This window comes from Molothrus aeneus, chromosome 8 (assembly GCF_037042795.1).
Source record: "Molothrus aeneus isolate 106 chromosome 8, BPBGC_Maene_1.0, whole genome shotgun sequence".
NCBI lineage: Eukaryota > Metazoa > Chordata > Aves > Passeriformes > Icteridae > Molothrus > Molothrus aeneus.
In genome coordinates this window covers 30,203,724-30,275,492 of record NC_089653.1, presented here as the reverse complement: position 1 = coordinate 30,275,492, position 71,769 = coordinate 30,203,724, and the positions used below count along the sequence as shown (strand labels likewise).

The 71,769-nt window shown below is 41.5% G+C and overlaps 1 protein-coding gene across 1 annotated transcript; it reads left to right on the top strand.

The window, feature by feature from the left end:
• Positions 1 to 18,843: 18,843 nt before the first annotated feature.
• Positions 18,844 to 62,953, top strand: CACUL1 (CDK2 associated cullin domain 1). The gene is made up of 9 exons (XM_066554918.1): positions 18,844 to 19,205; positions 25,326 to 25,452; positions 29,671 to 29,773; positions 38,607 to 38,702; positions 43,094 to 43,196; positions 54,228 to 54,317; positions 56,716 to 56,854; positions 58,963 to 59,006; positions 59,450 to 62,953. The coding sequence occupies exons 1-9, from the start codon at positions 18,944 to 18,946 to the stop codon at positions 59,488 to 59,490; spliced, it is 1,005 nt and encodes a 334-aa protein (XP_066411015.1). The 5' UTR covers positions 18,844 to 18,943; the 3' UTR covers positions 59,491 to 62,953.
• The last annotated feature ends 8,816 nt before the right edge of the window (positions 62,954 to 71,769 follow it).

The following is a 71,769-nucleotide window of genomic DNA, read 5'->3' as shown; positions in this document are numbered from 1 at the left end:
AGAAGAGCTGTATGTGATGGCAGGAGTGAGTCTTAGCAAGCTGGAAGGCCTCTTCCAACCCCAACAGTTTTTCCAGTTCCCTGTCTGACCTACTCCTGCTTGCTTCCCTTGCCTCAGTGGATTAGAAAATTCTATTTCCATGCTGGGGGAGCAGGGGTCAGCAGCATAGGTGGACATGTCCCTCTTTGAGGAGGCATTTTTGGGCCAGGGAGAGGTGACAGCTTGGCAGGATGGTCTGCGGAGCTGCTCGAAGTACCAAGAGGTTCCTGTTCTGGGGGAAAGTGCCAGAAAATGCTGTCTGTTCTGGAAAAAAGTCTCTCAAATAGGAATCAGAGTGGGTAGGTTGAGTTACAACCTTTTCAGGTTTAGGATCTGTGCTGAACAATAGACCAGGCTGCTAATGAAAACGAGCCATTCCCTCCAGGTTAGGCTTTGCAAGCAAACATTCAGCTTGATTTGTTAACAGCTCACAGTGCCTAAGGGAGTGCAGAGCAGCTCAGTTCTCTGAAGGCAAGGAAGAGCAGGATGGAGTACAGGACATTTATCATCCAGCTTAGATGTAGAGCACCGTGAGTGAGAAGGGAGTAAATGCCAAGGGGTTAGTAAATTCTGGGGAGGCAATCTCCAGGCTGTTCAGCTGCCTGAGGTGCATCAAATAAAGGTCTGATAGCACTTGCTCCTCCTGAGCACACCAGCTCCTCTGGCTGTTGGGAGAGCTGAGCCAATTCCAGAGTGTCTCCAGAGGGGCTGTGCCTCTTGCCCCCTTCTGGCATCCCCACTCATGTTCTTGTTCCTTGGCTTTGTGCTGGCTGGGCCATTGGAAGCTTCTCTTGGTTTTGCCCCCCAGATTTGATATCTGCCTGCTTAGAGCATGGAATCAGCTGGAGGGAGGTTGGGGGTTAATCTAAGGGCCAGCCCCAAGAAAAGGGGGCAGAAGGTACAGATCTAAACTGGGGAGGAGGGGTGGAAGGAGGAGCAGGGCAGCCTGGATTTGCAGGCAGGCAATTGCTGGATCAGCTCAGCTGACTGTGCCCTCAGCCCATGTGCAGCAATTGCACCTCAGGTTTGTGGGGGTCATGCTGGGGAGGGAGCTGAGCTGGCACTGGGTGCCAGATACCCCTGGCACTGCCCAGCTGTGCCCTTTGTTAGGATGCTAAAAGCATTTCAGCTGAAGGAGAAAGTGGTGAGGCAAGACAAAGATGTAATCCATCGTGCAGGAGAGACCCTGCCATCTCATAGAGCACCCGTGGCATCACATGCTCTGGCAGACACCTCAGGCTGGCCTAATTTAATCAAATATTCATGTTGTGGTTCTCCCAGCTCCGACTGTGAGAGCAGCTGACATCGATCACCAAAAGCCTTTGACAGAGATAATTGCCCTTGTTGAGCTTTGCTTCTCTTTCAACATCCCCTTGGCAGCATCTTTTCACACCTTCATGGATGTGCACATTCACTGCCATTATTTGGTTCCAGGAGCTGCTGAATTCAGGTATGCAGGCACACGTGGATCTGGAAACAGAGCACATCCCCACAGAGCCAGCACCCTTTGACAATTTGGATATGACATGCATTAACATGTCATGGCATCTTTTGCACCACTGACAAGTGTGGCACTTTTTAAGAGCTAAAAAAGGCATTCATGAAATCCTGCATCATATTGCTGGCTCTCTGCTATCTTGTCAGTATTGTCCTCACTTGTTATGCAGAATCAAATTGTGTGCCTGCAAAATTTGATAAACTCTAGCACTTCACACATCTGCAACAGGCTAACTTGATTACAATAGTTTAATTCTTCTTGATATCAATGAACTCCATACGGAGTAAGATTAATTATTGCTGTCACTTTGTCAGCTCTGTAATAAGAAAACACAGATTCTGAATGACAGATGCAAATCTGTTGGGAAGAGCCAGTTTGCCTCACCTGCTCCCCAGGGAGGGAAAAATCTGCAAAAGGTGAGCTGGCCTGGCAAGGGATGTGCAGGCTGGAGCTGGGATTATCACCTGCTCTTAGATGTGCCATGGTTGTGCATGTTAGTACCTAAACCATCCCCACCAGAGCATCCCACAATTACATTTGCCCAGACAGCCTAATTTTATTTTCAAGTGTGTGGTGGTGAGGATGGAAACTAGGTGCTGGCAAATGTTTGTCTTCAGGAGACTGTGCTATGTATTTGTCTCTCCTTATAATGATCTTCTCTGGTCAGAGTGGGTGTAAAATGCCACCAGATAGAGCAGCAATGATTCCCACCTGCTCTGTGCTGCTATAAATGAGTACCCAGGAAAGCTGGACTGAAAAGCTGCCTGCTGCTGCAGAGGTGACAGACATAGCTGTTATTTTTGCTTTGTTTTTGTGCACTGGCAATCTCCTGCAGAAGCTATGTTGAGTTATACATTGGTATTTAATACTTCACACTCACACTGCTATGAGGGCCTTCAGTTCTCTTACTGGAAGGGTAATGCTGGATGCTGGAGCATCCAAAAGCTGCTCCAACCAGTCCAGGGTATGGAAGGCTCTGAATCAGGGAGCAGTGGCCACCTCTTTACTCTCCCAGCTTCATCCTTGGAAAAGGGAATGGAGCAGAGCTTGGAGCAGGGAGGAAATGTGCTTGTTTTGTGGGGTGAGTTTGGTAAAGTGAATCTTCTGGGAGCACAGCTGGGAAAGGCACATGCTGGTATTAAATCATATGAAGTGTGCTTTTCTGAATGGATCTGGTCTCTCTAGGTTAGGGTCTCCTCATTTCCTGGGTCTGCTGCACCTGCACAAACTTGGCCCAGATGATCATTGCAGGTCCCTTCCAACTGAAATGTTCTATTCCATACCAATGAAGCACTAAGGATCCTTTTTTATCTTGAAGCAACAGGGTGCTGCAGTCTTCCTGCCCAATGACAGCAGCAGGAGAAATGATGCATTGTGCATAATTCCTGTTTCATTTCCTCAATACACAGTGCATACATCACTGTGGTGGCAGCTGGGCCATTAAGAACTACCCAAGAGCTACCTCCAATATATCACATACATGAAAGGATGATATTATGAGGACTTTAATGTCATCTGATGATCCCCTGGAATTGTTTGTCAGACTCCTGTTTTGGATTGGTCTGAGGTTAAAACCTGGCTGCCACACAATGTAATTCACACTGTCTTTCTCTTCGGAGTTTACTACCTGAAGTCATGCATTTAGGGAAAGTGAATGATGATAAAGTACAGGAATATATTTAACCTTAACTGTTATTAAATGATAGCTCTTCTCACTTTTTCAGTTGTCAGTGATCAAATAGATACTTGCTAATGACTTCTGCTTTTAAATTATGTGTTGAAACTTCTGAAATTCATCAGAGGCAGTCATGCTAACATTTTTATAGCAGTAAAAAAGGACAGCTAGGGCTGGAGGAGGGGAACAGGCACTTGCAAATAATTTAGCAGAACAAGTCACTAAAAACCCAACATTCCTGCCCAAGGACTGTGCTTTGGGCCATGGACCCCAGAGCTCAAGGAGGGGGTTTTAGTGAGTTGTGCCATTAGAACGAGCAGGAAGGACTGTCCTGTCATGAGATCAGTGCCAGCCAGGGTAACCTGAGCTCAGCACAAGCAGTTCCTCTGGTTTACAAGGGTTTTTTTCTCCTCCTGTGCCTATGCAGCCTTTGAGCAGCGCACTCAGGGCACAGGGACTGGGTCTCAGCAATGTCTCCCTGCTGCCTCCTCTTCAAAGACAAATGATCTTGTGTGGGGGACAGGCAAGACTTGAACTGGCAGCACTGCCCTCCTTGAGACATCAGGGCATTAGGTATGCTGAAGGACAGGGGTTAAAGCTTTCTTGGTATTCCTCAATAGTTTCATTTTATTCTGGCATTGATGACTCTCCTATAATCCTGTTTGTCTGCAAGCCCCAAAGCAAGTTGTCCTTCCCTGGAGCTGGCACAGGAGAGCAGGAGATGGCCCTTCTGCTGGTGGCTGACAATCCTGTGCAGCTGAGACTCTCACCATGGGGTTTTTTGGAAGCTCACAGCTCGCTCTCAGACATTGCCTGAGCTTTGGCCTTGCCCCTATTCATTCATAAACCAGGAGCTAACAAACACCATTTGCACGTCTTTTTTTTCTTTGTGTGTTTTTTTTTGGTGAGGTGGAAAAAAAAGTTCTTCTGGTGGTGGTGTTTATTCAAAAATTAGCCTTATATTTTTGTTTCAAATAATTGGAATTACCCAAACCTACAAGCTTGCCCTGTCCTTTGCTAAAATTGACAGCAGGTGATTTTGCAATGGGGCTGTCTTTCAGATGAAAACCCAGTAGAGAGACCCCTCATCTCATTTCTCCAAAGCTACAGAAGGCTCATTTTCACTTTTGATTCAGCCTGGACTTGAATAGGTGACCTGTCTGAATGGGAAGGACTTTTCCAGTTGCTTCAATTGCTCACTTTACAGTAATTTTGATCTTGCTTCCTTTGATGTATTTCTACTGCTAACCTTTTTTTTTAATGACACACAATTCAGTGTTTTTCTCAAATGCCTTGCCTTTACTGAGAAGCTCCTTGATACAAATCAGCCATTGTTGTATTAGGGAGAGGTTCAAAGCTATGTTTGATACTGCAGGGCAAGCTAATGGCTCAAAACCAGAATCACTACAAAGTGTAGGTGTCTTTTTCTTTTTTCATCCTTTTATTTTTTTCCTCTCTGCTCAAAAAAAAAAGGCACAAAATGTATTCTCAGTAGTCAAGCATGCAGCAGGGGGAGGAGGTATTTATCACAGCAGCCTGAGTGCTGGAAAGGGACCATTTCAAAAGGACAGAGGATAAAAAGCCATGAATCAATATTGCTATGTGCCTTCTGCTGCTGTTTATTTGAATCCATTTGTTTTGCTGACATATTTCCCATGTGGCTGGCAATGCTATTTCCTTTGATAGCATCAGCAATTGATGTGTTGCGTTTGCTGTACAGCGAGGTGCATCACAGGCAGAGGGATGTCACTCTGCCTCTGCTCTCAGCAAAAAAGGCATGTTTCACCTTTATCTCCCAGCCCTGCATGGTGGGCACGGGGTCCTTGCAGGGAAGGAGCTGACAGACAGAGAACAAATTGCTGCTGACCAAGGGCACACCGTTATTTTTGCCGCACAAGAGCGCTGGGGTTCCCTGCGATACAAGCTCTCCTGGGATGAACCCACTGAGGTCTGGCAGGTCTGCTGGTGACACTGGGCACCAGGCAGTGGTGGGGAGGTGATCCCTGGAGAGAACTTCTGCGAGGTTTTAAAGCTGGGAAGGACAACTGCATGAGAAGCCAGGCTGCTTCACTGGGTGGTGATGCTCCCTTCGCTGGCCACGTCTCCTTCCTGTTGAAACAAATCCCTTAAACCTAATACAGCTTTCCATTTGCTGATGGAAGTGCTGTAACAAATGGTGTGTGTTTATTCAAAAGTTGTCTAAGTCCACAAACTTAGAATGCAAAGTGTCACAGACATATTTTATGAAAAATCCCTTTGCCAGGATTTTTTGTCCTGAGAAGCTGAGAAGCCTCAGAGGAAAAGAAAAACAATGATTATCTGCTGCCGTGGAATGCAACAGGTGCATCTGGGATTGGTCTCATGTGGTTGTTTTTAATTAATGGCCAATCTCAGTCCAGCTGTCTCAGACTCTCTGAGTGTCATGAGCTTTTGTTATCATTCCATTCCTTTCCTTTCAAGCCTTGTGATGAAATCCTTTCTCCTATTCTTTTAGTATAGTTTTAATATAATATATATATATATCATAAAATAATAAATCAGCCTTTTGAAACATGGAGTCAGGATTCTCGTCTCTTCTCTTGTCCTGGGACCCTTGTGAATTCCACCACAGCAAAGAACTATAAAAGATGAAATATTTCACTAGGAACAGATTTGGTCACACTTTGAATTACAGAGAATTAATTTTTTAACATCAGCTTTGGGCTGGTGTTTTAACAAACCCACAGCTCCTATGAGAACATGCAGACAGGTTTTGCTAAGCTGCAAACTAGGCTGATGTGTTGTGCAAAAGTAAGAAGAGAAAACTTCTATTTGTCTGATTTCCTTTCAATGCATGTTCTGAGAAGATGACATTTCTGCTGAAAACTTCCCACTCAGGCATTAGTAATTTTAATGAATGACATACCATTTTATGTCAAAAAGGCATCTTGCTCCCTGTCATCATTACTGGTGTATGGAAAAAGCAATTATAGTCTCTTTCAGATTCAGCAAGGGAAGAACAGCTTTGCAATGAATCACAGAACTATTTATGTTTGTGGGGAGCACAGGGGAGAGTGGAGTGGCAATAGAAAACACTTTCTGTGTTTTGCCTGCTTTCAGTGACCTAGAAAAATGTTGGGTTTTTTTTGGCCTCTCCATAGTTACCAGAATATCCATTTTTCTTTTTTTGTTTTGTTTTGTTCTCAAAGCCTGGCACCTGCAGGAGGTGTTTTCTGAGCTCTTTGAGCATTGGATCAGTAAATGGGGAAGAGCACATCCTCTCTTTGTAAAAATGTGCAGTCTCCTATAGTTTTTCCTATTCAGGGGCTGCTCAAAGGGACATACCTTTCAAACATAATTCTTGCTATTCAGTGAACAAAGCTGAGGTTGGATACTGACCTCTTAAAGGGAATTCTTCCCTTTTCAACACAAAGCTGGTTGCATTCCAGCTCAGAATGGCTGCTGCTTCTGCATTTTGAAAGATGAAGAAGCAGGCACCAACATAAAGGGACTTGAACTGCCACATGCTATTTGCCATTTACTTGAGTCTTGCTGTGCACACTCATACAGGAATTGTGGACCTCTGTTTTCAGAGCAGTGAGGGTGTGGAAACACATAAATAAACTGGCACGGTGAGGTTCAGCTTCAGGACACTCCTCCTGTTGTCTGGATTGTTCTTTCTATTCTGTCCAACATCTGCTCAGTAAATTGTGCAGAGCAGAGATTTGTGCAGAGCAGAGCTGCCAGATTGCTCTCTTCTCTGGTGCTTGGTACAGCAGAGCCCTGGGACTGGGCATGTGTTTCCAATAGACTCCTGCAAGAGATGACAAATGGCCTGAGTGCTGTGGTCCCTTCTACCAGTGTTGTTCCTACTGGATCAGGCTACATTCCATCAGGGCAGTGTGGAAAGCCAGAGAGACTTTCTGGCAAGTTGCAGAGAAAGAAGAGCTTGTGCACAGCAGCCTGGGCACACTGGGATCTTGTAACCAGCTTTCCTGAAAGGAAGGATGTGCTGAATGGCAAACACAAGCTGTGGTACATCCCTCTCCTGACTGCCCAGAACTGCCACCTGCCCAAAGTGCCCTTGCTTTCCACCTGTGCAGCCAAGTTTTACTTCTGGTAAAAGCAGAGCATCAAGGGCAAGATGGAGAGGGAAAAGGGCTTGTCATGCCTGAGCCTTATCTCCACAGAGCCAGCACGTGTAGGGGTTTCACAGCCTGACCTGTGAACCAAGAAAAGTTCCAGGAGCTCCTGACTTATCTGAGGTAAGTGTCCCAGACTGTTGACAATGCAAAGTGTTTGGGAAGAGAATACAGAAGCTTTCAGCATTTATTTAGGTGGAAATTTTGAACGTTTGAGTCCAAGGCAGCTTCCAGTTTTATAAATTTAAAAATCACCAGCCAATTTGTCTCTGGCATCCAGCCCACGGGTTAGCAGCTTTAGTTCATTGCAATGAGTTGAAGTTCCTAAGCTTTTCAAGAGTTCACAAACACTGAATTCTGAGCTCTGAGTCTTGTGGATGTAGCATTTCTTAGCAGGATCTGAAGCGTGTTCTCCTAAACCACATTTGACAGGTGAATGCAAGAGAGAAAATGTGGTTCCAGTGTGTATATTGAAAGCAGATGCAGCAAACTGAGTTCAGTGGCTCAGAAGGGGGTAGCTGCTGCAAAGCTTGACACAGAAGATAAATTATGAGGTGCTATTTCTGGCCTCTAGCAAAAAGAAAGGTGGGTGATAGAAGATTGACTTGAAAACAATCGCTTTAAATTATTTTGGAATTGTATGAGCTGGAGATGTGCTGCATTTCACTGATGGATGAGTTCAGAAGCTGACCTAATTCCCCTTATTATTGTCATATGGGCTTTTCTTTACCTGTTTCACTTACAGAAGAAACATTTAAAGAGAACTTAAAGTAATTTCTGTCTGTGAAAGTAACACATATGACAGGCTATTTGCAACCTCTTTTACTTAAGCTAGTTATTTAAGATTTCTAAGCATTTAATTTACTTTGTCTGATTCTGTTAGTTCCTCTACAGTGATTTATTTATTTAGGTTTTTGTGGGTTTTCTTTTATTTGCTTATTTTTTTTCACGTAGATGTTAACTTCTTCATAAAGCAGCAGATAAATGTTCACCTATAATGTGTTAATTCTCATTGTACCTCATCAGAGAATGCACGAAGGAAAAGTCCATGAAAGGTGGTTAGATTCAGCTGAGACTTTTGCTGTAACAGTAAAGTAGCCCCTTCTCTGCTTTCATTAGTTATGCACTGCAGCAGTGAGTTTTGCAGTGAAATTTCCCCATGCCTTAAACCACACTAATGAATACACATAAAAATAAGTGATATTATTGTTCTCCCTCCCTTTTATTTACTGTAAATAAAGCTGATTTTGTTTCTAGTTCCTCCTGCATTGCTTTCTATTCACTGTGTTGTTTTGTAGCACCTCCACAATGATTTTGATCCTGCGTGACATTTTCAGCTGATATTTATTAAAGAAATTGCAGCAATGAATTAAGCTATTTAAAAGCTTAGTCCCTCTGTTCTAGACTTAAGCATATGTCAAACTGGTGGTGTTTGGAATTAGGAATGCTATGCTGGCTCTGCTGCCACTATAATTCTGCCAGCAAAAGTTCTCCTGGTAAAGATTTATGGCTTAGAAATTGTTGTCTAACAGCAAAACAGAATGGTTTTGACCACATGAATATAAAAGAGTATTTTCTTTGAATTCTGCTTTCACTTCAAGGAGACATGGATGAAGCCAAGTGGATATGTCTTTGATTTAGGGATAAAATCTGTCCTGGTGAATCAGGCTTGAAGCAGGGAAGGAGCAGCTTGCAAGAGGGCTGAGCAAGCTTCTTGTGGCAAGAGCAGAGAAACTGATTGACCTGAGGCAGAATCTGTTAATGCTACTTATTACCATGGAAAAACCAAAAAAACAGGATTGGATTAGATATTTGTAACATCAGAAGATGGCAATTAAAAGGTGCTTTAGTCCCAGACTCCTTTAAAAGCCCTCTTTTTGTATTCTTATCTTCTGATAAGTTCTACCAGTTCTACAAATAGTTGATAGAAGAAAAGGTGTGAATTTAAAGCATGGCACATATAAAAAACCTCCTAGGAATGCTTCTGCCTTTTCTTATCTTTTCTGCTGATATGCTGCCAGGAACTCCACATATATTTTTTCTTTCATTCTGGCATGAAGTCAGAATTAGTTTTCAATAATGCTCATCTATGTTCTTGCTAGTTCATTGCTTTCTTTTATTACGTAGTGTTATATGTGTCATTTGCATCTAAATTCCTCCAGTCCGTGGTGAATTTGGGACAAATCTGCTTCTAGAAATAAAATTTTTAAAAAAATTGAAGCATAATTTTGATAGGAAAAGGCTGTGGATTGATTAATTCCCTTACTGTTATAATACAGCAGCTGGTCAGGGATCAGGACCTCACTGAGGTGGGGGCTGTGGAAGAGAAAGGAGATGTCTGTCCTTCTCAGACCTCACTATCGGACAGTTAATGAATGGATACAGACAGGGAGGCAGGCAGAAGGACACATGAGCCACTCTGAGTCAGAGGGCTGCAGCAAACCCACAGCCGAGCACTTCAGGATGTTATTGACGTAATGCCACAGGAGAATTAGGAGGATAATGAGGATAGTTTCACAGACACTTAAGGCTGCCTGGGAAAAAGCACAAAGGTGCCTAAGTGAGTGTTTTAACAAGTGGGAGATAAGGGCTTTTATCCTGAATGGATTAGAGGACGGAGTTGGTTTCCTGACACTTAATGAAAGACAAGAACTGCATCATAAAGAACCTTGAAAGTGAAGCTTCTGTTTGATGCAATGGAGAAGAGGGTCCAGAAACCCAAGAGGGGTCTGAGATGGTTTAGGTTTGATGGATAAGGGGGGAACATAACCATGTCTTTTAGGGGAAGTGAAAAAAACCAGGCCACTGTAAGAGAGGAAAGAACCTGCTCAGGAGAGCTGCACCTTTGGGGATGAAAAGAGGGTGGATGCCAAAATGTTTCCTGAAGCACTTCTCAAGAAGGGCCAGGCCAGGGCAGCAGCCAGGTGGGGTGATGGGACTGTGCCCAAGGAAGAGGAGGGAAGGAGATAAGGTTGTGGGTCCAGAGGGAGAGTTAAAGATGTCTCTGAGGTTTTTGATCTGCTGAGGTTGCATTGCTGCCAGAAAGGAAGGGAGGAGAGAAAGTTAAGCCAGGGACACAAACACAACATGGGCGGGGAAGGAGAGGCTGAAGGGAAGAAATAACTGAAGAAGTAGGGAGAAAATTAGAGAGTACTGAGCAAAGAAGCCAGACAAGACAAGATTGTGGGTGGTGGATGATGCCAGAGCTCTGGGCAGACTGAAGAGGATGAGGCTGAAGTGCTGATAGAGAAGTTTGATTAAGATAAGGCCACTTGCTGTGCTAGGAAGAGCAGTAATCATGAGGGCTGGTGGCTGGCATTTGTCTGCCTTTGATCCTTGAATAACAACACATGAAAATCCCTTGCAGTTTTTATTTCTGTGTTTAACCTTGTCTCTAAAACCTCTTGCATTTCTGTAATTTCTTTCACTCTGAAGAATTTTACAGAGGGGACACTAGTTTGGCCAGCCGAGATTTTGGAGTGAACAAGAGCAGGTGTCAAATCTGGACAATGCAGAATAGAAAGTGGGAAGCAGCAGAATACATGGGTGAACCTTCCTTTGAGAGTATTTAACTGAAAGCAGATGACTAAACTGCTTAAAAAAATTAAAAATGAAAAATAATTCTGTTTAAAGCCTTCCCCACCATGACAACTTACAGGGAAAAAAGTTTTAATGGACCAGTATCTCCTCTCTTACAGCCCTGGAAAAAAAAACAGTCAGGTTTAAAACTGAAGGCATGATGAATTCATGCATTATCTCCCAGCAGGAGGAACTATGGATGCTATTTTTCCATTTCCTGAGAAAATACAAATAATGAGGAAGTCGATATCCAGTATCTGATAAAAAACAAAGACTGGGCACTGACTCTTTTGTTGCTGCACAATGGTAGCTTATGCCAGCCCAGATAAGTCCTGTGCAAATCATTTTCCAGAATGCCTTAGATGTGAAAGCCAGTGAAAGATGTGATGAAGAAAGCTTCCCTACTATCTGATTAAACAGTCCTAGAAAGGCCTGTTCTTGAAATAGCAAGAGAATTGCTGCTTGACACCTAAAAATTGTGCAAGACAGTAATCAGCAGCAGGGCTCTGCATGGTAGGGCAGCAAAACATTGCTCTGTGAGGAAGGTGCTGCTTGTTCTCTTCTCCTTTATGTATGGTTTTCATTTGTGCAGAGATTCTTTCTCCCCCCCCAAGGCTCCCTTCCCACATTTTCCCCTGAGAAATTCCATTGTGGCTATCACAGCTATATTCTAAACCTTCCAGTAATCTGCTGCTCACTATTGGTGAGGATGTATCACACCCACAGAGCCATTATTGAAGCAAATCCCTGACTTACATTATTACTATTTCTGTTTTCCCGTGTTATTGCTCAGAGAACGTCTGCTGCTCTGTGTTGAGCCCTGCAGATGACTGGCTCCACCTCTAGGCCAATTACAGCTGGCTCTGCAGGGTGAGAGCCGTCCATGCTCAGGCTTTTATTTTCATTTAGGAGGATTCAGAATTTAGGGAAACATGGGTGTAAGATTAAAGCTCAAAAACTTTGTGAGATTCTCTGAAAATGTCACTTAATGACTTAATGCATACACTAATGCACCTTATTTTACTGGAACCAAAGTTTTCACAGACTCTCACATACTCTCTGAATACATTCTGAGAAAGAAATTAAATACTTAATGTCAAAATAAACAAAATCTGCACTGGGAAGTCTAGAGTTTGCTTTTTGCTTTTGATAAATAGGTCGCTTTTAGAGATCTTACAAGAGATTGCACAGCCAAGTGGAGGGAGAGGCTCAGCAGAAGATTATTGGGAGATAATGGAGCAAGTCAGATGAGAAAACATGATGAAACAGCAGAAAATTTACATGCTGTTTTGCTTCTTTCTTTTGCATTAATAAAACTGGAGCTTTTGTGTTTATTTCCAAATGCTGCCTGTTGCTGGATGTACCCACATGCTGGATGACTTTCCCATTCCTGTGGTGCCAGCTGTGGGAAGCTAATGCCAGCCTGGGCAGCTCCAGGTGCCTGGTTCTGTAAGGAACTGAGCACATTTTCAGAGAGTCCTTTCTGTTGCTTGCACTGGCCCAGTGTCATCCAGATTCACAGAATTCACAAAATTTCTGGGTTGGAAGAGACCTCCAAGATCATCAAGTCCAACCCAGCCCCAACAGCTCAACTCAACCCTGGCACCCAGTGCCACATCCAGGCTTTGTTAAACACACCCAGGGATGGGGACTCCAGCACCCCCCTGGGCAGCCATTCCAGAGCTTTATCACCCTTTCTGTGAAAAACTTTTTCCTGCTATCCAACCTGTATTTCCCTTGAGGCTGAGTGCTCTGGTTGTGTCAGTGCTGCTGGAGAAAGAGCCCAGCCCCAGCTGAGCACAGGCACCTTTCAGGAGCTGTGAGAGCGATGAGGGCAGCCCTGAGTCTCCTTTCCTGCAGGCTGAGCACCCCCAGCTCCCTCAGGGGCTCCTCACAGGGTTTGTGTTCCCAGCCCCTCATCAGCCTTGTTGCCCTCATTGATAAATGAGACTGGCTGACCAAAGGCACAGAAAACAGCCAAAATAAGGTTACTAATGAAGAGCAGGCAATAAATTTTATTATTTAACATGAAAGCCCTTTGATATTGGCTAATGGGATAGAATAGTCTGGTCATGCCTGTAGTTAGAAGGATTGACACAAAGGTGCCACAAATGTGCACCTATGTGCACAAATGTGCATGTAGTGCAATTACACTAAAAGAATTGTGCTTTGTCTTGGTTCAAGAGCAAAATATAGTCCTGTTTTACAGGGTACACACACCTCCCACCTTGCAGCCCTCAGGGCTGGGCTCAGGACACTGCTTTATGTGCCTGACTGATGTGACAGAGCATCCAGAGCTGCTCAGGGTGGCTGTGGCCCAGGGGACGTGGCTGGGCAGGGCTCTCGTGCTCTGCTCCCATGGGCCAGTCACTGAGCTATTCCCAAATGCAGGAACTCAGTGACAGAGACCTTGAGATAATCCTGTTAAATAATTTATGAGGGAGGAACGTGTCTGGACTTGGCAGAAAAAGGTGACAGGGCATACACAGCATAGGGCAGGTATGGAGTGAGCCTTAAGCTCTGAGCTTAAACAGGGCACTGGTTTTATGGGAATCTAAGTGAGGCTGATCTTGTTAATTATGGCAAATTAGTGTACTCAGAGCCCTCACAGGAGGCACAGATGATGCAGGGAATGGGACCACTAGAGGGGAAACTGGAAAAATTTCAGTGCACATTCTCCTGTAGTCATTGTGCTCTTAATATCTTGCTGGAGAGAGCATTCAGACAGAGAGAGGGGAACTGGTTTGAATATACATTTTCATTTTAAACATTTTCACACAGTTCTGGGTCCTATCCTCTTTGTTAGGCGGAGAAGTAGGAATACAGCCTTGCTGAAGGACAGAAGCAGGAACACATTGAGCTTTATTTAAAACTATCTCACATAGCCCAAGTGCAAATCATCAAGTTGAGTTTTTGCATATGCACCCAGGGTACCAGAAGCAGACCATGGAGTCATTCTTTACCTTATTTCAGGGGAATATGATCTGATTTGGCTCTGTATTTTTGTTCTGCCCTGCAAAGCAGCTGTGTGGGACAGCACAGGGAAAGGACAGACATCCCTGGAGTACCCATGTTAGCTTTGATCAGAGCTCACATCTACCCTGCTGTTCCCTGGCTGCTCCCTGGCTGTGTGCTTCTCTTCTCCACCAAAGGCACTCTGCTGGCACCTGGCATGAGCACACTCCTGCTGTCTTGGGGATTAGCTGGCATTTCCTTTGTTCACAATAGAACTTCTGCTTGTGGAAGATGGCAAGGATTATTCCTCTTCAGGCAGGTGATTTCTGCTGGTGTTCTGACACTTTCCATCGAGATCAGAAATTGATAGTGCTGGTCAAACATGTTACCAACCTTTATTTCCCCAGGATTTATCACATAAACTGTGTTTTTCCAATTTTTCCCTGTTTAGGCAGAGACCAACTGAGACATCATGAAACTAGAGACTGTATATAGTCAGTGTTCACAAATTACATATAGTCAAGAAACACTAAGGATGATCTCTCCATCCCATAACTGGCACATTTTCAGGAAAACTTTATACAGATCAGCTTGCCCAAAGTGGGAGTTGCTGTTGAAAGAAGTATGCCACAAATCGCCAGTCTCAATGGGACTTTCAGTCCCCTGTGCCTGAGAAAATCATCAATTGTCAAAATATGTCTCAAAAATAACGAGCACCTAAACTTCCTTGTAGGTTTATCTGCTCTCTGCCAGCACTCAGCAAGGGGCTGTCTTTTTAAGCATTGAAAGAGCTGTGTTGTATGCTCCTCCTGACACACTGCTATTTAAGGCTCTGCCTAGCACTATTTTTTCTTTCTGGTTGGAATTATTTTCTTTTTTTAATTTGGTTTTTAGAACCAGAGCTATAAATCTGAAAAGCGTTTTACACGCTGTGTTAGGGCTTGATTGAAATCCCATTGAAATCAATGAAAGCTTTCCTACTGACTGCAGTGGGATTGGTGCTTGGGAAATCAGGAAGAAATGTCTTTTAAAATAAGAATTGTATCCATGTCATAATGTTTATTACCAGTGGCAGGAAATAAACCAAAACACACACATCTTTTCCCAACATGCCTCATATATCATTTAACGGTTACCTATATATCATTTAACTGCTACCTATATATACCCAGCTGGGACACAGAGTGCAGAAACAGCTCTTCTGGGCTACCTAATAATTCTGTTTTATAAACACAAATAGATGAGAAAGACAAATTCCCTTATCTGATTGATAAAAATGTTCATAAAATTGCACAAGAGGAAACATCCAGCAAGTGTCCCAGTCTGCTTCTGAGAACCTGGAAGGAAAAGCTTCCTTGTGGTCTCATTTCTGTGAAGTTCTGTGTAGATAATATTTCTTTAATGCCTCACACTTTCCATGGACAGGTACTGTTAGGAAATTTAAATTTGTAGCAAAGCTTGTGGCTGTGACCTGGTTATCAGAAGTTGTGAGCCAAGAAGAAAAAAAACAAAAAAAAAAAGAGAAAAGAAAGAGAAAAAAGATATGAAGATGTAAAAAACACTTGTGATACTTGTCTGGGTAATTACATGCAGATCCTGGAGACTGAAATGAAAGTGTGACATCTGCATGTTACTTTGTCATCAAAATTGCTGCAGTCTACTGACGAGCCAGTTACAATTGAGACAAGCCTGAGTCTCCGGGGATGTTACAGAGACGTGAGGATCCTCAGGTCTTGTCAGAACTGAATTTTTATGTGATATTCTCAGCTAACAGCGAAAATAATTATAGTTATGGTATTTCAAAACCTAACTTTGCCAATGCAGTATTTAAAGCCTGAGTCGAATTTTCACATGCTGACGAGGAAAAAAGGAAGCTGTGCAGAGAAGTCTCTGTGCAAAAACAAGTGCTGCTGCAGTGATGAGCCCTTTGATAGTGCCTTTATCAGCGTGCAGGCATGTTTGGAATAGTGTGTGAGCCGTGGATGGCTGTTGCAGCTTGTTCTTTGCCTTATGGGAGGCAAGAAAGGGCTTCTTGTTTGATTGGTAAGATGAGCTGCCTGGTTGCACAAGGCCGTGAAGTATTTCCTAAGCTTTCCTGGATTCCTGCCACAGGGAAGTGCAGTGAGTGTAGTCACAGTGAATGGAACGTTGTGAGAAGGAATTAGAAGGGCAAGGTGCCTTTAAAGATTGTGGCAAAAAACCCCAACCAAACCAAACCAAATCAAACCAAACCAAACCAAACCAAACCAAACCAAACCAAACCAAACCAAACCAAACCAAACCAAACCAAACCAAACCACCCCAAACCAAACCAAACCAAACCAAACCACCCCAAACCAAACCAAACCAAACCAAACCAAACCAAACCAAACCAAACCAAACCAAACCAAACCAAACCAAACCAAACCAAACCAACCCAACCCAACCCAACCCAACCCAAACCAAACCAAACCAAACCACCCCAAACCAAACCAAACCAAACCACCCCAAACCAAACCAAACCAAACCAACCAAACCACCCCAAACCAAACCAAACCAAACCAAATCAAACCAAACCAAACCAAACAAAACCAACCCAAATCAAACCAAACCAAACCAAACAAAACCAACCCAAATCAAACCAAACCAAACCACCCTAAACCAAACCAAACCAAACCAAACCAAACCAAACCAAACCAAACCAAACCAAACCAAACCAAACCAAACCAAACCAAACCAACCCAACCCAACCCAACCCAACTCAACCCAACCCAACCCAAACCAAACCAAACCACCCCAAACCAAACCAAAGCAAACCAAACCAAACCAAACCAACCCAACCCAACCCAACCAACCCAACCCAAACCAACCAATCCAACCCAAGCCAAACCCCAGCTGTTCAGTAAATTACAGAGATGGCAGCAGAAATAGGCGTGGGCAGCAAGAGAGCATGAAAGAAAAAAGAAGACATTTTAGATCTGAAAATGAAAAGCAGTAATTCTAGAACTGAAAAATGCTGTGTTTGTCCACTGCTCTTAGATGTTAGTATAAGCACTTTTGAAATTAGTAAAAAAAAGATAAAACTCTGCTGATAAGAGTAAGTTTCTGATTCCTCCTCAGTTTGTGATGTTTTTAAACACTGGCAAACAATCAGAGCCCCACTCCTGAGATCAGCAAGAGCAGATGAGTGGGAGGCTACAGTGGAGTTGCTCTGAGGGCTGAGAACACAAACATGCCTTCCTCGAAGCAGTGAAGATATGCAAACTCCATGTACTTTTCTGTGTGGTTATCAGAGTTGTGGTTATGAACACTTAGCTAAGCTGGAAATGGTTTGCTGCTTTAGCTTTCCAAGTTTAACATCCAGTATAAATGACTCTACTGGTACCTGCATTACACTGCACATCCAAGTCACTAAATACAAATTGCAGCAGAGTGAACAGAAATGTCCTGTCTGTTCTCTTTCCAGGTGTGGGAAAGGTGTGGATAGAAACAAACCAGCAGCCAGAGCAGGCCTGTGAATTTGCTGAAGCTGTAATCTGAGATCTATGCATGATGTGCCAAGTCAGCTTTTGGACTCTGAGACCAAATTGTGACTGGTTGGGGTTTACCAAGATGGAAAATGGAGAGAAATGTCTGCTGGTTTGAGCAGAGCATTGATGTTCAAGGTGTGATTTTACATCTAAGGAAAAACACTCTCAGTTCAAAAATGTACAAATGTACACCCCATGCAATAGGGACAAACTGTTTTCATCACTTGCCTTTATCAAAGCAACTTGAGTTGGTTCCACACTGCTGTGAAATCAGCAGCATCTTCTGCTTTTATAAAACAAAACAATTTTGTTTCATGCTAAAATAGAACCTGGTGTTTCTACTAGGAAGAAAGATGACACACTTTTCACTTTTTATGAGACATTTTGGAAAGAAGACCCACCTTTGATTTTATCTACATTTTTCACTTTTTCTTGTTTTTGTTTTGTTTGCCAAGCAAGATCAAAAACCCACACAGTGGAAATCTATTTTCAGTAAAAACCCACTGCTCATTTCCATTCTTCCATCACAGTGCCCAGGTGAAAATGAAAATAAAACGTAAAGTAAGTGTACTTGAAGGCAACTAGGCAATATTATCATAGGATCATGGAATGTGAAGGGGTTGGGAGAGACCTTAAGGACTATCTTAGTCCCAACCCTGCTGCCATGGACAGGGACATCTTCCACTAGACCAGGCTGCTCAAGGCTCTTCCAAAGTGTCCCTGGACACTGCCAGGGATGGGGAATCCATGACTTCTGTGGGCAACCTGTTCCAGTGTCTCACAGTAATGAATTTCTTCCTAATATCTGACCTAAAGTTCCCCTCTTTCAATTTGTATCCATTACTCCTTGTCTTATAAGTACAGTTCTTGGCAAAGAGCATATTAAAAAATACTTCTGAATTGTTACGTTGTTTATTGCAAGACAAACGGGTTTATACGTTATTTGTGCAAGTCATTTCCCCTATTAACAGGAGAATGGAAGGGAGCAGCACTGCGCAGGCACTTCACAGAACAGGTTGGGCTGGAAGGGACTTTTAAGGATGGTTTGTTTCCAAGCCCCCCATGGGCAGGGACACCTCGCAGGGTGGCGGTGGTGCCGAGGAGCGGGGACAGGGTGTGACAAGCGACATCCCGATCGTGCTCGGCCCTTTTTCCTGAGAGCGGGCCCCTCACGGCCGCCACGCTCCCGCCAGGGGGCGCTGTGGGCACGGGGCCCGCTCTCCGCGCGGGCCCTGCCGGAGCCTCCCCGCTCCAGACAAACCCTCCCTGCCCTCGGAGAACCGGGAAGAGCGAACCCCGGGCGCGGCCGGCGACGGAGCCCGCGCCGGCCGCGCCTCTTTCCGCGCCCTGCCAGTCGCTCCGCCCCGCAGGACTACATCCCCCAGCATGCCCTGCGGCGGTGCCGCCCGGCGCGGCTGCCGCCTTCCGCCCGGCGCGAAGTGTCGCGCGGCGCGGCCGGAGCTGGGCTGGGGCCCGGGCCGAGCCCGCCGAGCCCCGCCGGGCCTGAGGCGGCGGCGATGGGCGGCGGGCGCTGATCCCGCCCCGCTCCCGCAGCCAGGCGCCCGCCATGGAGGAGGAGAGCATGGAAGAGGAAGGCGGCGGCGAGGCTATGATGGACGACCAGAACCACAACAATTGGGGCGCGGGCGGTTACGGGCGGCACCTGCTCGGCGAGCGGCTGCTGCCGCCGGCCGGGCCGCCGCGCCCCGCGGGGCCCGAGCACAACGGAGCGGGGCTGCGGGGCTGCGAGCCGGGGGCTGCCGCCGGCAGGGTGGGGGCGGCCGGGGCCATCGCCGCCATCAACATCAGCGCCTCGACCTCCAAGTTCCGTGAGTGAGCCGGGCCTGGGCACGGGGGGGCCCCGCCTGCTGCTGCTGCCGCTGTGCTGAACCCGCTGCCCCGCTCCCCTCTGGGGCTCCGCTCGTTCCTGCCCAGACCTGGGGCTCGCCTCGAGAGGTTCTCGGAGCGAAGTCAGATGGGTTAAGGCGCCTTGGAAGGCGAAAATAGCCTTTGCTCGCATAGCGCCCCAACTTCTGCTTTGCTGTCACGGTGGCTGTGGCTGTAGAGCTGGGAGAGTGAGCGTGGGCAGGGCTCTGTGCCGCTGCTGGCACTGAAACCTTTTAGCTCAGACCTTTCCTATACACTTTATCCATCAGCCTAGGAAAACCTAGAGATGAATGGGAAGCCTGTTTGGGATTGCTGCAGGCAGCTGTGAGCAGAGCCCCTGCAAGGGTCATGCTGTCCCGGAAGGGACGAGTCTCTGCAAAGGTGGGATGAGAACCACAGAGGGTAAATTTACCCAAGGTAGCCCCAAAAATAGAATTATAACATCAGAGAATGGTTTGGGTTGGAAGGGACCTTAAAGACCATATTGTTCAAAGTCTCCTGCTTGAGCAGGGACACCTTTCTCTAGACCAGGTTGTTCAGAGCTTAATCTATCCTGGCTTTGGGAATTCCAAAATGGCTTTTGCATGTAGCTTCTAACAAAAATGGCATTTTCTCCCTATTTTTTTTTCTGTGTTAAGACCGAAGGAGTCTTGCTGTACATTTCAGATTTTTTGCTGTACATTTCAGTTCTACTTTTTTTCCAAAAGTCACCTTTCTGGGCAAAATAGACCATTTTTTTCTCATGGACTGTTGGAAAACTTGGATTTGGATAGTTAAAGCATTCCTGGAAGTGCAGCTGTGATTGCCACAATAAAATTCAGATGGGAAATGCACTTTGTGTGTCCTCCCCGCTTTCCCCAGTGCTCTCTCACCTGTCCATGTCCAGAGGTGGTCAAAAGCTCAAAGTTCAGTTCTGGATTCCTGCTTCTCGGGTAAGCCTGGCTTTTGTGGCACGTGGCCAAGGCTGGCTGCTTTGAAGTTAAGACTCCCAGGCTTTGTGAGCTCCCTGGCACTTTGCCTGCCTTGCTTGTCAGGTCTCCAGGTACCTTGGGGTGGCTTCTAAACCCTGGAGACAGCTGAGATGAGATGTCGTTCGACCTTGCTAAACTAGGCTCTTGAAGTCTTAGTCCAGACATTCAGAATCTCAGTTTTTCCATCTGTTTCAGAATGAAAATGGTTTTCAAGCTGGATCTCCAGCAAGTGGGAAGGTGATTTTCCAGCTAATCCACAATTTATGTCTGAGGGGGAGAAGCAGCAGCATTTTGCTTAGGGTGTGGTTTTGGAGTTTTTGTTTTCACTTCTCCAGCACTGGTATCCCAATGTAATATTTTACTGTTTTTTTTTTTTTTAATTTTCCTGGAAAACAGAAAATTCTCTAAGGGAAATTCATTAGAACTTTTCCACACCCTTGTGTAGTGGACAGCTGTGATGGTACATGTAAGTGAACAGAACAAGTCCAGTGAAGTGGTATTGACTGAGAACCTCAAGGAGCTGAGGTGAGCTCCTGCCTCGTCTTATCCTGGCTCTGACAGAGGATCCCTCAATCACCTTTGTTTAATTTTCACCCATAGAAAAAGGGAGAAGGGTGTCTTTGGATATAAGTGTTCCCTAAGAGGGAATCAGTGTGTGCTGGATCCCTCCTGCCTGCTCTGTCCCACTAATGGCAGAACATGCCTAGAGAAGTTTGCCAGCCCTAAGCTTGATGGAAAAGTTGTCTGATCTCTGCTGCATAAGGCAGTTCTGCAGCTGGATTAGCAACAACTTGAAGCCTTGCTGTCCTGGACAGAGTATCCTTTCTGTCTTTCAAAGAGGCTAAATCCAGTTCTCCTTGCTTGAGATTTTGGTAAAAGCTAAAATTAGAATAATGCATAGTTCGTTTAATAGTTTTTCTTTAATAGTTTACTTTCTACTTAAAGCAACTTAAGAAAAACTTCTATGTTGTAGTAAACTTAAAACTAAATATTCACAGTTGATCAGCTTCAGTCATAGCTGTGGATTGATAAAGCAGTAGTGTTGGGAAAAGTATTTTTCAAAGTTCATGAGGGAGAAAAGAAGGTGAAGAACTTCTAGTACTTTAAGAAGAACTCTTCCGTAATAGTAATTGCAGCATAACCCGATTGAGGTGAACAATGAAGAGTTTCCATTTTGTTTCTTTTCTCCTTTTCAAGAAGGGGTGGTTATAAGTGTTGTTGATGCCAGTGCCATTTGGGACAGGCACATGTGGCTGTGTGCACTGGCATATCCACAAATCTGCTGCCTTCCCTGTTGCATAACATTGCTCGGTGCAGTGTGTGTGCATTGCTGCGTGGGCACATGGTCTGGTGAAGAAAAAGTTACTTTTACTAACCAGCCTTCATGCAGGCTGAGAAACAGGTTACAAAAATAGAATAAAATTGGAAGCCAACCACGGGGCAAACTCATAAACTTGCTAATGTATGCTGGGATGTGTCAGGCAGGGGGGGCAGAGCAAAATCTATTGTGAAAACATGCACATAGGGGCTGAGAAACAGGAAAGCACAAGGCCACATTCTGTACGTGACTCTTGGACAGCTGCCTGAAGAGTTTGTACACTTTAGCAAAATACTGAGGATTGTAGGGTGCAGTGCTATGTGAGCAGTAAAGTTTCATGTACCTCACTTGGTGAGATGAAATGCAGCTTCTGGAAGATGCTTAGTTGCTTGCTTTTATTTTTATTGCCAGAATAAATGACAGATAATTGTCAGACTGCTGTCTGCATACTTGGCAGTAGGTTGGATCAGCCATCCTGCTCTGTCTCTTGCTTTTTAGCTACAGATTTGAAAAAGTGAGTGTGTGTAAGGTTTTATTACCAGTTGCATGGGAGATGTATACCTACTTTGATGGGCTATATTTTTTGTGGTTTTTTTTTTTTTAGTCTTAATGGGTTTTGCCATTCTTTTCATTGAAGTTGATATCAAAGAATTTGGTGGGTTGAAGCAGGCTGTGTTTCCATTATGACTGTAATACTGATATATCTAGGTTATGATAGCTCATGCATATTCTGTTTTACTGAAATGGTTTCACTGCTGCATTTCACCTAAAGTTTTCTTTTTGAACTTTTTTTTTTTGTATGGAAAAGCAGCAGTTGTTGCTCAAGATTTACTTGTGAAGTCTTTAATAATTTTCTAGAAAATGCTGAATTCTCTGGAAAATACTGACTTCTTTCGATTCTATTGGGCTGACTTCTCTCCCAGCCCCACCTCCCCATCCTTGCTGGGGTTGGATAAAATCCAGCATTCTAGCATGCTTTCTTACAAAATATCAGTGTCACTTCCCAGAAACCAACTAAATTGCAGTTTGGGAGTGGAAGCTACTGGGCAAATCCTTTTAAATCTTGAACACCTATTTTAGGGATAAGCATTTAAGCATGACATACTAAAAAGAGAGAAAAATAAAAAAATTAAAGGGCAATCTGTCTTTCCTTGCTAAAGATCTGATTCCTTCCTTGCTGGTCTTGACCTTGTTCTTGCAGAGTTTGTAGCTGGAGGGTCTTCAGGCCACCCTTCACTTCTGTGTGTGTAAGAGCTGCCAGGAGAAGAAGGCCATTACTAACTTGTGATAATTATTAAAATTTTCAAGTACTTTGTTTTCTGGATTAGAAGAATAAAAATAGTGATTGTTCAGTTTGTAGTCTTGGACTTTTAGCTATGTAAATATTGTGGTTGGCTTAGTTTCAGAACTGAAGTGTGGAAATCAAATTACATAGTACTTGTAAGAGACTTTTGAATGAGAATGAAGCTTTTCTGGAATGTTACTGTGAAATTATCAGTGAATTTTCTATGCAGACTTTTCTGTGCAAGTCTCATGGGGCTTTTTGTAAAAGCGTTTTGTCCTTTACCTGTGCAGCGTGTCTAATGGGCAGACCTTCCTCTCTGCTGCTGCTTGCTTTTTCCATATTGTAAAAAAATGTAAAAAATTAACATCTCAACAGCCTGTTAAAATTATTTTGCAGTGTTCCCAAATTTTACTTGACTAGTTTCTTTCAAATTAATAGGGCTCATTTAATATGTTAAACCAGATGTGGGTGTGATTATACATTGAAATCTTAAAAGCAAGACTTGGTCTAATGTTTATGCTGACTTCAGCTTAATATTTTCTGTGGAACAGAGTAGTTCTGTGGAGGCCCATCTTTTTTAGCAAAGTAAAAAAAGCTCAGATTTTTCTGCAGAGTGTAAGCAGGAATAGTAAAGCTGCTGTGTTGAGCTGCTGCTGAGAACATCTGCTTGGAGTGTGGGTTCTGTAAGGGATGAGAGCTCAAACAAGGCATTGCAAGGCAAGGAACAGGGGCTGAGTGTACTGCCAGGGAGGTGCTCTGCTGTTGCTGACTGCATGGGTGATCTTTGATGGGGAAGCTGACTTGTTGGACTTGTCAGCTGAAATCCTGCTGGTTGTGTAGCCAGCCCTGTGACCTTGACTCTTTCGTTGGCAAACAGTGATGTCCTTTCAGATTGCAGCCTGGGCTCCTGGGGCAGTGTCCTGCAGCCCAGGTGGTGGGGACCTGGTCACTGCTCAGACACTTTTAGGTTAACTAGATCTGATTCTGTAGCAGCTGTGAAGCAAGAGGGCACCAATGGCTGCAGCTGGATGAAGAGGAGCCAGGGGTGCTGCACTAACATCCTCCTCTAAGCCAAATTTCAGGCTGAAATACCCTAACACAGCACACAGATCTGTAATACTTGCTCCTACAGATAGAGTTCCAACACCTCCTTGTCTCACACCTCTCCTAATTCCATGTTCTCTTTACAATCTTTTATTTTCCTCATGATACTCATAACTGTTTTGCCAATTTCCTTACAATTGTTCCTTATAATGGTGCCAAAAGTGACTCATTCACTCAGCTCCTTTCAACCCCTTTGAAAATACCTTTCAAAAATATTGCTTCTCAAACCCATCAGTGAATCTACATTTAAATGTATATTTAAAATTCATTGCTAACCAAAATACTTCTTTCCAGTATTGTCTAAAATGTTCTGTATGGGGTGAGAAGTATCTTTATTCTCTATTCCATTTACTCCAGAACCACACGTGGAGTTCAAATGAAGAAATTATTCTAGATTTCCTAGGCTGGATAGTTTTGATCTGTTTTTGTTTTGATAGATTTGCTTTGATTTCATTGCTTGGATTCAAATCACAGATTTGACTGAGGTGCTGTTGGTTGCTGAGGGCTTTTTTGAGTGGGTGCTGTGAAGCTGTGGTGGTGTGACAAGGCAGCGAGGAAGTGCTGCGAGTAAGGCCCTGAAGGGAGGGTGTGAACATGTTGGAACTGAGCCACGAGTGGTTGGTTCAGAAATCCTCCCTGAAAAGAGAGAGATCCAAGCCCTCCTGTGGCTGGGAAGGTGCCCTGAGTCACTGGTGCAGGAGGGTGCAGTTGGGAAGCTCAGGAGGAAGGCCAGGGAGCAATGGGGAGCCCTAATTTAAACACCTCCTGTTCTTCCCTCTGGTGATCTTTATCTGCAGAAGGAGTGTAATTGTCCCTGCTAGAGGGAAACTGGAATGCAGATTCAGAAAAGTTGCCTGGAAGCCTAACTGCAGTTGAAGGCAGAGGGAACTGCATCATCTTTTATACCAAGGAAGCTGCTGGTCCCACCTGAGATTTGTGAAATGAATACATCTGCTGGGAAGGAATATTCAAAACCTACCAGTTTTGGCCAGAGCTTGTCCTCCTGAACGTGAAGATGCTGTGTTAATGATTGGTTCTGAACTGCTACAAAGTTACATAATTTATTAGTCTGAACTAATCTTTTTATAAATTTGTATTACTATATTTTCATGTTAGAACTCCCAGGAGTTTGCTTTTCCATGTTACTTAGGCCCCAGAGAAATACCAATGCACTGATTTGGTAGTTTTTCTGTTTTTATTTTTGTAAATACAGAGGTACAAATTCAAGTCTGGGCTTTAGTTTTAGATTAGGTTATTTTGGTGGAAGTGAGCTGTTCCCAGTTATTTGGCCTTGTTATTGGTGTGATCTGAAATCACAGAGTGTTCACTTGTTTCTAGTCTTTTAGGTGAAGTTACTAAATCTGTTCTTGTCTTTTTCTTGCAGTAATGAATGTTATAACAATTGAAGACTATAAGAGCACATATTGGCCAAAGTTGGACAGTGCCATAGATCAGCTTTTAACTCAGAGTCCTGGTGACTACATCCCTATCTCCTATGAACAAATATACAGGTACGGAAATACTTTAAATGCTCCATAAATTATTTTCTCTTTAAAAGGAAATGTTTATTTGGTTTTGTTGTTTAAATATATGTCATATTTTGTACCTTTGAGGAGACAGATGGGAAAGTCATGTGAAATACAGTATTGTTTAAATGGTTAGAGTGAATAATAGATACATATCTTGACATACCATGTTAAGAGGAATAAATGCTAAAGAATTAAAATGCAGAAGTGCTGAAAACACTAACATTAAAATAAACCCCATCACAGTTGCTTAGTGTAACGTCCTAGGAAATGTATTAAAGACTCAACATCCTTTTCTCCAAAGAAATTGGCATGGTAAGCAGTTGACCTAATGTATCAAAAGGGTTCTTTGTGGTAGCTAATAGGGACCAATTTGGTGTGGTTGATGTGCAGAAGGAAATAGAAGCACCTGGTGCCAAGGTGCTTTGATGTAGATTGTCATTTGTGTGTTTTGCCCGAGGTGTTTTGGTGTGTTCTCCCCTTGCCAAGTGCCAGGCAGTTTGAAGGACACTCCTTTGGAGCTCCATTCTTGTCTGGAGGAGCTTGGGCTGTAGCTGTCTTGGAGCTGCAGTTTGGTTTGAAAGGGATCTAATCACACAGCAGAACTGCCTTCAGGCTAAACCAGTGCTCAGTACTGGGGATGGGGGGGGGCTTTGCTTTCCCATCACACTCCTGCTCCAAACCAAAATGCTAAATGCTCTAGACACCTGGCAGTTTCTTATGAGATGAGCTAAAATGGAGATGTTTGTTCTGTCGGTGGCAGGTATTCAGGGTCTTGGTGAACAGGATGGAAAGTGGGTGACTGCTCTGGATTTACTGCCCAAGATGCTGTTAAAACCCCTGGCCCTTGCACAACTGTGGCACTGCTGTCTTGATTTTCTTCACCATAGTGTTGCCCTCTGTGGAATAATGCTGCCAGCTCCAGTCACTGATGGCTGGTTTTAAAGACTTTCAGCTCTGTTATCTCATGGCCACTTCCTTTTAGCCACTTTGTCTCTGCAGTTTAAAACTTTGGATTAAGAAAGGCAGGTGTTCAGTTTTGCCCCTTAGTTCCCATTGAAAACTTCAAGAAACTTCCTCTTTCCTCTGCAAACTTTTGGAACTACTTTTAGCAGGACTCAGAGATCAATCATCATGAATATAAATAATTGAGATGGCTGTTTGAATTAAGAGAGCCAGCTTTAGTGTAAGTAATCAGAATCCTTTCCCAGCTTGAAATCCCCAATGTGCAAACAGTCTGCAGTAAGAGATCTCTCAGAAGTGATCTCTGATAATGAGTAGGTGTGCAAAGTTAATGGTTTAATTAAATCTAGTTATGGTTTGCAGATAACTGGACTTCATCCTTGTCATCTTTCTACTCCTCAGAAGTTTTATTTACTGAAGGAATACTGGATTTTGAGTCTCTCCTGGATAACCCCTGTACATCTGGGGCACTTGGTGCAGGACTGTAATGATGCATGGATATCTGTTGGATATATTTTACTATTAACAAAGCTAAAGATTTTCCATAGTTTAGTGTTACTGGTAAAGCTGGTGTGTCAGTTTTCCTTTAAAAATTATGTCTGGGGTTGTAATTACTCTGCCACAGCCTCCTCCAACCAGGAGATTGATTTTCGTTTTTTAAATATTTTTAGACTGTTCCTTTGATGGACAATCTTGACAAGATAGATTGACAAGGGAAGGATAATTGATATTTTAAAAAAATTGAATTTAATAAGGATATTTGCTTGGAATATTTTTGAGAATCTGTAGCAGACTTGGAGTTTAGATCTTCTCTGCTTCTAAGCCAGTTCTTTAGTCTGAAAAGTGGAATGTTTCTTGAAGTGCTTCAAACAGCTACATATATATTTTTTTCTTTACAATGAAACTGACATGAAAATCCAGTAGTATTCTGGGTCATCTTTGTGCTGACTAAAGGAATTGAGTTTTCCATAATGCAAACTCAAATACATTATTACATACCCAAATATTTGGGTATTTGCTATATTTGACATGGTCAGTGATAGCTGTAGGTGTTTACTCTCCAGCAGTGAGAGCTGGGAGATAACTTCCAAGGTGTGTATGCAGATATTTACCATGGAGCAGTTTATCTGTAAAGTATCAGAGTGTCAATAGTGTCTGTTTTCAGCTGAGTCCAAAGCCTGCCTTTGCATAGTCACTTCCAGTTATAAAAGGGTTGGATAAATTGGCAGAGAGGTGTGTAGGAAGGTTTGAGACGAGGAAAACATGAGCAGCTAGGTTGTATTTCTGGAAGCCTCCACTGCCTCCCAGGTGCAGTGCAGCTTTCTGTTCCTGAGGAGAGCTTGGATATTCATCCACTGCTTACCCTCTTCATGTCCTTTTTGGGATTTCCTTTTCCTAAGGTGTTTGGTTATGTTAAAGAACTAACAAGCTTGTGACTTCTTTTGGGTAATATCAGGGCAAGGATGATTCACAGAATTAGCCCACAATCAGGAACTGAAAACAGGATCTCAGAATGGAGAAGGAACCTCTAAGTAGAAGTGTTCAAATCAAATGTAAACACACCCTGTGTGTGCATGAGAACACTGGTGTTTGACTACAGAACATGTTGCAGAAATAGAGGCAGCAATAGTGTGTGTAACACTAAGGACAAGTGTTCTTTAAATATCAGTTTAGTTGCATACAAATAAAGCAGTCAGCTTGTGGAAGTGGCTGTGTACTGGTTAGCTGTGCAGCAAACAAATGTGTGGCCATCTGCTGGGGTTACCCAGCTGGCTGATTTTGTAAGAGATAACAAAAATCAGTCTCACTTTTCTGACAGTGTTTCTCTCTTTGATCCAAACCAAACTGATATTTTTGCTCTTAGCAAAAAGCATTATATACCAAAATATCTTTTGCAGTTGCATGTTTCAATATAGGATCTGCTATTGGTAGACTTGATATGAAAGAAAAACAATGACCTTGACTGATAATATGTAAATAATAGCCAACCAGAGATACTCAGTATTTTTAAAATATAATAATATGAGAGGTGGTAGGGTGTCTTTTGGTTTTTAACAAATAACATAGTTCACCAAATAAGCAGACTTTTGCCATCTTTGTAGTTTGCCTTTGTGCCATCTTCTCACTAGAGAATTGGAGAGTCATAGTTCCCCTACAGAGATACAGTGTTGCTGTCCCATAGCCCCATTTGGGCTTCTGGGGCCGTTTAAAGCCTGCAGAATTCAAGGCTGGGGTCTGGATCTCCCTGGAAATCCGTTGTCCTAAGAGTAGTCTCTGGCCTAAATTGCTTGCTTGGTACAGTTCTTGGTACAGAGGAGAGGAGAAGGGAGCGGAACAGAGATGTGACTTGCCCAGGATACCAGGTGAAGTCTCCCTGGGCCTCTTGGATTTTGCAGCTACATTTTGAAATGCTGACTGAGGAGTAAAAGCTGCTTGGTACAGATGAACGTTGGTGTTAGTCCTGACAGTGATGACTACTCCAATAACTTCTTGCTGAAAATAATAAATGTATTTGTTTTACAACTTCTGTAAATATGTCTTCAATGAATAGCCTTGTTTTGCACATGTTATATTGCAATATGAAAGCACTAAAGTATTCTTAAGAATCAAAGGTGGCACTGAAGACCAGATATAACACAGCAAAGCCATAGAATGCAGAATTAGTTTTATAGTCCTTTTTCTGCATCTTTCTTTATTATGAAATTGTAGAATTTTCTTAGAATTTAAGAAAGAAATGAAGAAAGAATGGAGAAGCATGGTTGGGTCTGTAATTGTAGAACTTTTGCCATTTCTTTTTAACACTTCCATGGTTTTCATGCTACTTCTATGATACTTGTCAGCATTCCCCTTCTTTTAGTGAGGGTTTTGCCTTAGAATATTCACAGAATTGTTAAACCTGCTTATTTTAATGGGGACTTTATTCACAAAGGAGAGACAAAAGCAGAAGTAGGAGTGTGCTGTTGACAGAATTGTCCTGGCTGTTTGCAAGTGCACTGTAAGAGAACTCATTGCAAGTTAAAATGAAGTTGGGGAGGGGGAATGGGATGGACACCCTGGAGCCTCCAGGGAGCCCTGAGAGCCTGCTGGAACTCATTCCAACCTTAGAACTGTATTTCAAAGTTCAACAATCATTCTATTAACTACAATCGTCTAAAACTTGAACAAAATGTTTTGAAGTGTGTTACCCTTCACCGCAAACTGTTGTAAGTTCATTGTTTGTTCCTGTATTTGTTTCTGCAGTTGTGTGTATAAGTGTGTATGCCAGCAGCATTCGGAACAGATGTATAGTGACCTAATAAAAAAGATAACTAACCACTTAGAGAGAGTCTCAAAGGAGCTGCAGGTAAGAAGCTGCACAATCTCATTCTCTCTTTCCTGGGATCTGTGATTATATCAGAACAGTATGTAGGTGGCCCGTGGAGGGGATTGCTATTATGACTAACTTACAAAATTGTCACCTACTTCACTCACTACTGGGCTGTCAGACTGCAAACCAACTACTAGATGCAAAGGTTTGGCTCTGCCAGACCTTGGAGATCTCAGCCATGTGGAGAGCACTGGCTAAACCTAAATATATGATAGAGAGTGAAAGAATGGAGAAAGGGAAATCTTAAGTATCATCTGGGACGTAAATACCTCAGTCAAAATGATCTGAGCACATGAGATAAATGTCTACCATTCCTGTGTAAATGTGTATAAACTGTTTATGGTTCTTGTGCAACAAAAAGCAGCACAAGGGAAAATCTAAATGAAAAAAAATTAAGTGAATTAAATATAGATTGTGAAGTATGAGTTAGGAATTAATGCATATGGAGTTCCATTACAGCTTATTGTGCATTTTTCTTGCCTATCTGTAGATGTCAGTGGTTTACAGCAGTCCTAATATATATAGCTTGTAAATCCCTATCCTTCTCTGCATCTTACCTGTGCATCCATGGTTGTTTTCACATGTGTACCTTGTTGAATATTCCTTTTAGACTAGAATCTCCAAGATAAGTACTTGAAATTGTCATTGTTGTAGCAGCAACACTGCTTGATTTTTTTCCCTGAAGCTTTTTTCACTTCCATAGCTGATGTTTGAGTTCTCTACTGATTTGCAGTGCATGAAGTAGAGAAGCCAGATACCAAGAAGCCCTAAACTACAGCAGATTTTCAGTGCTTCTAACACATTGATAACTAATTTAGGTCAGCCCAAAACAGTCTTAATGCTTTAAATGCATCAGATATTTCTGGGTAAATGTGCATTCCCAAAATATATAGCACTGTGATCTCTCTGATGTCCTTTTTGCATGTTGCACTGTTTTCCTCTTGTGGCTTTCCTTATAAAGAAATTTAATAGGCATGGTATTTGCTAGGTTCTTTCTTCTTTTCTCTTTTATGATCTCTTTATTCCTCATGGAGTGACAGCCTCAGTGTTCTGTAAAAATTGCTTGGAGCTGGTGAATGTAGTATTTAAAATAAAGCCTTCCCTTGGTTCTGCTGAGCTGGTACAGCCTTTTTTCTTCTGTTTGTGAGAACTATGAATCATTTCAGCTATACAGGTTTGGCCAGTTCTTCTGATATATCTCATAGTAATACATGGCTTTAGTTTGATTTGAATTTGGGAATACCCCAAATTCTTCACTTGCTAATGCCTGACTATTTTCTCTTAAGTCCCAAAACTGAGGCAGCTGATTTTAAAATTTGTTTTAGCACATATGAGCCTAAATACTTCTGTGTAAAAACAAGGCTGCCTTCTGAAAATCAGCTTGTTTAAAGAATAATTGAGACAACTGTTTAATGCAATCTGAGCCTTGCAAAAGCTTCCTTATGTGGGTTAGACACACCTGTAATATAACACAATACCATCCTTGAGTGCATCATGTGGGTTTTGTCTGACGTGTGAGCATGACTCGGCCTTTGGATGACAAATGGATCTTTTTGAGCTGCTGGAGGTAAAACTCTCATGTGCCTCAAAAAATTATTCTATAAAGAAGCTGTTTTAGCTGTGGGTTGTGAAATTTACTCTTAAGAAACTACCACAGTATGTTTTATTATGCTGATACTTCTTTGATCTTAGTACATTTTGGTGACATTCAGTCACCTGGAATTTATGTTGAAAATGCAGTTCTAGATCTTTACCCTGGCATCAATAGCAAATTACTTTGTAAATGTTGGTTGCTTGGAAGTTTCTGGTTCCCACAGGCAAACAATGAAAAAACCTATATATGTGAATCCTTTATATGTATGAGAATCCTTTTAATGCACAATTTGTGGTTTTTTGCTTTTTGACATAATCTCATTCACCTGCCAACAACATTTAAGAGTTCTGTTTATTTGGCAAGCTATGACTTGATTCAAGTTGTTGGTTTTTAATGTTCAGAGATGCAAAAGTAGCCCAGTGTAAGCAGGAATGTTGGTGTGTGTAAGAAAACAGATGGTTATAGAAACTGAAATGGCAGACAAATGAAATGTCCTTGTCTGGACAGGGCAGCACTTCCTTTGCATAGCAATGTAACAGTTAAATGGCAAGTGGGCTGCAGAGTGTCTGCATGTAACCAACATGCCAGAGCAAGCTGTCTCCTACAGGAGCCACTCATCAACAGCCAAACCAGTAAAACCCAGATACCAAACAGTAAAGTGGGAGCACCTCAGGGGACTGGTCAGACTTGCTCTTGCATGGATTTAGTCTTAATGGAGTTTGGTTTCTCTCTTCGGGGCATTCACTGCAGAAACTCCTTATATATATATATATATATATATGTGTGTGTGTGTGTGTGTGTGTAGCCCTGTGCTTGCCTGGCCACAGCTGGAGTCAGCAGAGTGATGGACTCTCCTGTGTCCTGCTGGGACACTCAGAACAAACCCTGGTCATCCTGTGTGACATTTGCTTTTCCACACTGCAGGACAGCTTGTGTGGTGTTGGTGTTTGTTGCCCTGTGTGTTCCTGAGGGATTGTTTCACAGCTTTTTGGCTTGAGAGAGTTACTGTCAGTGGTGGCAGAGGCCACAGGAAAATGTGGCTGGGCTGGTGTATTTCTGCCTGTTGGACATTGGGTGAAGAGCAGTGGGCAGTGACCTGTTGAGTAATGGTACATTTAGATGACGTGAATTGCTTGTCACCAGGCTGATTTGGGACCTTCTGTATGCCAAGCCATTTCCAACTCCCTCATTACTGTATCAGTCAGTTAATGATCCCCTCTTCAGGCTGCTATGGAGAGACTCACAGCAAGGATTGCTTTCCTTTCCTGCAGCTGATGTCTGACCAGCTTCTCTGCATTAGTTAAGACAGAGTTTTACCATGGGGACTTTCAGTAATTGAGAATTTAATCTCCATAATTCCTGAGCTGATTGGAATTTTGGAATTTGTCAGTTTAAAAAAAATAATGTGTCGCTGCAGAAAACACAAATTAACTTGTTTCCTGTTGTGTTGAGGTCTGTGAAGCCTGTAGCATGCAGGTGATTTTTCTAAGATGCTTTATTTGGAAACATTTCACTGGTAATGGGCATGGTTCATTATGTTGTGGTTTAAAATAATGTCATCTGTTTTTGTGGGTAATTGCTGAGTCATTCAGATGTATGAGGTAGGGTGGATACACAAACATATGCTTTCAAATTAAATACATCTCTTTAAAATGAGTAAAACTGTATTTGCATTAGGCACTGGTGTTTCTGGCTTAATTTATTCTTATGCACTCTGATAAAGTAATTTAAAATCAAGCACTTTACCCATTAGCACTTCAGCAAAAGATGCTGGAAAGTACTCAAAGCATTGACAGTCAAAATGCACTGTGGCTTCGAGCCTGCCTTTTTACAAATGTAGCTTTTTTGTGCAGGTGCAGAGCAATATTTTCCTTTTAGTTAGAATAAACTCAGTGCTTCCTTTTTGAAATGATTGAGGGCTGAAAACCATTTATTTGTTATGTGGCACCTTTTATTTATCTAGAGGAGAGAGAAAAGGGGATCTGTTGTTTTCTGTTTGTGGTGGGGTTTTTTATGATGATGGATTATATTTTTTTTAATAATGAACATGACTGCACTGAGGAGTCACTGGTGTTGGTAGATGATTTGCATGTCTCCTGTTTGGCCCCCAGGACCTGCAGGTTTATAGTCTTTGTTGTGCAATGCCAGAAAGGTTTCCTGCCTGATATTAATCATTACAACTTCTCAGCCTTTTGTCTTGGCTCTCAAACCAGTCAGTGCAGTGTATGAAAGTATTGTCCCACTTGCTGTTTCCTTGGGAGAATGTGTGTGGGATTCAGGTGTCCTGAGTGAGGACTTTAAGGTGCTCAAAGAACCCTGGTAAAGGTATCAGCAAAAATTAAAGTGAATTTATTGCTGTGAGTTTCCCTGAACTGAATCAGCTCACATGGATGATTTGAACTCAGATGGTAGAAACCAGGAGTATTATAAATGTTTGTATCTCTGTGTGTGGACATCAAAAAGATGGGTTTTGACTTGAAGCAGTAGGGGTGACCATATTGCCAGAATTGCCATTAAAAATGACACAACCATCAGCAAGTTAAGCTGAGAGGAGCATTCTTGTCTGCAGCTTTTTGGAAAGGCTTGTTTGTCTCTGCAGCTCTGTTTATCTGGTTTGTCACACTACACTGGGGCTGCAGACCTTGATGCAATTACAGAAAGATACAAGTACAGCACAAATGAATCTGTGTTTAATAGATGGAAAAGCTTCCGAAGTTTTCTTACTGCTACACAGTTTTGATGGTCTTTAGATACAATGTCTTTTTGTTTTACTAGCATGTAGAATGGGAATGGAACAGGGCCCACACCTGCTACCCTGCTGTGAGACAGTTACATGAGAAAATGTCATGAGGCTTTGAGCAGGTTTGAGTGCAGGCTTGACTAGGAAGACAGAGTCTTTGAGTTGTGCTTTGGTTTAATGTCTGTTTTTTGTAAAAGGTTTTAATAATTCTAATGTCTAGTGAGGTAGACCTCACGTACATTGCAAGGCAAGGTAAACAAATTATATTTTCTTGAGAAAGAACAAAGAGTGGTTTAGAAGATTCAGACCACTTACATGAATAGCAGGTTAATTTGTGTAGTCATAGCCATTCTCCCTTTTCACTTGGCAGGCGTGGGAGGGATGCTGCAGCATATGTGCTGGCATTTTGGCAGGGAGCATATTCCCAGGAAAATGGAGCTGCCCATTCACCATAGGAATGTAAGCTCTACTATACATACTGCTGGTTGTGCCAGAAAACTCTTCAGAAACAGATTAACTTTGTGTTCCTCAAGCACAGAACTGTTGTCTCTCTTTCTTTCTTGTGAGCTGTTTGTGAGTTGTTTTGAGCCAGCAGCTGCCTTCTGATTTCATATGTTCAGTTTAAGAATGATATTGAGACTGGTTTTCAAACACAAAAAACCCGTATCTTTTTCAGATGCATAGTTTCTTGCCCACAAGTGCCTTGAAATGCCTAGATATTAGATTTCAAATAAGGGAAGGGTAATTTACTACACAGGATCTCCAGCTGCTTGTTTTGTTTGACTGTGTCTTTATGTAATCCTTTCCCAAATGTGTTTTCTTGTTACTTCTCATTTCTGTTGGTGCTGAGATGTCCACTGTGTTGTGTAAGGAGATGAAATTGTGTCTTGAACATCTGCTTTTAAACAGCACCCATAGTATTTTATTCTAAGAAGCAGCTGACTCGCAACCAAGCTCAAGATGTTAAGCAAATGCAAATGCATCAGTTTGAGAAATCAAGCAAACATTCAGTGCTCCTGTGAACAGACACACAATACAATTGTTGCTGGAAAACTGTTTTTAACCCTACAAGTGGTAGATAAGAGAGAATGTAGGAGAGGATTTAAACTGTCTGCCTGTAATTGAGTGTTTTAAAAAAACCCAAACAATCCAAAAACCCAACAAATTTACAAAAAAATACCATCCCCAACCCCCTGAATTGACAGTTTGATGGGATTCAGGATGAGGAGTGAAGGAATGAGGGATTCTCTTCTTTCCTGGAAAACCTTAAGCTAGGAGTGTATATTTTGTATATTTGAATACCTTCTGTAATACATCCCTCAGGTAAGATAGGAGTGGGTTTAAACACTTTATAGTTGCTGGGGAATTGTAAGAAGTAAATGTCAGGCTTAATTCTGCCCCATCCCTTGTAATTTAAACAGCTGAATGTATGCATTCTCTTTTCCTGGACTAGGACCAGGAGTAAAAAGTGTCAGCCAAAGCAGGTTTTTTTGGGTTTTTTTCTTGTAATAGCTATATCTGAATAAGTGTAGATTTTAAATTCAAGTTGGGCTGTAATGATGGCCACTTAATATAAAAATCTTAGCAACTTCTATTTACTCGTGAATTTGTTGCCATGTGCTGCTTTTTAGTTTACAAAATTCAAATAGTTTTACATAAAACTATTCCAGCTCCAGTTACTGTCCTATAAATGTGAATGTAGAGATGTGGAGAAAGATCCTGTGCTGAAGCAAATAATTGATTTCAGTCTGGCAGTTTGGAGCAGCTGTACAGTGACACTGTGATGAACAGAAAACAGATGGTTCTGTTTTCCCCACACAGATTACAGTAATTCATAGATGAGCTGTGAAAATACTATTATTGATTTCTCTTTGGCTTGGGTATTTTGGTAGTTTACAAGTCAAGCTTTAGTTGAGCAGAGTTTGGTTGTCAATCTTGCTTTTTTTTTGTTGTTGTCCATTGCTGTTACTGTCTTGGCTGCTTGGGCTTGACATGAAACACTATTAGGAGAATAAAATTGAAAAGTGACATGCCATGCTGATAAAGCAGACACCACCATAATTTCTGCATTGCAGAGGTTAAAACCAAGGCCTGATACTTGCCTGACACGAGTGAGGCACTTCCTCTGAAGCCATCAGCCTCTCTTAGCTTTTTTTGTCTTTATCCAGAGCTTTTGCTTTCCTCTTGATTGCAAGGCAAAGTGGTGGTTGATAGCTCCCAGGTACCCTTCCATGAGAGGCTCCTGAGGTCATTCTCCTGAACAGCCTCCCTTGCTGTGACACCTTTGGGAGCTGAGCTAGCAGAGTTCTCATCTGCAGAGGGGGAAAAGATACCAGTGCTTATATCCCCTGTCAAAAGTGTGGCAGACTGGCTGCACACATTGCCTGGGATTAAATCTCCACTGCCCAGACAGTTTCTGACTGTGGGTTTTTGGTTTTGTTTTTTGTTTTTTTTTGTTTTTTTTTTTTTTTTGGTTTTGTTTTGTTTTTGGTTTTTTTTTGTTGGCTTTATTGTTGTTTTGTTTTTTTTAATGAAAATGGCAATCTATCAGTGAGAGAAGAGTGGTGCCCTGTGGTGCCCTGTGTCAGGCTATGGTCTCCTTTTGTCTGACGTGTTCTTTCAAGTAGAATTTTCCTTTTTCTTTAATCTTAAAAGCTATATACAAATCAGAGGGTATAACCATATTTAAAGTTGAGGTTGAAAAGGAGTGAAGCAGGAATACATACTGCTTAGAATGCAGATTTCATTGCATGTTATTTGCAACAAATTGTATATGTAGCTACATATGAAAGGGAGTCCTTGGAGCTCATAGCCACTTTTATATGTTGCTGGCATTTTTGAACTAAAATTTGTTTGGCCACCCCTGAGAACTGCATTTGCAATAAGATTAAAACCTTATGATCAAAATGAGGAATAACCATACATAGCCTTTGGCAACTGCATATGGAATAACTCTCTTTCTTCCTTTGCCAGTTTTGCTTTCCTTTCTGAACTGTCTGCTGTGCATTGGTGTTTGCTGTGAAAATTATCCACGTGTTCATTAAGCATATTAAGAAGGGAGGCAAAAGAAGCTATTTTAAGGGGGAAAAAAAAGTCATAAATTTAGAATACTTCATAGAGCAAAATAGCAACATAAATTTTAACTTTTCTCTTAGGGCTGCTGGTGAATGTCCATACAAAAGGTTGAAAAATGTTTGTGAAGATAGCTTTAAGTTCTGATAAGGTGGTCAAGGTGCAGCTAAGCCTTGAGTGTTTCTTGTGCCATAGATGCTTTGGCTTTAGGGAAATCTTTGAACTTATTTTCTTGCAAGGTCCCAGTTACTGCTGTATTCTCCATCTTCTTTTGGCTTGGTGCTGTCAGAGGGGAAAACAGTGCAGGGGAAGAGAAGTTTTGTTTCTCATTCACAAGCAACACTTTGCCCTTGGGTTTGTATAGGTGTATCTGTATATGTGAGCAGTAGGAACTCAGGCAGCCACCCAGCCCCTCTGGAGAGACCAAAGCAGGGGTTGGGCCAGAGGTAGGGCAGTGTAAGGGGGGAGGATTGGGGTGGAGAAGTAGATAGTGGAGGAGGACATTGCTGTAGCTCCACTTCCAGCTGTGGGTATCTAAGTGCTCTTCTGAATGCTCCAGTGCAGCTCCCCTGCAGGCCTTCAAATGGATATTGTAACAGAAACAGTGCTTAGTGCTTCCTGTTCTTCTGGTTCTCCTCTCAATTTAACTTCACCTGCTGCTGAACAGATCTTTTAAGTTCCTTATCTCCTTCTTTGGGAAATAGGGTATTGTAGCCAGAAAATAGCACATTTAGGTTTTGTGTAGCCAAGTTTAGGCTGGAGCACAGCTGGATTTCCACAGGCCTAACCTGGAGCATGAGACCTGAATGCAGAATTCTCTCTGAAGATGTTGCTTCTTTGTGAAGCTGAACCCCCTGAACACTTGCCTTGCCTGAGGTGTCCCAGCAGTAACTTAGAATAGTTTTCTGTGGAGGGCAGCATTCCCTGGAGCAGGAGGATGTGCCACTTGCCAGCTCAGCTGCAAAGCTTAATGCCACCCTGCTCTGGTGGAGGGAAAGCTCAGGGGGGTGGGAGCACACACTGCAGCACTTGTGCACGTTTGGTTATGGATTCTAGGCATGACAGCTGGTGCTTTCAAAACAAACCTCTGGTCTTTAAAAAGGAGTGTTTTTATTTGCATATGCTAAATGTCAGCTTGTTACAGGCTCACTGTATTTCTTATTGAATGGACCTTGTGCTGGGCGCTGATGTATAGTCCTAGGAAAACCTCGTTACTGAAGGGAGATTGGTTTTGCTGGAGGGAGTTAGAGCAGAAACTCTGGAATGATGTGTGGCTTGCTTTGTGTGATCCTAGTGTATCAAATCCTTTGGAGTTGTTTGAGTTTGCTATGAAAGCATAGCCCATGCTGTTCCAGATCTTTCTCTTGTTCAAATTACAACCTGACTTTTACGGTTTCTTGCAGGCCAGCCCTCCAGATCTCTATATTGAAAGATTTAACGTAGCTCTTGGACAGTATATGGGAGCATTGCAGAGCATTGTGCCTCTTTTCATATATATGGTAAGTTTTAGAAAATTCTTTTCAAATAAATATGTCCATACATGAGATACTGACTGAAAATGAAAAGAATAAAATGCAGCTGTAATAACTTCTGACATGTAAAACTTAAGATTTGTGCCTAACAATACTGATCAAATTGTATGGGGAGAGGAAGGGGAAGCCATGCTTTTTAAATGCAGAGTTTTGTAGTTGGGTTCTGCCCTAATACTTCTTTCCTGGGAGTGGGGAGAATGGTTTTGATTTTAATGGGAAAAAAAGCCATCTCAAATAGTTCATTATTTATATCTTTTTGTACAGAGATCATTTACTGACTTGTTAAATTTTGGCTTTTTAGTTTGGGCAGGTTGTTGAGATGACTATTTTTTGCTTTCAGATAGTACAGATTCAAAAAAGACAGGAAGAAATGTGGCTTGGAAATGTCTTCATCATTTGATAAAGCAATTCAGAGTGTTGGATGGAGGAAGCCAAAATAATGTTCATAGCACTGTCAGGTGTACTTGGAATGGTTCAGAAACCAATAATTTGCATCCTTTTTGTCAAAGTACCAAAACTTTTTTTTGTGGTAATGAATAACTTAAGCTTAAAATTTGTCCTCCCAGAAGCTGTCCTTGTTTTGGCATCACTTAGAAATGAAAAAAAAAAAAAAGATTAAATAAACCTCAAACTCTTCAAAGTTTTTCTCATTGGTAGTTTCACAGAATTTGGGAAACCTTTAGGAGGCTCTCCTGTGTCTCAGTGAATTTCAGTAACTTGCTACAGTATTTTGGCATTGTGTTACCATACAGATTTGTTGCATTAAAAGAAGAATTTGCCTTTCTTGAGATTGGTGTCTTCTAATCTGCCCTTCTATCTGGTTCTGTTACCTGGCAGTTCCTCTTGCTGCCAAAAGCAATGCTGACTTGGCTCAGCTGGTTTACAAGGCTAATGGCAAATTAGCTGTCAAACTTTTTCACTGAAATAATTTCAGTGTTGAGCATGATGTGGGAAATATGTCTAAAGAAGTCAGGGTGAAAAATGTGTTTCTTAGGTTTTTTTGTGTGCATTTGGAAGTACTTTTATGTACAGGTACTCTTAAAATCTTTGTAGTGTCTAACCAGGTTTTCTCATACAGCAACAACAGTTTCCTCTCTCTGGTCCAACAGTACAATTGAAAAACAACTGCAGGAGGTGAAAGCCTAATTACAGTCTAAATTACAGCTCTGCAGTTCCTTTAATAGATACTTTTCAAAGCACTTTGAAGTGGACCAAGTTGTTAAACTCTGCCTTTATGTCAGAGGTGAGGTTTCCATTTCTGTGATTGCTTTAATCAGGGGTTTCCAAGGCTGTTGAGTTGCTCTTGAGGACTTTGTTCTGAAAGGATAATTATATTGCTGCTTAGGAAAACTTCTAATATGCATTCAAAGATTTTTAAAATCTATGAAGCTGAGGAAAAACTAAAGTTTTTATGTAGAACTGGAATATGGCATAATACTTTGTCTTAGTCCTGTGTGTCTTAAAAGCAGCAGCAGCACTTTGCTTTCCTGATACATGCCAAAGCAGGAAAGGTGATTTCTTACCTTGGGTGTGTATGGTGACCAAGGGGTGGTTCCAGGCTTATCAGGAGGGGTGGCTGAGAGGAATGACCTTGCAACTGAGGGAGTTTTCTTTTTCCTTCTTTTCCTGGGACCATTTTGGTTTTTTTTCACACAGTGATGGATTTTTTCAGTCTTAGGCTGCTGCAGCAGATTTGTCAGAAAAGCACAGAGACCAAATGACCCTCTGAGATTTTGTGGGTTAGCCTCCTTCAGAAGTTCAGGGATGTAACTGAAGGTGAAGCAAATGAAACTGGCAGTCAGCTTCATACACAGTGCTTTGTTCCTTGCAGAAAACTGTTTTGTAAATTTAAGTGAGATTTTTCTAGGTGCTTACAGATTGTACATATCACAGTCTGCTACACACATGATTGAAAAAATATTTCCACTTGAATAAAATATAAAATTTAGAGGATATATTTTTCTTATAGAACCTCATTTTTTCATTTTACTTTGAGATATAGCTGAAAATCTGTTATCATGTTATATGAGCCTAACATTTGTGAGCACTGTGTTTTTGGGATGGTTAAAATTTTTTCCTTGCCTCTAAAATATTGTTATCCCTACTGAGTGGTATTGCATTTTGTTGCTTATCAGCTAGAGGGCATTTTGTGTGTGTCTATACACAAATATATGAGAGCATGGTGTGATAAGCACACCTATATACTGTGTTTTTTTCTTTCAAGTGCTTACTGATCTCCTCTTAATATTAACTGAGTTTTATCTTGTCAGATCTGCCAGATTGCTTTATCATAAGGTGTTTTGTAGAATTAATGTTAGTATCATACCTGACTTTCTCAGTTACTCACATCTGCTTATCTTTTTACATGTCAGTTAGACCTTTATGTGACTTATTTTTCAAGAAATACTGGCATAGTGTAAAACTTATCACTGGTAGTGACAAGTTACCCAGAAAATCTTCCTGATTTACCCCTAACAAGAATGAGGGAGGTGCCAGCTCTTCTGCTCTCTCCTTTCAGCACTGTGGGTTGGAAATGAAGTACTTCAGTTAGATGCTTTTTCACTGTCTATTTAAGCTCACAAAAGTGGTACATCTTTTTGGAAAGGTGTTTCCAAGTAAGCAAATGTGAAGAGTATTTTACATCTTCTGTGTTTGTACTGTCTGGTAACTGCTGGGTTGTGGGGTTTTTTGTTGCTTTTCTAGTAATGAAATTACTAGAATTAAAAGTTTAGGCTTTCCAGCCCCTGAGCAAAACAAAGCATCATAATTCGCACATCTTGTGCAAACTGGTTTAGGAAAATGTTCTGGTGAAAGGCTGTAGTGTGGTGTGTAGCTTAACATTTCCTTGAAGTGTATCTTTAGTTGCTGTGGGTTTCTGTTGCAATGGAAATTCACCATTGACCAAAAGCATTACCAATAAGTGAGTCTGTTTCTAATTAGGATACTCTGTCTGCAGAACCTTTCCCTCAATCTCTGTTCACAGGCCCAGGTGAGGGCAAGCAACTGAGTCCTAGTCCTTGATGAAACTTCTACAGTCAGGATAAATTCAGGGTAGCAGAGGGAACCACCAGCAGCAAATTTTGTAAATTTAATAAAAACATCTTTTAAACCTGTTGTCCATCACTGCAACAAACTTAAGATACAATAGGGACATATATTCAGCCCTCAGATTGCCTTTGTTCGGCCAGGCAATCTTTATTAAAGGTAAATAACTGCTGGTGAATGTTCTCTCACAGGTTTAAGGGGTTTCTGTCTGGACAGATTGTTATGTTGTTTGTGGTTTTGGTAATGGCTCAGAGAATGGGTTTCACACAAAAACATGAAGATTGCTCTGTGTTATGAGAGTTCTGGTTTTGTTAAATCCTTTAGTGAATAGGAGAAAAACTTGATTTAAAAGCACAGAAAAACCTTCTCCCTTAAGATATCACTTCTTCTAGTAAATCTCTCAGATAAGTATTCCTGTGGATTATTTTTGAGTTGATTTTCTGTTAGATTGTCTGTTTAATTCTTTTACACCATTTGTCCAAATTAGTTAATTCAGCTGTTCTACTTCCAAGTTAGCTTTTTAATGTTAGGAGATTTATCTTGAAGCAAATTTTTCCCCCCAGCTTTTAAAACACCTCTATGAATAAGACACACACAAGAAAGCTTGCTATTAATTGCAGGAGATGGAGCATTGATACCAAATAGACCATTAGGTATTGGGTCCCTTGAGGAACTCATGAATAGAATTATCTTTGAATTTCCCTCAAAGAGATTAATTCTTCATTAATGCTGAATTGGTCAAAGTAATGGTAGCCAAAAAATTTTAATGTAGTTCACTTTTGTGTAGTTTTGTATGCATCACTTATTTCCACAGCTGATTCATTCTGAGTAGCTGTCCTCTGAGATTGTCAATGAACCACAGAAGTGGATAGTTGTGCTGATATTTTATTATTGTAAGCCATCTATTTTAATGGTTAGTCATTGGGAAAAAATACTTTTTTTTTTTTTGTTGCAAACATGATGTCCAGCTGTATTTTGGTGCTAAGAGAATTTACAAAATTTCTTAAAGTTCTAAAATGAAATGTTTTGCATACAAGCTCTCCAGTCTGGATCAGTATGGGGGTATAGCTGTAGATACAGAAAATAAAATACTTAAGTATGGCTGTATGTAAGTAGGTTTGTCACCCATGTTTTTTTTGTTGTATAGGAATGTTCTATTTAGTTTAAATGCAGTCACCAAGGAAACACTTTACAGGCAAAATATTCTACAGCTTTAATATTCTGAACTGGTTTTATTCAGGGAGAAAAAAAAAAAGTTTCCTTTATTTGCTATTATGAGAAACAAACTTGAAAACTTCTGTCTTGTTTTCCAGAATAAATTTTACATAGAAACCAAGCTTAACAGAGACTTAAAAGATGACCTTATAAAGCTGTTTACGGAACACGTTGCAGAAAAGCACATTTACAACCTAATGCGTAAGTACAGCTGCTGAATTTTTCTTACAGTGGGAGCCTGGAGAGCCAGGCTTCAGGTACTGTGGAGATCCACAGCAAAAGATACCAATGCTTTCAGATACTGTGGAGATCCACAGCAAAAAGGGATAAAATGCCAAATATTAGTGAACTTCAATACTTTGAGGCATGAGGAAATGTGACACACCTCAGCTTATTTATTTCAGAAATCTGACTTTGTATGAAGTAAAGTTTTGCTTGAGATCTGGAGATCCAATATTTATTTTCCCTTGTGATTTGTGATTATGGCAGAATGAGTGCTTTATTGTTCTGTTGTTTTTGCTGCTACTTTTCAGCTTCATTATCAAAATATTGACAGGTGTCATTAAGAAGGTGGAGTGGTCAGAGAGCTGTGCAAACTCTGTGGTTATTGCCATGATGTGCTGGAGTACTGCTGTGGGTGGTGAGCTGCAGGATGTTGCCAGCAGTTTGTTTCTCGGGTTAATGGGTTAATGCAAATGTAATGTGCTGCAAGTGACAGCCACAGGAGCACTGAAGGGGAAGTGTGAGTCCTGTGGTGAGCCACAGAGTTTGTGTGAAACCTACCACCCCTGGGAGGGTTTGTGTGAGCACAGGGAGCTGCTGCTGGCATGCTTGGCCCCCCAGAAGGGCAGCTAGCCAAGCACATGGCAGTGGAATTCACTGCTCCTGTTGTCTTTGCTTGGGTAGCAATGCCCTGCTCTGTCCAGGCAAGGGCTGGGGGAAAGGAGCTTGGCTGTTGTTTCAGGCTCACTGAGAGGTGAATTCCTGGGTGAGGGGTGGGTGACCAGGGTGGCTACAAGGTCAGGGAGCCTGGCACCCTACAGGGATGGGAGATCATCAGCTCTGATCAAGTCTTGTTCTTGCCATCTGGAAAAGTGACACTAGGAGCAGATCACTTCTCCTTAAAAATAGCAGAACCATGAGAAATGCCCAGCCATGGGCCTGATGTTTTATTTTGTGCTAAAGAGAATTACTGGTATGAAACGTGGTAAGATGATTGCTGCGATAAGATAATGGAAATTTGGTTGATAATTGCCTTAAAATGTTTGCATTTTTCAGGCAAAGAATTTTTTTTCCAGTGGCAAGGCAAAGGTGTAACAGTGGATAAACCTCTGACAAAGGTGATGTCAGATGTGTTGTTGCTAGGTAATTAACTTTCTGCAGTGATAATAGCAGAATCACACAGAAATTGCAGATGAACTGTTGAAAGGAAAAGACCTGTGATGTTGTGTGTGTGTGTGTGGAATCAGAAATACTTTTCCCCAGCTCTGTTAAATGCAGAAGTAAAATGAAAAAAGAAAAAGAAAGGTAAGCTGTTTGTGTTGCTGTATATGAAGTCTCTTGTTTAATGGGCAAGAAGTTCATTTCCTTGGGTTCATTTCAGTCTGACCATCAGTTTATTAAAGCTAAGTTACTTGGGTTTTATCTCCCTCCTAAGTAAGATGATAAATACTGACAGGCATGAACTCCTAGCTGTGATCTGATTTAATTAAATCTTGGATTTATAAATTGAGTTAAAGTATGCCTAAATAAAATTTTAAATTTGCTAACAGGTTCTTGGGAAATAATTGAAGATATGTTGCACATGATGTAGTACTACAGATGTGCTGAAAAACTTCTAGTATTGTATTTTTTTCTGCCTTTCTCAGCTGTTTTTTCTAGCTTCCTGGAATTCAAACCAAAATAGATGAGTAGTACCTTGCTTTTTGGAAATGTAAGGGCTTTATGAAAATAGAATGCAAGTCAGTGTTTGTTACTTTGCTTCTCAATGTCAGTATGTGGTGCTCTTTGCTGATATTTGATACAGATTTGGTTCAGCAAAAAATGTTTCTCTATTGTGAGGGGAAAAAGTACAGATGTGAAGGGGGATACCTTGGAAATTAAAGGAAGTTGTGATTGGTATGGAGAAATGGAATCTTGGGGCTGTTTTTTTAAAGAGATGCTGCAACTGCCACTTCAGTGAGAGGAAGCCTGCCTTCCCTCTGTTTGAAAATAAAATCAAATTACAAAATTGGTTTAATCCATTTGTGATCTAGACTTGGAGGGTCAGAGTAACATCTGCTCTCTCTCCTGAAATTTGTTGCTATGTTTGTACAAAGTGGGTTTTGTTTATAGTACCTTGTTATTCTCTCAGAGCCTGGCATTTCTATTTGAAGCTGTGCTCAGGAAGGACTGTAAGTACACTTCAGGTTCATTTGATTTTTGAAAAAAATCCTGCTCTACTTCAGAAAGAGAGGGAGGAGAAGCCAGAAGAGCAGTGCAGGCCCAGTCTCTTCCTTGGCCTTGGATCTCACCCAGATTCCCCCAGGCTGAGTCCCCTCATTCCTGCTCTGCCTGCTGGGAGGCAGGAAGGTGCAAGATCAACACCCGTCTCTGTGCTAGGAGCACTTCTCTGAGCACTTGGTTGCAAAAATTGGAGTGATCAAGGTGTCAATTCATTACTTACAGAGGAAATATTGCCTAAATGAACATTACTTTGGGAAATTTTTCCTGTACCACTTTGGTTCCATTTGGGGTTTGATAGATGATTTTTTTTTAAAGCACTTGACTATCTGGAGGACTTCTCATTAGTTAAAGTAAATACATAATAAAAACCCACAATACACAGATCCATGAACACAGCTGTTTGTGAAACACTTTTACACTCAAACATTTATCAAGTCGGTGCTCTTCAAATTAAAGTGGGTGCATTTGAGCTAAGTGAATATAACCTGATTATTTTCTTTACAAAGCCAAAGCTGGCTCTTGCTGATAAGACTGCTGCATTCAATGGCTTGGGAGAAGTTGCTGTGTGCAGAACTGCTTAACTGAATGTAAAAAGCAAAGATACAGCATCTTATTTACAGGCAGCTTCAGAAATGAGTGTGGGAGGGGGAGAAGGTGCAGATAATATGCCCATGTCACTAGGGAAAGGGGTGGTGGAGAATGTTGTTTTTATTCCTGCTACAGTCCTGCATGAGGTGACTTGTAAGCAGAAAAACTCAGAAACAGATTTATTTTCTCCTTATGCAGCCACTGTCTCTTCTGATAGTCCTGCAGTGTAATGTCTGTGCCCTGGAAACATCCTGCCTGTTTATTCTTGTCTAGAAAACTGGCAATTACTGTGTGAAAGTGAATAGCAGCTCCTGAAACTCTCTACTTCTGGTACTTGCAGTAGGTAAAATTCAATGGCAGAGTATTTGCGAGCAACTGCCATTCTTCTCCTTTTGGATATTGGCAATTTAGTGCCCAAACCAAGCTTGCTTTTGAATCTAACAAAAGAGGAAAAGCCATTAAGAACATAGTGTTGTGTCTCCTTGGTGGAGAGATCACTTGGGTTTAAATTACAAGAGTTTGCAAGTATTCCTGTTCTCTTCCTGAAAACTGAAGAAAGGAAGGCGAATGCCAGCCTGTAATCCTGCTCTGGGTGGTCGATGATGTTCCCATACTAAAATAAAAGGCAACAGAAAGGTAGGCTGGTCATAGAGGTGAAAGCTGTTTCAGAGGACAGTCCTTCCTCTCCTTCCTTCTCCTAATTCTTTGCTGTAGTACTTCAGCCATTGATATCTATGTGTGTAGAGCTGTTTCTTGCCTTACACGTTCCTGTTTTGAGTTCAAGAAGCGTTTCTTACTCTTGAAAGAGCAATGTGCTGGTACGGATCATTCAGTATAAGTTGGTTCTTCCCTAAAAAAACCATCTGCCTGCACTTTTGTACAGTAGATATCCAACTGAGTAGTCAGGTGAATTTTATCAGAGGTAAAATAGCTTTGTGGTGCCCTTCTGATTTTGTTCTTGTTGCTTAGGGTAATTACAGAATTAGCCACTGAAGCCTGAGCACACAGAGTGGTTACTGTGTGTGAATTCTGAAGGTGTGTGGGCAGTTGCAGAATGTAAAAGTCTTTATGTCAGTGCCTGTGTGAGTTCAGAGCTAAAACCCAGTGTAAAAATACATCACATATGTTTGCCAAAGTAGAAGTTTTTCTCATGGTCTCCAAGAAAAAGTTCTTTGAAAAAAGTCAGGAGGAGGGAGACCACTCACAGCCCACTTCATTGTGTTTTTAGTTTCTCATTAGTTACAGAGGAAGTCTTTTCTCTGAAGATCTTTACATATGACAGCTTTGTTTCTTTCTAGTTAGGTCACTTGGAGTCAGATGAGGGGAAGAGATCTTGTTGTTCCATTTTCTTTTTTTTTTTTTTTTGGACGTGTATTAAAGTTCAATAGAAGAGCTGTTTATGTTGGAAAAGCTTTTTTCTTTATAAAAGCAGGAAAGATATTTCCAATGCATTGCTACTTTCTAAAAAGTACCAGAAAAGTTAACTCGAACATTAACAGTTATTTAACAGTGAAATTGTCCAGCTTTTTGATTCAGCAGGTAGAAATGCAATGCAAAATTCTAGAGAATGGATCTGTTTATATCTGTTAGAAGCTGATGAATGCAGCAGGGAGGATGTTGCCTGAGCAGGGATTTTCCTGTTGCTGTGCAGTGCCTCAGTAGGGGTGTTTGTTGCTCTGTGGGCACCCAGCCCTACGTATTTAGCAGCTGTGTTTTGCTGTGCTGACCTCCCAAAGCCTGTTGATGTCAGTGAAGCAAGGGATCCTCCTCATCTCTTCAGCTGTGTGCTGCTTTGACAGAATGCCTTTCATTAATAAGTGCCATGTCCAGCTTTTGTTTGTGAATACAGAACTCTGTTTGAGAGGAGCAGTGCAAAAGGCTGAGAGAAGGATTGTGATTGATGCCAAGTTCATGGCCTGACTCTACAGCTACAACAGAGACCACAGGGCTTGTTTTGATGTGTGCTTTTATTCACTCCCCTTGCCTCACCCTTTGGCACAGATAGACAAGAAAAAGATGGATTGAATTGACATTCACCCTTGTTTGAGGTGGCATTTCTTCCCTCCTCCTCGATTTTGTCACCTGTCTCAAACAATCTGCACATGAGAAGCAACCTGTTACTGCCTTGATGCACAAACTGCAGAGAAAACACCTGACAAGGGGAATAAACACTCTCATGGTGTCTCAGCTTCTTGCAGAGAGCATTGCCCCCAGCCTTTCTGTATGCTGCTGACATTGAAGAAGTTGTTCTTTGTGCTTCTCATTACCTTGTCACATTTAATGACTGTTTCAGAAGGAAAATGATCTTGTTCTTGAATGTCTGTCCCGAGCTGCTTTTGACAGCAGTGCCTGGAGCATCATTACAGGTTTGCTGCAGCAGAACCACGAGCTTTTATCTGAAAGGGTTGGGCCCTGTAGGAAGAGCTGGGGTTTCATTGCATGGTTTAGGCTATGACTGCATCAATAAGTGGGGTGGTGTAAAGGGAGCAGATACGAAATGCCTCCCTGTTGGTGTTGAGGACCCAGTGATCACCTCTCCCTGCTTTTGGAGAATTTTATTTCCTCCTTGTTCATGTCAGACAGGGACAGGGAGTAGCAGTTTCAGCACATCTGGTTTAATCTTGCCCAAAAGGAATTAAAGTAATATGCTTCAAGACAGCTCTGTCATACCAACTGAGGAGCAGCAGTGTGGGGATGATCAGTGAATTTGCTTCAAAATCACATTTCTAATCTGAACTAAAGCTTTAATATAGAACCTGCCCTCAGGAGTTTGAAATCATTATTTTTGGTTTGGGATTCAGGGTGACTACTGTGATGACAGAAGCAATGTGTTTTAAAAATGTCTTTTTTGATTACTGAGGCCCTTTCCTTCTGCAATATATTGAATGTTAGCCTCTAGACACTGCTTTGCTTTCTCCTTAAACTCTGAAAAGTTAGTATGAGAAGAAAATCTGCACAACTCTACTCTGCCATGTTCATAAACTGTATTTCTTGCTTTTAAGTTTAAGAATGGGACAGAAAAAAGGGAGATTTCTTTAAAAAAGAAATATTAAAAAAGGCAGAATGACTGGCCTGTGGAGTGACTCTGTCCTTAGAATTAACATATGTGTCAGGATAGGTTAAAATGAAATCAGGTTTCTTCCTCAATACCCTAAAAATGAAGAAACGTAGTGGAAGACTAAGAGAATATGCCAGTTAATACCAGTGGGTTTGTGCCAGACTAAACCAGGGTAATTTCTGCTAGAATTCCTCTGAAACTAAAAGCTAATGTACTCTTTTCCTCAGCTATGAAGGTGTTGAGGTTCCAGCCTCTGACAGTAATTGATTTGGGGGCAAGAGGGTTCTGTAGTGTAAAAAGTCCTTTTTTTGAGATGTAGGGAAGGGATGCAATTATTCTGAAGTTCTTCATTAAAAATAATTGTAAAAAAATTTTATGCATGTACAGGATTGTGAATTTCAGTATTTAATTTCTAACTTATTTTATGTTGGCAAATAGTTTAATCACTTCAAGGTTCCAATTCTAACCTTCAGTGTTCTCCTTCCTTCTGTTCTTCCAAATATTGATAGACACAGATAAGGGATAGTGAAAATCAGCTGCGGTATTGTTCCACTTCTTTGGAGCCATGGGGAGTGTGCTGGGATACTGCTGTTGCAGAAACTCCTTCAAAAATCTTGTCACATGAATGTCACCTTTTCTTAGACCTCAGCAGACACCTTTACACTCTGCAGGAATAACTAAGAGAGCTTTTGTAGCTGTTAATGTTTTATACCCTCTGTGCTCTGTAGATCTGATGGAATAATCAATATTTACATGCTCAGCAGTTCAAGGGGCCCATCACTAATATTGAAGTCACAGCTGTAATTTGACAGCTAAGGACTAAGTAATTGTGTTGTAACAATACTGGAAGCAGTCTGGGTTGTTGCCAAGTATTGTAGAACACATTCAAATTCTTTAAAGAACAATCTACATGCAAATTTTGTCTCTGAACTAAACCTTCCATGAAAGAATGCTAGGCCATTTTAAAAACTTGCAGCTACATTTCTTATTTTCCTTGTTTCATGTTGATTGGGTTGTGGCACCTCAAATTAAGTTGGAAAGTACAGTCTCAGGTAATGCCCACCATGGTTAATCTAGCTCCTTGGCAAAGAAATAGGAATAATATTCCAATTTCAATAAGACCTCATAAAATTATAAATGTGAAAATACCAGCCTGTTTTCCAATTATACAAGTCCAAAAGCATATATCTCTACATTTATAGCTTTGTTTTTCATATTTATTTTTTTTTACAGCACTGAATATTTTCCATGTGATTAAGATTTGAAATTTTTATTTTGTAGCATTTTTACTATGTACTTAATAAAGCTTTTGGTCTGTGTAATGAGTATTTTTAAAGTAAGCTGTGGCTTTATTAAATGCCTAGTGGTAAGTGCATAGTAATAAAATTTTTCTATGTTTTTTTTTCTGATCTACATTTTAATTCATTACAAATGTACACTGAATTTAAGTTGGTAAAAATTTATTTTTAGTTCTGTTTAAAGGAAGATAAAACCCCTGGATCATGAGGGGTTTGATATAACTGCAAATGTGAGGGTTAAGCCAAAGAGAAAGTTAGTTTTCATTCAAAAGGCTTTTGAAGTTCCAGATCAGTAGTTAACATGGAGGAACTGAAGAAGTGAAAAGGTAATATATGATCAAGTTGCATCAGACAATTTAATAGCAAAATAGGCAGCAGGTAAAAGCAAACAAACAAAAAACAAACCAGAAATGCCAAATAACAGCAATAAAAAACAAACACAGAAACCTGACCAACCTAGAGAAAACCACAACCCAAAATGGCAATAACAAAACCTTTCCAGCTGCATTTTGGCTGGCAGCTGTGGCAGTTCCCTCCCTGTTTAATTGCTGTTGGCATTGGGGTTCAATCCAGAGGTTTGCATGGAGTGGGATAAAGGAACCATCTTCAGGGTGAATGGGATTTTATCACAGTGAAGTGGAAATGTTTGTGTGGTCAGATGGACCTCGAATTGTTTGGCTGAGGGAAAGATAATTTATCCTACTACAGAATTGACTCCATGGGACCTGCAGGCCTTCCCATGAAGGCAGAAATGCTCTGCGCTTTTGTAAGGGCTCAATTCCCCGGGAGTATTGAGGTTGTCACTCTGCACAATAACACAGACGTTGCATACACTGTGGAATTAAGTCCTGAAAAGCCCAGTTTGTACAGCAGGACAAAGATCTCCAGCATCTGTTTATGTTAAGCAATGGCTTCTGCTGCCGTTGGAGACTGGAGAGCACAGCTGCCTAATGCCTTGGTGTGGAAGCTGCTGGGGCTGCTTTTAGTGGGAATATGGTTTCTAATTTTTTTTAAGTTGCATTATTGAGTAGTGACAACTTTGAACACATCTGCCTTAGTCACACTTAGCTTTGATTTGTTGAAATAGCTCACTTAGAAATTCTGTTCGATTACTACAGAGGGAGGAAAAAAGCCCAGAACGTTTCAATGTTCTGCCAGAAAAGTTCCATCTTCAGCAAGTAAAATAAATCTATTTTCAAGGGAATGTTGAAGGATAGACAAAGCTTTTTAGAACAGCTAAACCCTAGTTTCTGCAAGTCAGTCTTGAGGTATGAACAAGTGAATTTCAACTTGTTGAGATATCATCTGCTACTCCTGGAATTACTGGGCTCCTGGATCTTGCCCCAAGTGCCTCACTTTAATTAGGAGTGGCTTCAATGTTCATCAAGGGCCGTGGTTCTCCAGTGCTGCTGTGCAGCATTGGGGTAACTTGGTTACTGCAGAGTACCTGAAGTGTTGCAGGTTCACACCTCACTTACTCCAATACTGTTCATTCACTGTTTCTCAAGAATCCTTGAGGCCATTTTGAGTATTGTGTTCAAGAATATTTCAAAGTATTTTGTATCTTTTTGCATTTAATATTTTGCATCATGGCAACCCACACTTCTCTTCTTTGATTCTGCCAGTTCTTATTTTCCAGACTCTTTCCAGGTTAACTAACTTGTTTGCATGTTAGTTATGTAGTCTGTAGAATGTGGTATTAATTTGTGAGTGCTATGGAGGTGGTCAGATGGTGTCATGGTGCCATTACCACTCTCATTCAGCTGAGGTTCAGCTTTATTTTGCCTCTCCCTCCTCTATCTTGGTAAATGCTGCAGGTGCAGTTCTGGGAGTGGGTACAAGGAGTCTGTGCAATTTCTGTGTTGTAGACTCTGACTAATTATTCTAATACAGCAAGAGTCAAAGCCTTAGTATTTGTTAGTGTTTTGTAAGATTGTAAAATAACAACAGAGGTAATTTCGGCACGTCTGGCAGAGCTGTTTCTCTTCTTGAGTGAGCCTCCCAAGAAGTAATACAGGATTGAATGAATGTCTGAGTTTGTTTCACTGCAAAACTGAAGGTGAATTAATGTGCAAAGAAGTTTTACATCTTCACATATTAGTTTACAACTTTGTCTTTAAATTTACATTGAGATCTTTTGCTTCTATCCAGAGAGGAGTCTTGTTTGCTCTTATGGAAATCACTCTAAAAACACAAATCCTACAGCAAGTGCCATTTGTTTTTTGAGGCTTGATGTTCAGCTTTTGGACAAGCTGGGTTAGTTCCTACTGTTCATGCTGCTTACTGAACTGGATATTCTTTAATTTTCTTTAATGAGAATCAGGAAATACATGCCATTACTTTTTTATCTTGTTGAACATAATACTGTCATGCTTGTATTTATTGCCTGTAAATCAGGAGTGAGTGATTTAAATCTGCTTTGCAGCAGGTGATGTGTACATTTGTAGAAAGCAAGATAAGAAATGTTAATTTCTGAAGCTGCAATAATGAAGATTTTTTGTTTTAATTAATTTGTTTTGCATAATTTAATGTCTACATATGAAGAACAAATTCACAGTTCTTTGGATACTCTGCAAATCTATTGGTGATGCTTAGGCTGAAGTGGCCACAGTCTAATTAAAGATATAAATATTTGAATGTGCACACACATTGTTTGGATTGTTCATTACTGTCACATAAAGCACTATGCCCATTTTAATTCTGTGATTTCCAATTTTCTTGGCTGTCAAGAGGCTGTTTGACAAACCTTTAGGAAACGGGCTGTAAATATGTCATTACAGAACAAATCACAGGCTCTCATACCCTCAAGGCTTCTGCTGAAATGAGCAAGAACTTTTAAGATATCTCTTTGTAAAACAATTCATCCATAACAGTTAAATATAACAACTTTGATTACTTGAAGGTTAGAAAAAGTACTTTGTTTTCATTTCCCTATGACATGAGCCACTTAAAGAGTTTCAGAAAGAGAAGGAAAAACATGCTACTGAAGATTTTTCTTTCTATTTAAGTGTTCTAGTGGCAGATGCTGAAGTCAGGACTGGAGATGCTCTGAAGCTTACAAAGCAGAGCCTCTCCAGTGGAGGCCCAAGAGACAGGTCCCTTGGGTAGAATTGTAAGAGTCATTTCTGCTCCTGGGGTGGGCACAGAAAGGTGCTCCGCTGGTTGGTAGAGAAATAAAAATCAAGATGTAGCAGTTGGTTTACACTTTCTTAATTTCTTTCTTTTGTGTCTGTGTGTTTTTGTAATTCAGATGTATGTACAAAGCTCATATAAATGCAACCAAGGACAAAAACTTGTACATCACAACATAAACAGTGAATGTGCTATTGGCAGGTTTTCCCTCAAGAGGAAGGTGCAGTTATTAACTTGTGTTTAAAAGAACAACTTTTCTTCTTGGACTTTTACAGTTTTTGCACTACAAGTGCAGATGGACTTTCAGTCCATCTTAGTTTTGTGTGCAGGATTCTAAATGCTGTAAAGTTAGGATTTGTGGATCTTCAGTTGTTTGACACACTTGGTATGAGTTTGCTTCAGTTCTGTGTCTGAATACTTAAAGCCATCACCTGCTTGGTTTTGCTGAACCTCTGCTACCTCCAATGAATGAAAAAGAAGTTATAACACATTTTCACTATACATAATTTGAGCAGGATACTTCTATCTAAAGGCGATGTTTTATTACTTCTGAGAATAAGTTTGAAATCAGATACGTGGTTGTTTTCTTTGTGAGGACATCAGGTGCCAAAAAAAGCACCATTAATGTATTTTTTTGATTAAAATAATCTATGTGTAAGAGTCTGTATTTCTTGGTTGGACAAGTTGTTGATTGTGTTAATTTTGTTTCAGCTTTACTTTTGGAAGCTCAGTCAACACCGTTTCAAATAACTCCTTCAACCATGGCAAATATTGTGAAAGGCCTGTATACACTACGACCAGGTAAAAAGGAAAAATGTTTGTGCTGATCTCATCCTGTGATTGCCATTTGTTTGCCAAAATGTGTTTGCTCTCTAACTAATGCACAGTTAACAATCAAAGTCTGTTGTGTTTTGTGCATCATAATGCTCAGTTCCACCCTGGAACCCTCTTGTTGCCTATCTGTCATCTGGGCAAGGTACTGTGTGAATACCAAATACTTTAAAAAAAAAACAACCCAGCCCTCTGCTCTGGAGACAAAGGGAAGATGGATTCCTTTTCTGTAGAAATAAGGAAAGAAGGATGTTAATGGGTCAGTCATGGTATTGAAATGGTGAAAGTTGTATTGAGAGTTACTCTTCAAACAACCAGATCTTGGCATGAGGTGAATGATTGACTGTTTCTTTTATGAAGCCATTGTTTTGTTGGTATTATTTCACTTAATTTAACTTGTGAATACATTGTGGCATCTTATGCTATAACAATTGTATTGAAAGGAAAATGGTGTTGCAGACTTTAATCGATTTTGTACAAGAATCTTCCAAATTTTGGAGAACTGAGGAGAGCCTTACCCTGTATTTCAGAAGTTATTAGAATCAGGAAGTGTTCACAATATCCATAAATAAATGGTACCTGTTTGCCTTCCTTTTATAGTACTGACAGTTTCTTACTGTGGCATGCCTGAGAGGATTGTTCCTGAGCTTCAGTCTATTTTTGCAGTCCCCATTTATGGAAACAGAAATGAGAATGGAAATCCCTTAAAAAGAGCTTTAGTGCAATATTTAGCATGTGTACAAAGCAGGAATATAGTGGACTCTACATGTACAAAATGCACTTTCTGTAAACAAATATTATTTTTACATCAGCAGAATGAACATACTTCCATCAGTTTTAAGGCAATGCTAATTTCAGTTTTAGAAAATGTTCAGGACCAAAGATAGGAAGGGTATATGCATAAGTATAAAAGTATTACTCTTTTAAAAGCAATTCAGGGTGGCTGTTCTTTGACCACACTTCATATTGTAGGTGATGGACTTGTGATTTCACAGTTTTCCATTTCAGATGATCCCTGTCTTGCTGTCCACAGCACAGCAGACACCCCTTTGGGTTGGTACCATGGGACCAACCAGATTTTGAGTAGTCAAAGAGCCCAGGATAGGCTTCTTGGTGTATGAGGCTGTTCTTTGGTGATCCTAGTTCTTGGGGATGGATTCTGAATCAGTCAGAGCAAGGGTTCCTCTGAGGCAGTGCTGCTCACTTTCCCTGTGGAGTGGCTCCATGGGTGTCTGGTGGGGCTGCTGAGCAGGTAACTGGGACCAGGGGAAGGTGCTGTGGGATTAGAGCAGCCTGTGGATGCCTGAGTGCCCTGGCCAGCAGCCAGGGCCTTCCCCTTCTCATTCTCTTCCTTTGTTTCCTCCTCAGACTGAAAGTTCCTAACAGCTCTCACACTTCCAAACTCTCTTTTAATCCCAGCTCAGTACTGGGGCCAGTCCTTTTTAAGCCTCTATCACTGCTCTGGGTGAGGAGGTCAAGTGCTCCCTCAGTTGGTTTGCAGGACTGTGGGAATTGTATAAAAACTTGTGATGTTCCTCAGTGAATTTAAAAATGTCCCTTTTTTCTAAGTAAAGATCCAATTTCAGGTAACTCCTACAGCCTGTGGAAAGTCTGGCTGCAGAAATAGTTGAGGGCTATTTATTTTTCTCAGAACTTGCTATATAGCTGCTGTAAACCCAATTTTAATCCCTTGCTTAGTCTTTAAGCCTTGAAGCAACTTCAAGGTAAATTGTCTTGCTCCTGTAAAACAGTGTTCAGGGTAGTGAAATTAAATCACATTTCTGTCTTGAAGCTGAACTAGTACAGGTTAGACTTATTTTATGAACTGGCCATTTATTAAAGAAGTGTTTGTCTAAGCTTTGGAAGATCAGTGAGAGAAATGCATGAATTCCTTTGAACTGGGGATGGAGGAGTAGGGTTGTATGATGATACTACTGTGGTTTTTAGAAATAAGGCTCAGGAGAGAGAAGGGTACATTTTGGGGATAGATTTCCTGGAGTACAGTGTTGCAATCATTATCTAATTATCCAAGTGAGTTTGCTGATCATCAGTTGCCTGTCCTTAAGAGTGTCCAGGGACTCAGTAGGTCCTGTGAGATGCAGCAACAACTAAATTTCAGTTTGATGATGAGGCTGTGAAAAATAGCAATTCTTCTATCTACATGTAAACATCTGATTTCAACATTCTCATTATTTGTTCTGCTTTAAGGCATGGTTCCTGTGGATTTGGGGGGTTTTTCTTCTTCCTTTTTTTTTAAAAATTCAAGATCCTAATATGTATTCAAAATGAAGTTACATTTGTCAAACAGTAAAAATGTCACAAAATATCTCTTCCATGTATTTTGTTATTGCTTTCTCTCTTCTTACAGAATGGGTACAGATGGCACCAGCTTTATTTTCTAAATTCATCCCAAATATTCTACCCCCTGCTGTGGAATCTGAGCTTCAGGAATATGCTGCTCAAGACCAGAAACTTCAAAGAGAGCTTATTCAGAATGGATTTACTAGGTAATAATTATTAATCTTTAGTAGTGATTGTGCAGGACAGTGCTGAAATGATAACAATGGATACACCAAAAAATACTGACAAAATAATTTAAAAGTTAATGCAGAACCTTCACAATTTTCAATATCTGAAATATGACCTTGTTTTCAATGTCTTTTGGTCACTAACAGCCCTGCAAATGGTACCTAATAAATACATAATTGTAAGGCTTGACATTTTTTGAGCAGGTTGCTTGCAGTTCATGCATCCCTGGGTTTTGGTTGTGCTTCTACTGCATAGTCATGCTTCTGCTCAACTTCAACCTTTACTTTGGCTGTTTATTTTCTATAAGCTCTCTTTTATTCATGGTGCTTCTGGAAATGTCACTTTGCTCCTTACTCCACTTTCAGAGTTATTTATACAGGCAAGGTGTTTATTTTAAATAGACATTTCCCATCTGAGTATTGAATCAGGGAGAGGGAAAAGAGGGAGGAACAAACAGTAAAAAACACAGCAGAAAATGTTCAAGTGTAAATTGTTCCCTCTGGGCAATGCCTGTTGCTCTGTGGTGTTCTATTTTTCTGCCCAGACAAAGGCACAGCACTTTTCACCATTTCTGCAGTACTCTCACAATATAAGATCAGGCTGGGGAAGCCTCGTGCTCTATTCCCAAGAGGTTCATTTCTTCATAAAGAGAAAATATCTTTATTTTTCCTGTTACCCGTGCAATGCTGAGAGTCTGGCCCTGTAGACTGAGCATCCCCTAGATGTGGGTATGTTTAGTGCTGGGTGTATTTCTTGATTTCATACCCCAAGGTTTTCCTCAAAGGTCATCTCTCTCTTCACAGCTTGGTAAATTATTGAGCTGTAGAGCTGTACCATTGACCCAAATGCAAATGATGTGGTGCAGACTCCTTCCTTGTAAAGGCTGGCTGTTGAGGAAAAGAATTTTTTGAGAGATAAGCATAATAATAAAACCATCAGACCCTGGGCTGAGAAAAGCAGTGCATTTGGCCCAAGAAATAGAAGTGTGAGACTCTGTAACTGAGTAGGCATGTAATGCTGAAAAAAGAATGCAATGTACAGAACAAAACAGAAAAGGGAACAATTTGGTGTTGTCAGACTTTCAGTCTTACTAATTCTGTAGGTGGCTGATAATAGTTCTGCTTACAAGTGCATTTCACCAGTTTCATACTGCTTAGAGAACTAAATGTGACATTTCAAGTCTATATCCACAAAACCAACTGGTTTTTTGAAATGCATTTTGCCTTGCAATGGTCAGTGTCCCTTACTACCCTTCCCAGCCTTTCCTACAGTGTCTCATCCTTCCAGAACCAGCCAAAGAACTTGACAGCCAAATCTCTCATTTTCAGGTAACTAAAGAAAAAACATTTTTCAAACCAGTTGGTTTTGTGCATATAGACTGTTAGTACTTGAAATGTCATGTTTAGTTCTCTAAGCAATGTGAAACTGGTGAAATGCACTTGTAAGCAGAGCTATTATCAGCCACCTACAGAATTAGTAAGATTGAAAGCAATAACCATGAGGAACACAGCACGGTGAGGTGTATTCAACAGCAGTAATTGCACATCAGCTTCTAGTTGAAGAACAGCAGCTTATCAACACCATTAAATGCTAAAATCTTCTGCTTAAAGAGCAAGTGTTGTCAGCTCAAACTTGCTTAGAGTCTGTAAGATTCAGGAGCATCTTTTCAGACTGACAGATGCAGAGTTTTTTCACATAGTTCTGTAAAGTTTGGTTGAGGAGTTCAAAGTGAGGAAAACAATTTGATGCATGTTTTAAGCTCCAACTGCATATGAACATTTTTTCCTCATCTTCATTTTGTAAAAAATTATCCTCTGAGATCAAGCCTACTGTCTGTATCAAAAGGATGAACTGATTAAATCTATGAAATATAGCTTGTACTTCCAGTAAATTGAGTAGTAGTATTACTATGTTTGCATTTTTTTTCTAATTCTCTAGAAGCTGCTGATTGTGCTAAGGTGTTTCACTGTTGTTTTGAAGATCACAGGATGTTTGGGGTTGATAGGGGCCTTTGAAGGTCCAGAGGAGCAGGGAGATCTTTACTTGAGGTTATCTTGAAAATATCTTTCTTTGCCTTCTCCCACAGAGGTGACCAGTCACGCAAGAGAGCTGGAGAAGAGTTAACTTACAGTAAGTACAGACCCAGCCCTGCCCTCACAGCTTGGCCAGACAGCTCCTGGTGGAATTCTGGGTTCTCAGGGTGGGGAGAGCTGTCAGAGGCTGCATCTCCACATGGAACAGCTGCCTGCAATGTAACCCTTCCCATAGAAGAAATAATACCAACTGCTTGGATATGGAGCTGTTGGGGAATGGAATCTGTTCTGGTACTGTTGTTAACTTCTGCTCATTTTATGGCCCTCTTACCACCAAGTTACCTCATGTGCTTTCAGCTGACTATGTTCACTTTATTCCCTACCATAAAATGTCATTGTTTCATGACGAACTCTTACTGCAGGCTGAAATGACTGAGTGGACATTTCTCTGTGAATGTTTTGCAGACACTGCTGTGTTTTAGGGGACGTAATGCAGAAGTTTAACATGAGAGAATTTCTTAACTTTTTCTATAATTTCAGATGGCTCATCAGCTTGTGCAAGCTCCAGGGGATACAGATAGTGAATATACTGGATCAGCTTCTATTCCTAGCAGAACAGACACTGGAGGAGCACAGGTGATATCTGGAGCCTCCTTTGGCAACTGCTGATACTCAAGCTCTGACACAAACTATGCCTCGAAGAAGAGTTTTGGACTTTCTTCTTTATATATTAAAATGTCAGTTGCTGCTACAGTTGGAATGACTTTGAAAGACAAATTCCTTGGTCTGGTCTATCTACAAGCTCTTCTTCTGTGACCTTTGTGAGGAATGCACCTTGAAAAACAATCCTTTCAAAGTGGGAATGGGCAGCCAAAATCAGCAGCTTCCAAAAGCATTAGAACGGAGAATCCTTTTTGCACTCTTTTCTTAATATTAAGGACATTCTTAAAACTAGTTAACATGTCAGTGTATTAGATTTTAAACTTCAAGTTATTTTCTGGAGCTTCTACTTAAATAATAAGAATAAAGTTTCATTATTTTGCAGTATTTGTTTGTTAGTTTAAAACCTGTCACCTTTCAAGAGTTGGTCCCATATAAATGTATCTTCTGTCAGGGAGTTTTGAATTTCAGATTTTTCTTTTATCTCTTTTTTTGTTACTTGGTATTTTGAAATCTGTTTTCCTATGTGTTTGTACTCTGTGCCTTCAGCTTGTGCACTTTGCGACTTTATAGACCATATTTTGTTACTGCAAAATGTGTTCTTGAGGAAAAACTTGATGTGAACAAACATGCTGCAAAGTTGCACTTTTCTCTTGCATTAATAGGAAGTGAAAATGAGGAGGAAGGAAGGAAAGTTGAACCTATCACCATCACTAATAGTGACTTGGAAGATTGTCCCCAATTATTTTTCACGTGTATTAAGTGTTTAATGCAGGGACCAACTCTTGTAGAATCTCCCTCACTGATATTTCATTGGCCTCAGGAGTTGGACTGGATGATCCTCATCCCTTCCAACTCAGACTATTCTGTGATTCTGTGATTCCATAATTGCAATAGATGAAGATGAGAATTCCAGACTGAACAAAATATGAGGATGTGGTTTGTTTTGTGCTCTGTAAGACCATTGTGGGCAAAACTCTCCAGTCTGGTAGCTCTGCAAAGTGCATCTCCATCAGCACAAGATTTGCACTGGGCAGAGCAACGGTACCTGTCCAACATCACTGTGTGGCTCCTGTGCCATTTCTCCTGCTGGGGGGATGTGATGGAGCTGTGACAGTGGGTGTAGTCAGAATCAGGGATTTCAGGAGTGATGTCAAGTGTGCACGTGCCCATCTGCCTCCTGCCTCCAGTTTTGTGTCCTGGAGATCCAGCTGAGCCCATCTCCAGCGGATCTGGGCCTAGGGGCTGAGTCTGCTCATTGTGATGTGGGTTTTAATCAGCAGCATGGCTAATGCAGCTCTTTCACGAGGGGAGAAACATACTTGAAAAAGCAGTTTGATTACAGGGTTTGGGGTTTTTTTTCATTACTATGGATTTATTTTTTATCACCTTTAGTTATAAAGAGAAATAAGTTGGTGATATAAAAAAAATCTTTCTGAAGTGAAATAAAAGTTTGTTCAGTTTTGTCTGGCACAACTCTTACGCCTATTTTAAAAAACAAGACAAAATACCAACACAACTCCTTTCATGCTTGTATGGGTTCATTACAAAATGCAAGAAAAAAAGAAAAAAAAATAGATGCGGCAGGGACAAAGTTTCTTTTTGTTTTGTATTCAGGCTTTATGTCAGAGGATTTAACTCCATCAGTGTGGTGATGGATTTAACTCCATCACCAGCCACTTTGGCAATGTGATTTAGTTGGAGGGTGGGGAGGGAGAATGAGTTTGACACTGCTGGGATTGAGAGATTCAGATATGATTTTCCTATCTCTTTCTTTGCATATTTGCAAAGCCTGTTGAATTTTGAGGAAGTGTTTTTTTTCCAAGTAAGACCTAATGCTTCAGTGTTTTGTGTTCAGTGTAGAGCAATGCCAGCAATCTGAACTCATCCCCAGTGGTGTAAACCAAGCCTCTCTGAAAGGGATTTTCAGGTGTTGGTAATGTCTGCTTCAACTTTGCTACCAGCTGCTTAAGTTGGAGCAGAATTAGATAAAATCATGGGGTTTGAAAATTTTGTTGAAGTGTGCTGTGGAGAAGTTAATGAAGGCTAATAAGGAACAAAAATAATTTGCCATCTTCCAGGTTTTTAAAGTCTTGGCTTTAAACAAAAATAAAACCTCTGATAGTGTCCTTAGCTTTAAAAATCACTGTCTGCTGAAATGGCAATATTCTTGAGTTAAGAATAGATGCATTAACCTAATTTGGTTAAATTTGTTTACAATTTCATTACCATCCTGGTTCGCACAGTACAGTAACCAAGCTCTGCCATCTCTGTCAAGTGGTCACAGTTTTTCTCTGGTCTTAAAGTGGTTTTACTGCTTCAGGTTTGTAAATAACATGTAGTGCTTTTGCTTCAAGTCTGAGGCAAGGGTTTAACATTCCTTTTCCATTGCATTATGTTTGGGACACGAGCTCCTAGAGTGACAATTCCATCAAAAGGTAAAGCATTCCTGTCAGTGTGGTCCACTGTGTATGCACTGAGTAGGGCTTGGATGCTTCTAGTCCTGTTTAGCATTGTCACCACTGCCCCCATGCCTGAGGAATCTGTTTGTTAAGCACTGTATTATGTTGTAAATTTGGCATTACAATTCCTGTATGTTTTGGCATTATTTACATAATGCCGAAATGTTGTTTATCTGTTGAAGACGTTATCATTGTGACTGAGCATGGAACAGAATACAGGATACTATGATAAATTATTTTGTTTCTCTGTAAACTTGCATTTTACTTACAGTCAAACTAACTCAGCCAACTTGAGCATTGGTACTGTAAAACCAGAATTACCAACAGCATGATTCTAACTTCAGTATTTAATTTAACCAAATAACTTGTGGTGAATCTGTTGCATCTGTAGCTTACTCTGTTAAGCAGTGAAGTTGGTTATACAATGGGTGTCCTCTTTATGTTGCACTGGTTCTATAGCCAAGCTTGCTACATTAAAATATTTTTAGATTAATTTCATTTCTTTATTTGAGAAGTTGAAATATTTGAATTCAGCATGCTGACTAATGGTTGACAGTTGCTGATACATGGTTAAGATGGTCTTTGGTATAAATGATGGGGTTGGGGGTTTAACCAAGTAAGTACCCAACTCTTCTTCAGCTGCATCTCCTTCCTGCAGTTGTTGGGGAAATGTTTACAGATTAATGCATTGAAGTTTTTGACTCCTGTCATTTGATAGAAATGTGATCAGCCAAACTCATCCCTTTTAATTTGTCCCTGACATGATTATTCACTTTCTAAAAATTACAAAAACCAAACAAAACCCCCAAGAACTACAAAGGGCATGTTTTGAGTGACTGAAAAATGTTTCTCATGTACACTGTGACAACCCTAGTGAAAGGAGTATTGTGTAGAACTATGGAATAAAAAACAACCACTTGAATTTGACTCCTGTCATCAACCCAGCTCCAGCAGAGAGAAAACAAAGAATTTTGGGTTTTTTGTGTTTTTTATTTTTGTGTGAAGCTTTGAGATGCACAAGGTGCCCAGAGGGCACTTAGTGCAGCTCACAGTGTGGGCCTTTTGGGTCAGTTGACAGCGACCATCCTGGATTTCATCTGGGATAAACGAGGATATTTTTGGTTGCTTACAAACTTCAGGTATGGGTAATCATGGCAGGCATGAACCAGGTGTGGACTTATTTTGGCAGGTGTCATTCCAGTAGTTATAAGCCACAGGAATTTACTTTGTAAATTTAGCACAAGTCAGTGTGATACTGGCCCAACAAGATACTTGAATGTCCCTAGTGCCTATTAAAAAGGCTGGAGAATCTAAATTTCACCCTTGTAGCACTGAAATAGAGTGGCTTGAAATGGGGCCCAGAGTCACCTGTGAGGGGAAGTTGTCCCCTGTCCATCAGGAAGGACAGAAAATCAGCATTTACTGCATAAGCAAAGCAGTGCAAACTTGCTGATTTGGCCTCAGCTGAAAACTCCTTGATGGAATGCTTTGTGCTTTGCTAGCGAGAGTGAGGAGAAGGATTAAACCAATGTATCTTGATCTAGCTGGAATGACTTGCTAAGGGGATTCCAAAATTCCACAGGCAATGAGTACTCAGAATTCCCTTCTGGCTGTCTCTGGAATGCTCCAGATACACTTGGTTAATGTTCATCTTTCTGAGCTTCTGCTATCTGACCTAATTAGCACAGAACAGGAATGTTGACTTGCCTAACGATGGCAACAGAGTGGATTTAGTAATGGCACTTATTGCCTCATTAGTATTGTTTTTCAATTAGTGTTCCTTACCAGGAGCTGTTCCAGTTTCAGTGATGACCTGGGTCTCTGTTACAGAGCAGTGGATAATTTATTTGTTATTACCCATGGTTTGCACCACTGGCCATCTATCAATGACTGGATGGCTTTGTACAGAGATCAGTTCCTTAATTAATATCTCAGGGTGGTTGGGAGATGCTGCCCTAAGCATGAGGTGCATTGCCAGGATCAGAGCTCCTGTTCAATTTGGGGATAGGTCTGAGGGCTCTGCTGAGGTGATCCCTGGGGTGAGTGTGACACTGCTGTCCTGTGGGAACATCCAGTGACCATGGAGTGAATTGCACTGCCAGCAAACACCCCAAATGCCTCTACACAGTCACTGTGGGAGAGCTGATAGACTGTAAGCTCACCTCCTAGCTCTGCAGCTGCCTGTTCCTATGGCAGGACTGGCTGAGCAGTGACATTCAGTTTGAAACAGGTCAGGGCTTGAAATCTAATAATTATCTATTCCCTGTGTGGTCAATGTTAAAAAAAAAGGCTTCTCCAGCAGGTACCACCCATCAGTAGATGGATGTGCTCCCAGATTGCTGGTTTGAGGTCTCAGTTACTGGCCAGGGGCTGCTGGTACTTGAACCCACCTCGTGGAAGGAGCTGGAAGCAGAGCTTGGCAGCCAGGATCAGCAGAAGCAAAACAGGCCTGCTTGGTTCTTTTTCTTAATTGCTTCTGTATTAAGTCTTTATTGAGCAGGCACCTGCTGTTCCCAGTTGCTTAGGCAGCCTCAGTTGTTTCAGGTACACAGTTTGGATGTCTGTTGGAATGGATCTGAGGCAGAATTCCATCCAAGCTGTAAAATAATCATTGCCCTTAAAATGCAGAGATGCGTCATACCTGGTGATTATCCACTTGTTTTGGAAATAATCTCATTATCCTATTTGTTCCCTCAGTTACAACTTCTGAATACATATTCAAGTGGACTGTGCTTGCCAGCTATGCCTCTGATCTGCTTCAGAGAGTGCCATAGTTACAGATATGCAGGGGAGAGACACCCATGAAGTGAAATCCTGACATACTTGTTTCCCTCTGGGAATGTGACATGGAATGAAAAACTGCATCTTCAGTTTGTTCACGCTCTGGCATAATTATGTTTTATTATTTCTTTCTTAATAGTTCCCAGCATTGAATTTGCCTTTTCTTACTAGCTGCTGTATATCAAGCAAACCCTTCTTGCAGCTGTTACAGTGCCAGGATGCCATTTGTGGGTAGCAGCAGCTCCTCCTTGTGAAAGCAGAATTAGGATCACATTTTCCCAGTGCCTCTCTTTGTAAGTCACTGCAATCAGATGTGTTTGGAGCTCTCACCTCCTTGCTGAGTGAAATGAAGTCCTGTAGCTCTTTGTAGCCAATGCTCTGCACTTCCCTGGGTGATGATGGCACATGAACTTCATGTTTCACTGTTCACCTCCTTGGCAGCTTATTGTGAGCACTGCAATGAGCAGGACCCCAGTGCTGTGGGAATGTGGTGCTGACCTCTCCCTGCTGGGAGCACAGTCAGTTCCTGCTGTGCAGCTTCCCATTTATGTGGAAAAGCTTCTCCAATATAGGAATTGCCGGGCAGACCTAAGGGTCTGAACTCTCACATCCCAGGTGACAAAAGTTCAGGTGGAAATTTGTGGTGTCACACTCTGCCCCTGCTGATGAATTGGGGATTTCCTTGGGTAAAAGGAAACAAGAAAAATTTTAGTATGATATTTCATCTGCTCTGTTTAGCAAAGAGTTTCTGCAAATCTGCTGCAAACTCTCTGAACTTGGACTGATAAGTTTATAACTTGCCAGGTCCTCTTGCTGGCACAGCTGCTCATCCTGGGAGAATCTCGTGGCATCTGAAGGTCCAAGCTGAGAGAAGGACTCTGAGCAGAGCAGTGCAGCAGCCCCAGTGGCTCTGGCTGAGGTCTCACATCCACACCTGCTGCTGTTTCATCTACAGGGCCCTTCAGTGCCTCACTGTCACACTTGCTTCTCTGATTGTTACTTTAAAGAAGCCACAGTCAGTGATCTGCAAATGTCAGGAATCACCTTTGAGGCACATTGACCAAAGCCCCTCCTGAGCTAAATCATCTCTGGGCTCTGTAAGAAATCAAAATTGTGGCTTCCTGTTTCCAAATCCTGGGAAAATCCAAGTCCTGGGTGGGATGGGCATGGAGGGTCTGTGCTCAGCTGCTCAGGGCTGGGTGCACAGTGGTCCCTGGGCCACATGTGCTGCAGGAAGGTTTTTAATTACAGGTGTAATGACAGTGTGGGCATGCCCAGGGCTAACCTTCAGGGATGGGAGGTGGTTTGCCTAATAAAGGGGAAACAAAAGATTATCCTTTGCTCTGTATTTATGTAAGTGAGCAGAAAATGGCTTTAAGCTGTAAGAGAGCAGGTTAGATATTAGAAATTCTTTACTCAGGGGGGGCAGGTCCTGGCACAGGTGCCCAGAGCAGCTGTGGCTGCCCCTGGATCCCTGGCAGTGCCCAGGGCCAGGCTGGACAGGGCTTGGAGCAGCCTGGGACAGTGGAAGGTGTCTCTGCCATGGCTGGGGTGGCACTGGATGGGCTTTCAGGTCCCTTCCAACCCAAACCAGCCTGTGATTCCATGAAAACACCACTCTCCCGTGGGCTTTGGGGAAGAAAGGAGCAGAAAGCTGAATCAAGCTGGGCAAACTACAAAGCATTGTCCTGCCAGAGCAGCAGGGCCTGCCCCTGGCTGGTTGAGGGCATTTTTCCATGTGTTGCAGAGGTTAGAGCTGTGTGCTGATAGAAGTGCTCTGGGGAGAGTGGGATTGCCCAGCCTGGCTGGGAGCTGTGTGCTGGGGAGGGCAGGGTGTCATTGTAGCACCAAATGGTGCCTGTGCTCCTTTCAGCCATTCCCAGGGCAGGACAAACCACCCTGCAGCTGATTCAGCTGCTTTGAAGCCAGTTGTTGGTTGTGTATAAAGTTGTTGGTTGTATATAAAGTATTTCACGAGCTCTATTGATTTTTAAAAGCATCCTGAAATCACAGTACATTTGAAGTTAGTTCCTAGGGGAGCTAATTTAACTTTCTGCTGGTTTGCATCCTCAGAGTGACTTAGCTCAAGATTGCTTTAGTCTGATGAATTCTTCTTCTGTTGAATACAAACAAATGCTTTGGCCATTATTATATTATTCTCTTTGTTTGTGGGCTACAAATGCACAGGAAAAAGCCCAACATGTCTGGCTGCTTTTAATTGAACCATGTGACTTATTTGATTTTTCATCAGTCAAATTAAGGCTAATAAACTGAATTTAAAGCAAAAGAAGAATATTGATACAGAAGAAACAATTATTCTCTTGGCTGGATAAATTTCAAACAACAGCCTTGGCTCTTAATATTAATCTCTGAGAATTTTCAGAGTCATAAAGAGCTAATAAAAAAAGCCCTGGGTCATGTTGAATATGTCAACCCATGAGCAGAATGGAGGGAGCACTTCAGCACTTGGGAGAGTTTATCTCTGACCAAAAACTGAGACTGTGCAAAACTTGTGTGTGCCCCAATATGCACAATTTCAGCATTTTTTAGCTTTGCAGTGTGTTGCCTTTGTTGTGTCTGAAATTTGTAACTTTTCATGTGGTTTTCACATCTTGTCTCTATTTCAGCTGTCCAGTGTCTTCTGGCTGCATCATGCTGGACACCTTCAAATCCCCATCTTCCCCCCTAGCCAGGGCACAGTCTGGGCTACTTTGTGTGTCTCCAAAAACAGATGCTTGAGGGAGAAAGGCAGGGACAGGACAGGACTGCTTAGCTCAGGAGAACAGCAGTGCACCTAGACAATCTCTGCCTTTTTCTGAGGAGAAACGTCATGACATGAAATCCTCTGGGTTCAGGAATCCTAATCTGTACTTCTGGCTGTCCAGACGTGCTCTGGAGAGCCTTTACACCATGTCAGAGGTATCTGCATCCTTTTCTCTCCACGCTCCTGTCCTTGAGTGCTGCTCTGGAGTGGGCAGCGCTGCTGCAGCGGGGTGAGGCTGCAGCTGTCAAGGCAGCTTTAATCTCTCTCCTGTGTGCACGATGTACTGGCAATCCTTGAGCAATGTTGCATTTTAATTCCCCTTAATGGTTATTTGCAAAATGGAAGAAAATATTGACAGCTTGATATTTCAAAACAGATTGAAATCTTAGGTACTTCTAGCATCAACATAATTGCTTTCTCGGGAATGGGGGAATTAATTTAAATATATTTAAATTTTCTACCAGCAATTCTAGTCTGTTATTCTCTAGTTGTTGCTGTGCTGTCAGTCAGGTTCTCCTGATTTGTAGGTTCCAACATGGTATGATTTTCTTTTGCTGTCACTTTTTTTTGTAGCCTACTTCAATATGTATGAAGTTGCAGATGTGTTCTCTCTGGTTTTATTCTCAAGTCATAGAAACCTGTCACTTTTTCTGCCTTTCACTCTGACTCAGAGCTGTCAGAAAGGCTTGTTCCCACTTGGTGGAGAATTCCTGGAAGTTGAAGAGATAAAAACACTCAACTTTCAGTAATCTGCCCGATTACTGTAAAACACTGAGTGGGGCTCTTTGGGGACAGCTATGCTGAGGATGGATGTGTCTGGCCAGGCAGCAGTGCTGGCCATTGCTTCAGCATGTCAGGGGTTAGTTTCTTGTCCATATTTTAGTAAGAAAATATACTTTAAGTTCCTCTAAACCATAGAACAAACCTGGCAGCACAAAGTGAAGTGGTGGTTGTAAGGAAAACAGTGAAACGAGAGGACAAAAACCAGTGGTGAAGGATTCCAGGGGTGCAGACACAGACTGAAGCTCTGCCTCTGCTGAACTTGGCAGGGATTTCCCTGCAAAATACCAAATGCTGCAGTTTTGAGCTGAGATGTTTGTGCAGGGAAGTGCTCAGACATGTGGCTGCATCCAGTCTTGCACAAGGAAGGAAACAGCACTCAGCTGTTCTTTAAATTATGCACAAACCAAACAGGGATGTTCTGTAAAACTGGGACATGTGAAAGATCCATACAGAGTCTGCTTAGGCAATAAATTACACAATTTATTAGAGTCTGCTGAGGCCTCAGAGAGTTCATTGCAGATCATTTCCTTCACCAAGGAATGGTAGAGGAGATGCTGTGGGCTCAGTTTGCCTGCAGTGTTGTCTGAGCCTTGGTGGTGGAGGGCTGGAAAGGCTTTCCCTGAGGAAATAGCTCTGCTCACAGCTCCTGAGGGATGGCAGTACCAAAAGAGCTGAGGAAAACACATCAGTGGCCATACAAGTGCTTAGCCTGAAATATCTGCCAAACACAGATTGCCTGGTGCTCTTTGGGCCATTCCTTGGATGGGTGGATGAATGGATGGTTAGATATAGATAGATAGATAGATAGATAGATAGATAGATAGATAGATAGATAGATAGATAGATAGATAGAGATAGATGATAGAGATATAGAGATATAGATATAGATTAGATAGATATATAAATAGAGATAAAGATAGAGATAAAGATAGATAGATAGATAGATAGATAGATAGATAGATGATAGATAGATAGATAGATAGATAGATAGATGATAGATAGATAGATAGATAGATAGATAGATATAGATGATAGATAGATAGATAGATAGATATAGATGATAGATAGATTTCTCCATGAGTTAACAGAGCTGCCTGGCCTCTGGTAAATATAGGGAAACCTGTGGGTTCCAGTAGCAACATAATGTTACACAAAAATGCCATCAGAAAGACCAGGACTTCCCTACTCAATCACTCCAGAAGGATTTGTTTTGCAAGGGCCTGTCAGACCAGTAACTTGTGTAAGGAAAAGCAAGTAGTTACTTGGGTTCTTTTCAAACTCATAATTATGTCCTAATTGTAAGTGCTGAATGCTTTTTTGAATTGTCCATAAATTGCATTACTCTAGCATTGAGATTAATTTTGATGTTAGTGAATAGATCTGCTTAGTAGAGGTCATTGAGTTACACCAGGAGAAATCTCATTTTAAGGGAAGGCAAGGAGACCTTGGGACTGGAACAAAAGGTCCCCTTATGGTAATGCCATAAAGTCACTTATCAAAACTCACTGGGGGTGTTCCCACAAAGGTACACATTTCCTGATGCTGAAGGACACAAAACCAGGCAAGGGAGAGGATTCCTGCTGTGTGCCCTCCCTGCACCAGCTTCCTGCAGGATCAGGCAGACACCAGCTTGTGGCTCTTGGAAGTATTAGTGCTGATATCAGCATAGTAAAGAAGACCCCTCAACTGCTTCAAAAATTTCATTTTCGGGCTCCCGAGGGGTTCCTCCATTTTGGGTGGCCATGGCCACTGTTGCTTTTGTGAACAGGGAGGTAACAGCTGCCCCAGTGACAGCCCATGGGGTGGCTGCTGCTCCGAGGCCTCTGTGCAAATCCATCCTCTGCCACCCCAAAATTACCCACGAGGGTAAGAGCACAGTTTTCTCTCTGTGGTAGGTCAAGATATTTTATGACTGAAAGGCAGCCTATATAAAGATTTGTTCTGCAGGCATCTTTTCACAAAAAATAAAGAAAAAAGGTTAATCCTTCAATTCCCTCCTGTATAAGACTTTTTACATGTCTCTGCCTTGGTAACCATTCACAGGAACTTAAAAACTGTCTAGTTGGATAATTAGAAATCAAGCTCAGAAATGTTCTTTTTTTGTTGAAGATTTGATTTTCATGAAGCCACTTTGATATTTATTTTTAATGAATTGATTATTTTGAATTCCTTTTACCAACTCTCTGCTCATGTTGCTCTCTTGAGATGAAAAGGTGGTGTAAAGTGACTTGCTGCAAAATCCTGGCCCCAGTAAACTTAATGTTTTTGATTGGAATAAAGGTGAGCAACAGAGCCTAAAGGCTTTTTGATTTGCATTCAGAAGTTCTTGATAGATTGGTTTCTAGGGGATTACCCAGCATGAGATGGCATCTGTGCTCCAATTTTGTTCATGAAATAGTCTAACTTTTTATCTAAATTCCTGAATTAAAAATATTTATAAAACACATTGCATTTCTGTTATTGATAAATGCAAGACTTTATTTTGGACCCTTAGCTATGATCTTGCACAAACAGAGGCAGAGGAGAGTCAGCAGACAGACATTTGATCAAAGGCACTGCAGTGAGGACTGGATGATTTCACCTGCTGTTGAGCAGTGCCCAAGTGTGCACCTGAAGTGACACCTTCAATAAACACAGGGAGTAACCAAGGGCCATGAAGTTCTTTGAGATTCAGAAATGTGTTGGTCTGCTTTAGAGATTTTACCCTGAGCACTCATTAGGAATTTCCCCGGACTGTCTTTGGGGCAAGCCTTGTTCCAGTTCAGTGCTCCTTGTTTTGTAGAGCTGACTACAAATTCTTCCTTTTTATTTTGGGCATTTATTTAGTATTAACAAACTTCCTGGTCCCATGCCTCTCACTAAAGGTGTTCTTTAAAAGAGTGACACAAATTACTGTTGGTTTCCCATTGGCCATGAATTTGGACTTTTCATCAGGAACTGCCTCAAAAGCAGCGCTTGCTTTAATCAGCTCTTGTCTGCTTGTTTGGAAAGCCTTGCAAGGTTGACTGGCTTTCTCAACTCGATCTGTGCTCACAGTAATGAGGTATCAGGCTAATGAGACCACTGCCATTACAATTACCAGCTTATTAAATCCTAATTAGGGACCCAATGCTGCCGGGTGCTGAGTGCTGGCTGTAGGCAGCTGGATGCTTTCCTGTGCCCGTTTTTGATCTCCAGTTGAAAGCAGCACTTGAAGAGCATTGAGGCTCCCCGTGCACGTATCGGGTCTGTTTCAGGGCTAATGGGGTAATTGACTCTAATGATGTTGGCTGGTGTGTAATGGTCAGAGCTGCCTCTCCCTCCCTGAGCAGCCCAGCATCCATGTCATTGTTAAATGGGCTGTGATTCACATGGCAGAAGGCTGCAGGATGCTGAAGGACAGCATTTCCTCTGTAATGTTCTGTGGCAGG

Bases quoted from the DNA above. Each gene is read 5' to 3' on its own strand.
- CACUL1 (XM_066554918.1), top strand. From the start codon at position 18,944: ATGGAGGAGGAGAGCATGGAAGAGGAAGGCGGCGGCGAGGCTATGATG. The intron at 38,703-43,093 runs GTAAGTTTTAGA...CTTGTTTTCCAG, and splicing joins TGCCTCTTTTCATATATATG to AATAAATTTTACATAGAAAC. The intron at 56,855-58,962 runs GTAATAATTATT...CTTCTCCCACAG, and splicing joins ATTCAGAATGGATTTACTAG to AGGTGACCAGTCACGCAAGA.